The 64,067-nt window shown below is 46.5% G+C and overlaps 2 protein-coding genes and 1 pseudogene across 2 annotated transcripts in view; 1 reads left to right on the top strand and 2 right to left on the bottom strand.

Annotated features, from left to right (window-relative positions):
• Positions 1 to 4,113: 4,113 nt before the first annotated feature.
• LOC116971613 lies at positions 4,114 to 59,974 on the top strand. Its single transcript, XM_033018849.1, has 14 exons — positions 4,114 to 4,321; positions 10,733 to 11,625; positions 14,339 to 14,478; positions 23,717 to 23,845; positions 25,684 to 26,015; positions 28,273 to 28,406; positions 29,485 to 29,613; positions 30,524 to 30,771; positions 33,347 to 33,515; positions 49,090 to 49,291; positions 52,574 to 52,704; positions 54,908 to 55,080; positions 56,028 to 56,182; positions 59,615 to 59,974. The coding sequence occupies exons 1-14, from the start codon at positions 4,289 to 4,291 to the stop codon at positions 59,972 to 59,974; spliced, it is 3,228 nt and encodes a 1,075-aa protein (XP_032874740.1). The 5' UTR covers positions 4,114 to 4,288.
• LOC116971656 lies at positions 42,477 to 42,640 on the bottom strand (annotated as a pseudogene).
• A 3,320-nt stretch (positions 59,975 to 63,294) lies between the features above and the next one.
• The window catches only part of wwc2 (WW and C2 domain containing 2), a 116,691-nt gene continuing 115,918 nt past the window's right edge, over positions 63,295 to 64,067 (bottom strand). Inside the window, exon 20 of the mRNA XM_033018850.1 lies at positions 63,295 to 63,385. Coding sequence (XP_032874741.1) covers positions 63,295 to 63,385 — 91 coding nt within the window. The remainder of the gene's footprint in view (positions 63,386 to 64,067) is intronic.

The following is a 64,067-nucleotide window of genomic DNA, read 5'->3' on the forward strand; positions in this document are numbered from 1 at the left end:
GGCCCACGAGCCCCCACATAAATCTCTCCCCGCTCACTTTAAGCCGAATCCTGAGTTTTAGAATCTACGATGTTTCTTTAAAAACTAAAAAAAGATCAGATAACACCATATATATATACAAGGGCAGCACGGTGGTGTAGTGGTAACGTTACTACCTCACAGCGCCAGAGACCCGGGTTCGATCCTGACTAAGGGTGCTGTCTGTACGGAGTTTGCACGTTCTCCCCGTGACCTGCGTGGGTTTTCTCCCAGATCTTCGGTTTCCTTCCACACTCCAAAGACTTGTAGGTAATTGGCTTGGTATAAATGTACAAACGTAAAATTGTCCCTAGTGGGCGTAGGATGGTGTTAGTGTGCGGGGATCGCTGGTCGGCGCGGACCCGGTGTGTCCGCACTGTATCTCTAAACTAAACTAAACCAAGTCAAACCAAACTCAAGTATGTTTGCATTTCAATTTCAGGGAGCTGCATCGAGTTGTTCGCTTTGTCGGTGTGACCGGGGAGAGCAGAAGTCTTCGGCTGCTTCTGCACGGCTTGTGCATCCAACTTGCTGAAATATATCATAAGTCTATCTGTTTCTCAGAGGTATTATGATTAAAATGATGCCTGTCTGTGGCGACAGAAAGTAATTAAACAAAATAGTTCTGAGCTTACCTGAATATGTGTACGTGTGTGTGTGTGTATACATATCAGTCTGAAGAAGGGTCTCTCCCCGAAACGTCACCTATTCCTTCGCTCCACAGATGCTGCCTCACCCGCTGAGTTTCTCCAGCATTTTTGTCTACCTTCGTGTATATATATATATATATATATATATACACACACACACACACACACACACACACACACACACACACACACACACACACTGACACACACACACACACACTGACACATACACACACATATACATATCTATGTATATGTATATATATATATGTGTGAATATATATATCTATATTACTAAATCTCTGATCTTGACCGCTTTTGGCCCACTGTGCTGCCATTTCCGACAGAACGCCGCCACCTACGGCCGTCATTTTTGACCACCTCGTTCAGAGCCCCCCTCCGTCTTACGGGTGCAGAGGATTTTTCCCATCAATGAAAAATCAGAGAGATATTAATGTTTTTTAAAAATTCACCATTCTCTCTGCTGCCCCTGCTGGAGGGAGGGGGAGGGACTATAAAACCAGGAAGTGGTGTGCCTCACTCAGTCTCTGCAAGATGGATGAAGCCAAGGGTCAAGTCTCTCTGAGCTCTGAATAACACTGAACAAATGTCTACACAACTGTGAGTACCCTTAATGTGGTTTGAAAATGAAAATATGGTTTGTTTGAAGTAAAAAGGCACTGCCTGCACATGGTGGTTTGGGTGATTTGACTTGAAGTTGAAAGGCACTACTTACTGCAAATGGTGGCTTGGGAGCTTTGGCGTGAAGTTGAAAGGCACTACTTACTGCAAATGGTGGCTTGGGTGTTTTGGCTTGAAGTTGAAAGGCACTGCAAACGGTGGCTTGGGAGCTTTGGCTTGATGTTCAAAGGCACTACTTACTGCAAATGGTGGCTTGGGTGTTATGCTTGAAGTTGAAAGGCACTACTTACTGCACATGGTGGCTTGGGTGCTTTGGATGAAGTTGAAGCACTACTTACTACAAATGGTGGGCTGGGGTGCTTTGGATTGAAGTTGAAAGGCACTACTTACTACAAATGGTGGTTTGGGTGCTTTGCTTGAAGTTGAAAGGCACTACTTACTGCAAATGGCTTGGGAGCTTTGGCTTGAAGTTTAAAAAATTCACCATTCTCTCTGCTGCCCCTGCTGGAGGGAGGGGGAGAGACTATAAAACCAGGAAGTGGTGTGCCTCAAGTCTCTGCAAGATGGATGAAGCCAAGGGTTAAGTCTCTCTGAGCTCTGAATAACACTGAACAAATGTCTACACAACTGTGAGTACCCTTAATGTGGTTTGAAAATGAAAATATGTTTTTTTTGAAGTAAATAAGCACTGCCTGCAAATGGTTGTTTGGATGCTTTGGCTTGAAGTTGAACGGCACTACTTACTGCAAATGGTGGCTTGGGTGCTTTGGCTTGAAGTTGAAAGGCACTACTTACTGCAAATGGCGGCTTGGGTGCTTTGGCTTGAAGTTAAAAGGCACTACTGCAAATGCACTTACTTCCTGCACTCTATATTGATTTTAGATAAAACGCTACCACTTACGGCTGTGATTTTTGGCCATCTTACTCAGTCCCCCCTCCACTGAGCAGGTGCAGAGAATTCTTCCCATCAATGAAAAATAAGTGTTATTAGTGCTTAAAAAATGTTGAGAATCTCTCTCCTGTCAATCACGCCCTGATGGCCACACCTTTTCCGGTGGGAGGGGGAGGGGTTATAAAACCCAGGAAGTGTGGGTGTGGCTCAGTCTCTGCATGATGGGGGAGGGAGAGGGCATGACTGTCTGAGCTGTGAATCAACTGAACACACTGAATGTCTACTGAACTGTGAGTTTGGTGTTTTGTGTGGTTTTATGGTGGTTTCACCCTGCATGAAATGGTATGAAACTGCACTTGAATTTGGTCGCCTTGCACCATGCTGAAAGTGGTATGAAACTGCACTTGAATTTGGTCGCCTTGAATCCAGCTTGAAGTGGTATGAAACTGCACGAATTCGGTGGCCTTGCACCCTGCTCATAGTGGTAAGAATCTGCACTTGAATTTGGTGGCCTTGCACCCTGCTTTAAATGGTAGGAACATGGATTTGAATTTGGTGGCCTTGCACCCTGCTTGAAATGGAATTTCAAGGAATAGTCATGAGTCAACTGCCAGCCCACCAGCCGTGAGTGAGCTGCCAGCAGATCAGGCTTGAGGGACTGAGCTGCCATACCAGCACTCCAGAAAGCCCCCCCACTGGCCACTAATATTGGAATTGGTGGAGAGGTGGAAGATTGCGTCGGGGGACTAGCCCAACGAGTCCCACTTAGTTTAGTGTGTGTGTGTGTGTGTGTGTGTGTGTGTGCGTGTGTGCGTGTGTTAACGCACACCTCCAGATTCAAAGACAGTTTCTTCCCAGCTGTTATCAGGCAACTGAACCATCCTACCACAACCAGAGAGCAGCGCTGAACTACTATCTACCTCCTTGGTGACCCTCGGACTATCCTTGATCGGACTTTGCTGTCTTTACCTTGCACTAAACGTTATTCCCTTATCATGTATCTGTACACTGTGATTGTAATCATGTACAGTCTTTCTGCCATGCACAGTGAACAGATACAGGACTAAGGGAATCATTTAGTGCAAGATAAAATCCATTTATAGCTAGTCCGAGGGTCTCCAATGAGGTAGATGGGTGTTCAGGACTGCTCACTAGTTGGTGATAGGATGGTTCAGTTGCCTGTTAACAGCTGTGAGGAAACTGTCCCTGAATCTGGAGGTGACCTCGGATTTTTAAAACTTAAAAGACTAATCTCCTTGTAAATGTTGATAGTCCAACGCCTCTACTTCCTTAGAAAGCTCAGGAAGTTCTGCATGTCCCCAACAACTCTCACCAACTTCTACAGATGCGCCATAGAAAGCATTTTATCGGGATGCATCACAGCTTGGTTTGGGAACAGCTCCATCCAAGACCGCAAGAGATTGCAGCGAATTGTGGACGCAGCCCAGACCGTCACACAAACCAACCTCCCTTCCATTGACTCCATCTACACCTCACGCTGCCTCGGTAAGGCCAGCAGCATCATCAAGGACCAGTCACACCCTGGCCACTCCCTCTTCTCCCTTCTCCCATCGGGCAAGAGGTACAGAAGTGTGAAAACAAACGCACACCTCCAGATTCAGGGACTGTTTCATCCCAGCTGTTATCAGGCAACTGAACCATCCTACCACAACCAGAGAGCGGTCCTGAACTACTATCTACCTCATTGGTGACCCTCGGACTATCCTTGATCGGACTTTGCTGGCTTTACCTTGCACTAAACGTTATTCCCTTATCATGTATCTGTGCACAGTAAACGGCTCGATTGTAAGGTATTGACTTTCCGCTGACTGGTTAGCACGCAACAAAAGCTTTTCACTGTACCTCGGTACACGTGACAATAAACTAAACTAAAACTGTAACTGCTCTCATCTAGGAATTCCCGGGGCTGTTAAATGAGTTCACTTCCCTGCTGGAGCTCGCCACTGAAGACCATCCTCTGTTGATCGGTTTGGATGGTTTGGACGAATTGTCCGATGACTACAACGCACGAAGCCTTTTCTGGTTTCCGAGCGAGCTGCCGAAGAACGTCTATATCATTGCATCCATGACCGTTGAGGAGAAGGAGGCTGCACCAAAGGTAACAATGTCTACGCAGTAACGACACTTTATTACGTCAGGGGCTACGGGGAGAAGGCAGGAGAATGGGGTTAGCAGGGAGAGATAGATCAGCCACGATTGACTGCGCGGAGTAGACTCGATGGGCCGAATGGCTTAATTCAGCTCCTACCACCTTTCAACAGTGGAAATAAGTTGCTGGCTGTGATGGATGTGGAGAAGATTCATGATGATGTTGCCAGGACTCCAGGGTGTGTGCTATAGGGAGAGGTTGAGCAGGCTAGGACTCTATTCCTTGGAGTGCAGAATGGAGTATTGTGTGCAGTTTTGGTCTCCAAACTTGAGGAAGGACATTCTTGCTATTGAGGGAGTGCAGCGTAGGTTCACAAGGTTAATTCCTGGGATGGCGGGACTGTCATATGTTGATAGATTAGAGTGACTGGGCTTGTACACTCTGGAATTTAGAAGGATGAGAGGGGATCTTATTGAAACATAAGATTATTAAGGGTTTGGACATGCTAGAGGCAGGAAACATGTTCCCGATGTTGAGGGAGACCAGAACCAGGGCCGCAGTTTAAGAATAAGGGGTAAGCCATTTAGAACGGAGATGAGGAAATACTTTTTCACACAGAGAGTTGTGAGTGTGGAATTCTCTGCCTCAGACGGCGGTGGAGGCATGTTCTCTGGATACTTTCAAGAGAGAGTTAGATAGGGCTCTTAAAGATAGCGGAGTCAGGGGATATGGGGAGAAGGCAGGAACGGGGTACTGATTGGGGATGATCAGCCATGATCACATTGAATGGCGGTGCTGGCTCGAAGGGCCGAATGGCCTACTCCTGCACCTATTGTCTTTTGTCTATTGATTAGGGGTGATCTTATAGAGGTATGCAAAATCACGAGAGGAATAGATTGAGTAGACACACAGAGTCTTTTGCCCAGAGTAAGGGAATCGAGAAACAGAGAATGTAGGTTAAAGGTGACGGGGGTAAGATTTAGACTTCAGAGATACAGAAACAGACCCTTTAGCCCATCGAGTCCGTGCCGACTTATGACACATTGACTGATTGATTTACTGTACAATTTACACAAAGCAACAGGGGGGAGTTCATAAGCATATTGCTTTGCCGAGAACAATGATACTGTTTGCTAGTAGCTGCTCAATAAAAGCAAGTGACGTGTTGTACTCAGGCATTAATTGTACAAAATGTCATGATAGCACAATAAATCTACTGAGATAGGGCGTCACGGCGGAGCAGCGGTAGAGTTGCTCCCTCACAGCGCTAGAGACCTGGGTTCCGTCCTGACTACGGGTGCTGTCTGTACGTTCTCCCTGTGACCTGCGTGGGTTTTCTCCGGGTGCTCCGGTTTCCTCCCACACTCCAAAGACGTGCAGGTTTGTAGGTCAATTGGTTGTAAGGTTGTAAAAAATTGTCCCTGGTGTTTAGGATTGTCCCTTGTGTACGGGGATCGCTGGTCGGTTCAGACTAGGTGGGACGAAGGGCCTGTTTCAGTGCTGTATCTCTAAACTAAACTAAAGTTGAACCACAACGACCACGAGGAGTTTTTTTTTACAATCTTGTTACAAAATGGTACTTATCAGACAATGCGATAATAGGCAATAGGTGCATGAGTAGGCCATTCGGCCCTTCAAGCCAGCACCGCCATTCAATGTGATCATGGCTGATCATCCCCAATCAGTACCCCGTTCCTGCCTTCTCCCCATATCCCCTGACTCCGCTATTTTTAAGAGGCCTATCTAGCTCTCTCTTGAAAGCAACATAGAAACATAGACAATAGGTGCAGGAGTAGGCCATTTGGCCCTTCGAACCTGCACCGCCATTCAATATGATCATGGCTGATCATCCAACTCAGTATCCCGTACCTGCCTTCTCTCCATACCCCCTGATCCCTTTAGCCACAAGGGCCACATCTAACTCCCTCTTAAATATAGCCAATGAACTGGCCTCAACTACATTCTGAGGCAGAGAATTCCACAGATTCACCACTCTGTGTGAAAAATGTTTTTCTCATCTCGGTCCTGGCTTCTCTCCATATCCCTTAACTCCGCTATCTCTAAGAGCCATATCTAACTCTCTCTTGAAAGTATCCAGTGAACCGGCCTCCACCGCTCTCTGGGGCAGAGAATTCCACAGACTCACAACCCTCTGTGTGAAAAAATGATTCCTCATCTCTGTTCTAAATGGCTTACTCCTTATTCTTAAACTGTGGCCTCTGGTTCTGGACTTTGGGAACATGCCCCTAGTGTGTCCAAACCCTTAATAATCTTATATGTTTCAATAATTCTTCTAAATTCCAGAGTATACAAGCCCAGTCGCTCCAATCTATCAACATATGACAATCCCGCCATTCCGGTAATTAACCTTGTGAACTTACGCTGTACTCTCTCAATAGCATGAATGTCCTTCCTCAAATTAGGGGACAAAAACTGCACACAATACTCCAGGTGTGGTCTCACCAGGCCCCTGATGTCCATACTTTGGAAAACAAAGTGATGGAATAACTCAGTGGATCAGGCAGCATCTGTGAAGTTTAGTTTGGTTTATTGTCACATGCACTGAGGTACAGTGAAAAGCTTTTTGCTACATGTTATCCAGTCAGCAAAAAGACAATACATGATTACAATCATCGTTCACAGTGTACAGATACAGAATAAAGGGAATAACGTTTAGTGCAGTAAAGTCCAATTAAAGATAATGGATAGGCAACGCTTCAGGTCAGGATCCTTCTTGAGGTCTCGACCCAAAATATCACCTATCCATGTTCTCCAGAGATGCTGCCTGACCCGCTGAGTTAATCCAGCACTTCGTGTCCTTGGTTGTAAACCATCAAACACAATTTCTTGTATCTAGAAAATGGATCAGCCTCTCCTTGAGATAAACTTGAACCTATGTTGATTATGCCATCACTTTTTTCCGTTTTGTTTAGTGATACAGCAAGGACACAGACCCTTTGACCACTGAGTCCACGCTGTCAAGCAATCACCCGTTCACACTAGTTCTATGCTATTCCATGCTCTCATCCACTCCCTACACACAAGGGGCAATCTAGCATTAACCTACAAAAACCCCACACGTCTTTGCCTTAACCTGAAGATTTCATGTGCATTCCACATTCTATCCCTTCACATTGCAAGCCAGTGCAACGAGATTTAGTATGCAGCTCCAACCGATGAAAAAGAAAAGTAAAATAAATAAATAAGCTGTGTGTCGTGACCATCCGAGGGAGACAGTCCAGGGGGGGGGGGGGGGGGGGCACAAAGCAGGGCCGGTTCAGAGCCGCTATAGCTCTTGGAATAAAGCTGTTTCTGAGTCTGGAGGTACGGGCGTAGAAGGCCTTGTAACGTCTGCCGGAGGGAAGTAGTTCGAACAGTCCGTTACAGGGGTGTGAGGAGTCTTTATAGATGCTGACGGCCTTCCTGAGGCACCGTGTGTGGTAGATGCCCTCCAAGGCTGGTAACTCTGTCCCAATGATCCTCTGCGCTCGTGGACGACCTGCTGAAGAGCTCTCCTCTCCGCCTCTGTGCAGCTGAGATACCACACAGAGATGCCATACGTTAATATGCTCTCTGTGGTGCAGCGGTAGAACGTTGTCAGCAGCTGTTGGGGCAGACCAGTCTTTTTTAATGTCCTCAGGAAGAACAGTCGTTGCTGTGCCTTCTTGACCAGCGCAGCGGTGTTGGTGGACCGTGTGAGGTCTTCTGAAATGTGAGTGCCCAGAAACCTAAAGCTGGACACTCTCTCCACACTTTCCCCATAAATGGAGATTGGGGCGTATTCTCCATTATGGGACCTCCTGAAGTCAATAATCAGCTCCTTGGTCTTGGAGGTGTTTAGTGACAAGTTGTTACGTGTGCACCAGTCCGCCAGGTTCTGCACCTCCGCCCTGTATTTTGTTTCATCACCGTTGGTGATCAGCCCAACCACTGTTGTGTCGTCTGCAAACTTCACGATGGTGTTGGTGTTGAATGCAGGAACACAGTCGTGAGTGAAGAGGGAGTAGAGCATGGGGCTTAGTACACAGCCCTGTGGTGTGTCGGTGCTCAGGGTGATAGTGGAGGACAGGTGCGGGCCCAGTCTCACTGCCTGCGGTCGCTCCGTCAGAAAGTTCAGGATCCAATCGCATATCGGCGAGCTGAGGCCTAGCTGGTGGAGTTTGGTGGTGAGCTTGGTGGGGATGGCCGTATTGAATGCAGAGCTATAGTCAACGAAGAGCATCCTTACGTACGTGCCCTGTCTGTCCAGGTGAGTCAGGACAGTGTGAAGAGCCAGAGAGATGGCATCCTCTGTTGATCTATTTGCTCTGTATGCAAATTGATGAGAGTCCAGTGAGGCAGGGATGCTGCATTTGATGTGGGAGAGGACCAGCCTTTCGAAGCACTTCATTGGGATTGGAGTTAGAGCAACCGGGCGGTAGTCGTTCAGGTTGGTGACTTTGGACTTTTTCGGCACCGGCACTATGGTGGCTGTTTTCAGGCACTTGGGGACCGTTGCCAGAGATAGAGATAGATTGAAGATTCTCGTGAATATCTCCACCAGCTGTACAGCACAGTCCTTTGGTACCCTTCCCTGTACTCCATCCGGGCCTGCAGCTTGCGTGGATTGATCCTACGCAGAGCGCACTGTACCTCCTGAGTGCTCAGTGTTAAGGCCTGTCCCTCCGCCATGGCCGGGGTTATTCCACTCCTGGTGGTGTTGCCAGTTTCGAACCGGGCAAAGAAGGTGTTCAGTTCGTTGGCCAGTGTGATATCACCGTGGGGGCAGGAGGGGCTGCTCTTGTAGTCAGTGATGTTCCTGACACCCTGCCACATGCTTCTGGTGTCCGCGGCATTGAAGGAATTTGCCTTGGTGCTCCACCCGCAAGTGACAACCTGACATACAGGGACAGTTAGGAATGATAGATGGTGAAAGCATAGATGGTGTCTGTACGGAGTTTGTACGTTCTACTCCTTAACCTGCATGGGTTTTTTCCAGGTGCTCCGGTTTCTTCCCACACTCCAAAGACGTACAGGTTTGTAGGTTAATTGGCTTGGTATAAATGTAAATTGTTCCTGGTGTGTGTAGGATAGTGTTAGTGTGCGGGGATCGCTGGTTGGTGCAGACTCGGTGAGCTGAAGGGCCTGTTTCCGCGCTGTATCTGTAAATTAAAGCTAAACAGTACAACACAGGGACAGGCCCCTCAGCCCTCAATGTCTGTGCCGGACATGATGCCAAGATATCCTAATCACCTCTGCCTGCATGTGATCCATATCCCGGTATTCCCTGTACATCCATCAAAAAGCCTGATTAACACAGCTATCGTATCTGCCTCCACCACCACCCCTGCAGCATGTTCAGGAACCCCCACGCACTGTAAAAAAAATTGCCCCGCACATCCCCTTTAAACTTTGCCCCTCTCATCAAAAAGCTATGCTCTCTAATCCTTGACAAATATACCCTGCAAAAAAGGTTCTGTGCTGACTGAGTATTGTGTGCAGTTTTGGTCCCCTAATTTGAGGAAGGACATTCATGCTATTGAGGGAGTGCAGCGTAGGTTTACAAGGTTAATTCCCAAAGATGTTGGGACTATCATATGCTGAGAGAATGGGTCGACTGGGCTTTTATTCGCTAGAATGTAGATGGATGTGAGGAGATCTGACAGAAACATATAAAATTCTTAAAGGATTGGACAGGCTAGACGCCGGAAACATGTTCCCGATGTTGGGGGAGTCCAGAATCGGGGGTCACAGTTTAAGAATAATGTGTAGGCCATTTAGAACGGAGATGAGGAAAAACCTTTTCACCCAGAGAGTTGTTAATCTGTGGAATTCTCTGCCACAGAAGGCAGTGGAGGCCAATTCACTGGATGTTTTCAAGAGAGATTTATCTCTTAGGGCTAGCGGAATCAAGGGAGAAAGCAGCAACGGAGTACTGATTTTGGATGATCAGCCATGATCATATTGAATGGCAGACGGTGCTGGCTCGAAGGGCCGAATGGCCTACTCCTGCACCTATTTTCTATGTTTCTACCCTATGTTTGTAACGACAGAGGAGATTAGTTTATCTTGGCACCATGTTCAGTACAGACATAGTGGGCCGAATGGCCTGTTTGTGTGTTGTACTATTTTACATGTGGCAACAAAGAACTGAAGATAGGCACAAAATGCTGGAGTAACTCAGCGGGTCAGGCAGCATCTGTGGAGAACGTGGATAGGTGACGTTTCACAGAGTGCTGGAGTAACTCAGCGGGTCAGGCAGCATCTGTGGAGAACGTGGATAGGTGACGTTTCACAGAATGCTGGAGTAACTCAGCGGGTCAGGCAGCATCTCTGGAGAGAAAAATAGGTGATGTTTCGGGTCAGGACCATTCTTCAGACCATTCTATGTTCAAAGGCAGTCGGGCAAGTTTTGTGCTGAAGTCTCTATTATTTCAACAGATTTTCAAGGACGTTGGGAAAGTTCTTCATATCCCGCCCCTCGCGTCTGTGGAGACGGAACAGATACTGGGCTCTTGGTTGGAACGGGACGGTCGAACGCTGGCAGCCGACCAGTGGGCTTTACTAGTGGGAGCGTGCACAGCCTGCCCGAGCCCTCTCTATCTCCAGTGTGCCTACAGGGAGTCGCTGGGCTGGCTCTCCTCCACCCGAGCGGCGGACATTTACCTCCCGCCCGGCCTCCAGCCGCTGTACGCGGCCGTCCTCAGCCGGCTGGAGAAGGTGCACGGCGAGGCGCTGGTGAGGAGGGCGGCCGGGATACTCGCCTTGTCCAGGAACGGCGCCACCTTTGCCGAGGTGAGCGATCTCCTCAGCCTGGACCCGGCCATCAGGCGGGAGCTCGGGCACGTCCAGGACGCCTCCGTCCCCAAGGTGCCCGTGCTCACCTGGATGAAGCTGCGCGGGGACCTGAAGCTCCACCTGGTGGAGCGGAGGAGCGACGACACCCGTACCTTCGCCTGGGCCCACTCGGCGCTGAGGCGCGCCTGCCTGAACAGGTACCTGGCGTCAAACGACGACCGGTCTGCTCTGCACCTGACCCTGGCCAACTATTTCTCGGGGAAACCATCGGGCCTGTCGGGAAGGCCGGGCACCTGCGAGCCGGAGGACCTCCATGCCCAGCCACTGGCCTGGGTCAGAGGAGAGGGTCCTGGCGCCAAACACACATTCAACCTCCGGAGACTCAACGGGGTTCCTCACCACCTGCTCAAGGCCGGCCAGGTGCCCGCCTTGATCACCGAGTGCCTCTTCAACTTTCAGTTTCTGCTCCACAAGGTGTGGGCTTTGTCTGTGGTCAGTGTGGAAGAGGACCTGAAAGCAGCATTGACACTGGAGAGGTGGGCTGATGAACTACTTACTGTCTGTCATCTTGTTGAGTCTCATTGTCTGCAACTTGTTTTTCACCTAGCTCACAGCCAACAATGGCCTAGTTCCCTTTATCATCATTACTTTTGTGCATCTTTCATTCATTTGTTCTATATCACCATCTATATGTCTCCCCTGACTCTCAGTCTGAAGAAGGGTCTTGACCCAAAACGCCAACCCCCCCCTCCCTCCCTCTTCCCCCCCCCCCTCCCTCCCTCCCTCTCTCTCTATCCCCCTGCCTCCCTCTCTTCCCCCCCCTCCCTCCCTCCCTCCTCCCTCCCTCCCTCTCTCTCCCCCCCTGCCTCCCTCTCTTCCCCCCTCCATCTCTGCCCCCCCTCCCTCTCTGCCCTCCTCCCCTCCCTCTCTGCACCCCTTCCCTCTCTGCCCCCTTCCCTCTCTGCCCCCTTCCCTCTCTGCCCCCCTTCCCTCTCTGCCCCCTTCCCTCTCTGCCCCCCTTCCCTCTCTTCCCCCTTCCCTCTCTTCCCCCTTCCCTCTCTTCCCCCTTCCCTCTCTTCCCCCTTCCCTCTCTGCCCCCCTTCCCTCTCTGCCCCCCTCCCTCTCTGCCCCCCTTCCCTCTCTGCCCCCTTCCCTCTCTGCCCCCCTTCCCTCTCTGCCCCCTTCCCTCTCTGCCCCCCTTCCCTCTCTGCCCCCTTCCCTCTCTGCCCCCTTCCCTCTCTGCCCCCTTCCCTCTCTGCCCCCCTCCCCTCTGTACTCCCCCCTCCCTCTCTGCCCTCCTCCCCTCCCTCTCCACCCCCCTCCCTCTCTAGGGATTGAAGAAGGAGGGTGAAGAGGAGGTGGGAGTACTGGTGGACGAGGTGAAATGAGCCGTGCCTGTGCAGTTGGGGGCTATGCGTGAGTGGTGGAATCTTGCGTTGGGGGAGCGCTTGGACTAGTATGACAATAAAACACTCGTGACTCTTAACGTTGAATCAGGTTCTTGCAGATAGCAGTGGTGTTGCTGCCTCACAGCACCAAAGACCCAGGTTCCATCCTGACCTCGGATGCTGTCTGTGTGTGGAGTTTGCATGTTCTCCCTGTGACCCTGTGGGTTTTCTCCGGGTGCTCCGGTTTCCTCCCACACCCCAAAAACGTGCGGGTTTGTAGGTCAATTGGCCCTCTGTAAATTGTGCCCTAGTGTCTAGGGAGCGGATGCGAAAGTGAGATAATGCAGAACGAGTGTGAACAGGTGATCGATGGTCAGCGTGGACTCGGTGGGCCAAAGGGTAGGTTTCCATGCTGTATCAAAGTCAAAGTCAATTCTATTCATCACATGCACCCAAAGGTGCAGTGAAATGAATTTGCCAGCAGCGATACACTTAACAAGAACACACAATACACAATAGAATTTAACACAAACATCCACCACAGCATTCTTCACTTTGGTGGAAGGCAACAAAGTTCAGCCAGTCCTCCTCCTTTGTTCACCCGTGGTCGGGGCCATGAACCCTCTGTAGTCGCTGCTACAGACGGCCCTCTCGTCGGGATGATCCAAACTCCGCCGTCGGGACGGTCAAACACACCGCGGCTTGGTGCGCCCGACTCGGCACTTTCCTACCAGAGACTGCGAGTCCAGAATGTTATTCCCGATGTTGGGGAAGTCCAGAACAAGGGGTCACAGTTTAAGGATAAGGGGGAAATCTTTTAGGACCGAGATGAGAAAAACATTTTTCACACAGAGAGTGGTGAATCTGTGGAACTCTCTGCCACAGAATGTAGTTGAGGCCAGCTCATTGGCTATATTTAAGAGGGAGTTAGATGTGGTCCTTGACGCTAAAGGGATCAGGGGGTATGGAGAGAAGGCAGGTACGGGATACTGAGTTGGATGATCAGCCATGATCATATTGAATGGCGGTGCAGGCTCGAAGGGCCGAATGGCCTACTCCTGCACCTATTGTCTATGTTTCTATGTGAGCAAGGGGGGAGGGAGGGGAGTTTTAGTAGAAGTTACAAAATTATAGAAGTCAATGTTTATATGACTTTAGACTTAAGGGAAACAGGCCATTCGGCCCACCGAGTCTGCGCTCGCCAACACTATCGCTAATAGTGATAGCATAGTCTTGTGGACAATGACAGTTATAGATAGAGTTAAAGAAAGAACTGCAGATGTTGTAAAAAGGGTTTGAAGAAGGGACTCGACCCGAAACGTCACCTATTTCCTTCGCTCCATAGTTGCTGCCTCAGCCGCTGAGTTTCTCCAGCATTTTTGTCTACCTATAGATAGTGTTAGCACACACTAGCACTATCCTACACAAACTTCCCCAACATCGGGAACAATCTTCCTGCATCTAGCCTGTCCACCCCCTTAAGAATTTTGTTAGTTTCGATAAGATCCCCCCTCAATCTTCTAAATTCTAGCGAGTACAAGCCGAGTCTATCCAGTCTTTCTTCATATGAAAGTCCTGCCATCCCAGGAATCAGTCTGGTGAACCTTCTCTGTACTCCCTCTATGGCAAGAATGTCTTTCCTCAGATTAGGAGACCAAAACTGTACGCAATACTCCAGGTATGGTCTCTGAAGATCTCTGAGAAAACCCACGCAGGTCACGGGGAGAACGTACAAACTCCATACAGACAGCACCTGTAGTAGGGATGGAACCAGGGTCTCCGGGGCTGGTCAGGCAGCAACTCTACCGCTGCGCCACCGCGCCGCCCCTGGTTTAAACATCATTTTGTGCTTTCTGAGCAGGAAGGTGGGTGACTTAAACCTACTGCACGAAGCCATCCAGTTGTCCAAGAAGGTCTTGCTTCAGGATCCGTGTCAGCTGGCTTCACAGCTCGTCGGACGCCTACAACAGATCGTTACGGAAGATACACCGGTGGCGCCAGGTAAAGTGACAGGGGAGCTGATCATACAATCCAGGGCAATCGTCATATCAGTGAAGAAGGGTCTCGACCCAAAACGTCACCCATTCCTTCTCTCCGGAGATGCTGCCTGACCTGCTCGCTGAGTTACTCCAGCTTTTCGTGCCTACCTTCCCCTTATCAGCGATCGTTCGTGATGTGTGGAGAGGATGTTTCCACTGGTGGGAGCATCTAGGACCGGACGCTACAGCCTCAGAATAAACAGATGTACTGTACCTTTAGAAAAGAGATGAGGAGGAATTTCTTTAGTCGGAGGGTGGTGAATCTGTGGAATTCTTTGCCACAGACGGCTGTGGAGGCCAAGTCAATAAATATTTTTAAGGCAGATTGATAGATTCTTGATTAGAATGGGTGTCAGGGGTTATGGGGAGAAGGCAGGAGAATGGGGTTGAGAGGGAAAAGATAGATCAGCCATGTTTGAATGGCAGAGTAGACTTAATGGGCTGAATGGCGTAATTGCCACAGACGGCTGTGGAGTACAAGTGAGTGGGTAACAGAGAAACATACAAGGTACTGGAGGACTGCAGAGTAGCTAGTTTAGTTTAGATTTAATTCAGTTCAGTTTATTGTCACGTGTACCAAGGTAGACAATAGACAATAGGTGCAGGAGTAGGCCATTCGGCCCTCGAGCAAGCACCGCCATTCAATGTGATCATAGAAACATAGAAACATAGAAAATAGGTGCAGGAGTAGGCCATTCGGCCCTTCGAGCCTGCACCGCCATTCAATCTGATCATGGCTGATCATCCAACTCAATATCCTGTACCTGCCTTCCCTCCATACCCCCTGATCCCTTTAGCCACAAGGGCCACATCTAACTCCCTCTTAAATATAGCCAATGAACTGGCCTCAGCTACCTTCTGTGGTAGAGAATTCCAGAGATTCACCACTCTGTGTGAAAAATGTTTTTCTCATCTCGGTCCTAAAAGATTTTCCCCCTTATCCTTAAACTGTGACCCCTTGTTCTGGACTTCCCCAACATCGGGAACCATCTTCCTGCATCTAGCCTGTCCAACACCTTAAGAATTTTGTACGTTTCTATAAGATCCCCCCTCAATCTTCTAAATTCTAGCGAGTACAAGCCGAGTCTATCCAGTCTTTCTTCATATGAAAGTCCTGACATCCCAGGAATCAGTCTGGTGAACCTTCTCTGTACTCCCTCTATGGCAAGAATGTCTTTCCTCAGATTAGGAGACCAAAACTGTACGCAATACTCCAGGTGTGGTCTCACCAAGACCTTGTACAACTGCAGTAGAACCTCCCTGCTCCTATACTCAAATCCTTTTACTATGAATGCTAACATACCATTCGCTTTCTTCACTGTCTGCTGCACCTGCACCTGCACTACTTTCAATGACTGGTGTACCATGACACCCAGGTCTCGTTGCATCTCCCCTTTTCCTAATCGGCCACCATTCAGATAATAGTCTACTTTCCTGTTTTTGCCGCCAAAGTGGATAATCACACATTTATCCACATTATACTGCATCTGCCATGCATTTGCCCACTCACCCAGCCTATCCAAGTCACCTTGCAGCCTCCTAGCATCCTCCTCACAGCTAACACTGCCCCCCAGCTTCGTGTCATCCGCAAACTTGGAGATGTTGCATTCAATTCCCTCGTCCAAATCATTAATATACATTGTAAATAGCTGGGATCCCAGCACTGAGCCTTGCGGTACCCCACTAGTCACTGCCTGCCATTGTGAAAAGGACCCGTTTACTCCTACTCTTTGCTTCCTGTCTGCCAGCCAGTTCTCTATCCACATCAATACTGAACCCCCAATACCGTGTGCTGATCGTCCCCAATCAGTACCCCGTTCCTGCCTTCTTCCCATATCCCCTGACTCCGCAATCTTTAAGAGCACCGATCTAGCTGTCTCTTGAAAATATCCAGAGAACCGGCCTCCGCCGCCCTCTGAGGCAGAGAATTCCACAGACTCACAACTCTGTGTGAAAAAATATTTCCTCATCCCCTTTCTAATTGGCTTACCCCTTATTCTTAAACTGTGACCCCTGGTTCAGGGCTCCCCCAACATCGGGAACATGTTTCCTGCCTCTAGTGTGTCCAAACCTTTTATAATCTTATATGTTTCAATAAGATACCCTCTCATCCTTCTAAACTCCAGAGTATACAATTCCAGCTGCTCCATTCTCTCAGTATATGACAGTCCCGCCATCCCGGGAATAAACTTGTGAACCTACACATGAATGCCCTTCCTCAAATTAGGGGACCAGAACTGCACACAATACTCCAGTTTTGGTCTCACTAAGGCCATGTACAACTGCAGAAGGACCTCTTTGCTCCTGTACTCAACTCTTCTTGTTATGAAGGCCAACAGCACCTCATATTCCGTCTGGGGTCCTTGCGCCCTTATGGCATCAACATTGAATTCCCCCAATTTGGCTAGCCTGTGCTGTCCCCTCCCCTTCCTTCACCCTCTAGCTGTCTCCTCCCACCCTCCCATCCGCCCGCCCTCGGGCTCCTCCTCCTCCCTTTTTCCTTCTTTCTTTCCCCACCCCCCATCAGTCTGAAGAAGGGTTTCGGCCCGAAACGTCGCCTATTTCCTTCGCTCCATAGATGCTGCTGCACCCGCTGAGTTCCTCCAGCAATTTTGTGTACCTTTCTTCACTACCTGCTGTACCTGCATAATTACTTTTATTGTTCCATACAGTGAAAAGCTTTTTTGTTGTGTGTTATCCAGTGGAAACACAATGCAGCTGCTCCTTGACCTACAATGGACAATAGGCGCTATTTTTATGAGCCCTATCTAGCTCTCTCTTGAAAGCATCCAGAGACCCAGCCTGCACCGCCCTCTGAGGCAGAGAATTCCACAGACTCACCACTCGCTGTGAGAAAGCGGCTAGGTACCGATAAACCCATCGAAAATATCGTAAGCCGAAAATGCATTTAATACAATGTGATCACGTTAAAGATAGCGGAGTCAGGGGATATGGGGAGAAGGCAGGAACGGGGTACTGATTGTGGATGATCAGCCATGATCACATTGAATGGCGGTGCTGGCTCAAAGGGCCGAATGGCCTACTCCTGCACCTATTGTCTATTGTCTATTGTGACCGGAAGTGACGTGCGGCTCGCTGCAGTTGCCCAACGTTTCCACCATCGTAAAGTCGAGATATTGTAAGTCGAAGCATCGTAAATCGGGGAGCATCTGTACTTGATTACATTCGAGTCATCCACAGTGTACAGATACATATTGAATCGGCCCATCAAGTCCACTCATGGCTGATCTATCTTTCCCTCTCAACCCCATTCTCCTGCTTTCTCCCCATAACCCCTGACACCCGTACTAATCAAGAATCTCTCGATCTCTTCTGAAAAATATCCGCTGATTTTGTCTCCACAGCCATGATAATGAATTCCACAAATTCACCACCCTCTGACTAAAGAAATTCCTCCACATCTCCATAGTTGAATAAAGGGGACTATGAAGGCATGAGAGAAGAGCTGGCCAAGGTAGACTGGAAAGGGATCCTAGCAGGAATGACGGTGGAACAGCAAAGGCAGGTATTTCTGGGCATAATCCGGAAGACGCAGGATCATTTCATTCCAAAAAGGAAGAAAGATTCTAAGGGGAGTAGGAGGCAACCGTGGCTGACAAGAGAAGTTAGGGATAGAATAAAACTTAAAGAAAAGATGTATAACACAGCAAAGAGTAGCCGGAAGCCAGAGGATTGGGAAACTTTCATAGGACAACAGAAGGAAACTAAACGGGCAATACGGGCTGAAAAGATGAAGTACGAAGGGAAGCTGGCCAGGAATATAAAGAAGGACAGTAAAAGCTTCTTTAGATATGTTAAGGGAAAAAGAGTAGGAATATCAAATGTGGGTCCCTTGAAGGCAGACACGGGTGAAATTATTATGGGCAACAAAGAAATGGCAGAAGAGTTGAATAGGTACTTCGGATCTGTCTTCACTAAGGAAGACACAAACAATCTCCCAGTTGTACTGGAGGACAGAGGATCTAAGGGGGTAGAGGAATTGAAAGAAATTTTCATTAGGCGAGAAATAGTATTGGGTAGGCTAATGGGACTGAAGGATGATAAATCACCTGGACCTGATGGTCTGCATCCCAGGGTCCTCAGGGAGGTGGCTCTAGAAATAGTGGACGCATTGGTGATCATTTTCCAATGTTCAATAGATTCAGGATCAGTTCCTGTGGATTGGAGGATAGCTAATGTTATCCCACTTTTCAAGAAAGGAGCGAGAGAGAAAACGGGGAATTACAGACCAGTTAGCCTGACGACAGTGGTGGGAAAGATGCTGGAGTCAATTATTAAAGAGGTAATAATGGGGCATTTGGATAGCAGTAAAAGGATTAGTCCAAGTCAACATGGATTTATGAAAGGGAAATCATACTTGACTACTCTTCTGGAATTTTTTGAGGATGTGACAAGTAAAATGGATGAAGGGGAGCCAGTGGACATAGTGTATCTAGACTTTCAGAAAGCCTTTGATAAGGTCCCACACGGGAGACTGGTGACAAAAATTAGAGCACATGGTATTGGGGGTAGGGTGTTGACATGGATAGAAAATTGGTTGGCATGCCGGAAGCAAAGAGTAGTAGTGAACGGGCCCTTTTCAGAATGGCAGGCAGTGGCGAGTGGAGTGCCGCAAGGCTCGGTGTTGCAAGGCCACAACTGTTTACCATGTATATTAATGATTTGGAAGAGGGAATTAGGAGCAACACAAGCAAGTTTGTGGATGACACAAAGCTGGGTGGCAGTGTGAACAGTGAAAAGGATGTCAGGTGGTTGCAGGGTGACCTGGACAGGTTGAGTGAGTGGGCAGATGCGTGGCAGATGCAATATAATATAGATAAATGTGAGGTTATCCACTTTGGCGGCAAAAACAAGGGGGCAGATTATTATCTCAATGGGGTTAGGTTAGGTAAGGGGGAGGTGCAGCGAGACCTGGGTGTCCTTGTACACTGGTCACTGAAAGTTGAAGAAAGCTAATGGAATGTTGGCCTTCATAACACGAGGATTTCAGTATAGGAGTAAAGAGGTTCTTCTGCAGTTGTATAGGGCTCTGGTGAGACCACATCTGGAGTATTGTGTAGTTTTGGTCTCCTAATTTGAGGACGGACATCCTTGTGATTGAGGCAGTGCAGCGTAGATCCACGAGATTGATCCCTAGGATAGCGGGACTGTCTTATGAGGATAGATTGAAAAGACTAGGCTTGTATTCACTGGAGTTTAGAAGGATGAGGGAGGATAGAAACATAGAAACATAGAAAATAGGTGCAGGAGTAGGCCATTCGGCCCTTCGAGCCTGCACCGCCATTCAATATGATCATGGCTGATCATCCAACTCAGTATCCTGTGTACCTGCCTTCTCTCCATACCCCCTGATCCCTTTAGCCACAAGGGCCACATCTAACTCACTCTTAAATATAGCCAATGAACTGGCCTCAACTACCTTCTGTGGCAGAGAGTTCCGGAGATTCACCACTCTCTGCGTAAAAAATGTTCTTCTCATCTCGGTTCTAAAGGATTTACCCTCTGTCCTTAAGCTGTGTCCCCTTGTCCTGGACTTCCCCAACATCGGGAACAATCTTCCTGCATCTAGCCTGTCCAATCTCTTATAGAAACATATAAAATTATAAAAGGACTGGACAAGCTAGATGCAGGAAAAATGTTCCCAATGTTGGGCAAGTCCAGAACCAGGGGCCACAGTCTTAGAATAAAGGGGAGGTCATTTAAGACTGAGGTGAGAAAAAACTTTTTCACCCAGAGAACTGTGATTTATGGAATTCCCTGCCACAGAGGGCAGTGGAGGCCAAGTCACTGGATGGATTTAAAGAGTTAGATGGAGCTCTAGGGGCTAGTGGAGTCAAGGGATCTGGGGAGAAGTCAGGCACGGGTTATTGATAGGGGACGATCAGCCATGATCACAATGAATGGCGGTGCTGGCTCGAATGGCCTCCTCCTGCACCTATTTTCTATGTTTCTATGTTTCTATCTTCCTAAAGGAATGTCCTTTAATTCTATGACCTCTGGTCCTAGACTCTCCCACTAGTGGAAACATCCTCTCCACATCCACTCTAACCAGGCCTTTCATTATTCTGTACGTTTCAATAAGGTCCCCTTCTAAACTCCAGCGAGTACAGGCCCAGTGCCGTCAAATGCTCATCATCTGTTAACCCTCTCATTCCTGGGATCATTCTTGAAAACCTCCTCTGGACCCTCTCCAGAGCCAGCACATCCTTCCTCAGATATGGGGCCCAAAATTGCTCACAATATTCCAAATGCAGCCTGACCAGCGCCTTATAGAGCCTCAGCATTACATCCCTGTTTTTGTATGCAAGCCGTCTTGAAATAAATGCTAGCATTGAGTTTGCCTTCCTTACTACTGATTCGACTTGCAGATTAACTTTTTGGAAATCCTGCACCAGCACTCCCATGTCCCTTTGCACCTCTGATTTCTGGATTCTCTCCCAATTTTTAAATAGTCTACTTTTATTCCTACTACCAAAATGCATGACTCCACGTAGGCTCATTGGGCTGTCCTGTACATTCTGTACTAACTGGGGCAATTGTGTTTGTGTGTGTGTGTAAGGATAGTCTTGCGGAGCAGTGTGTAAAATATGTATTTCACTGTACCTTGTACACGTGACAATATATTGAACCATTGATCCATTAAAGCTGGGTGGCAGTGTGAACTGTGAGGAGGATGCTATGAGAATGCAGGATGAATTGGACAAGTTGGGCGAGTGGGCAGATGCATGGTAGATTAATGTGGATAAATGTGAGGTTATCCACTTTGGTGGCAAAAAACAGGAAGGTAGATTATTATCTAAATGGCGTCAAGTTGGTTATAAGAGAGTACATCGTGATCTGTACATCGAGTACATTGTAGAACTAGGTGAACATAAATCAACTTACATGAGCATAACTTGTGGAGTACCTCAAGGGTCTGTGTTAGGTCCAAAGCTTTTCATAATATACATTAACGACATATGCAAAGTATCAAATATACTGAAATTGATTATATTTGCCGATGATACGAATATTATTTGTTCCGGTGACAATTTGAAGCAGCTTTTGGAGGTCATCACATCAGAAATGAATAAATTAAAACAGTGGTTTGATGTCAACAAATTGTCTCTAAATTTAAGCAAAACAAAGATTATGCTATTTGGAAAACATAAAACAAACCCTCAAGTACAATTGAAAATTGATAACATAAGTATAGAAAGAGTATATGAAAAAACATTTCTTGGTGTGATCTTAGACCACGAAATCTGCTGGAAACCACATATAAACCACGTCAAAGCAAAACTGGCAATATTGAGAAAATCGACACAATCTGGACCACAAATCATTATATACTCTACAATACACTCATATTGCCATATCTGAGTTACTGTGTGGAGATAAGGGGTAACACCTACAAAACCAACCTACAGCCGTTATGCACATTACAAAAAAGAGCAATAAGAATTATCAATAACGTTAGATATCCTGAACATACCAATTTATTATTCTTAAAGTCACATACACTGAATTTATGAATGCGCAAATCATGTACAAAGCAAGAAATAATTTACTTCCAGGAAATATACAAAAAACTGTTCATGGAAAGACAGGGTGGGTGTAATTTGAGAGGGGAACATAATTTAAAAAAACTCAATGTCAGAACAACTCTTAAAAGTATGTTCATAGCAATCTGTGGGGTGAATTTGTGGAATGGTCTGGAACGGGAGATAAAACATAACACAAACATAATTCAGTTTATAAAGATGTACAAAAACACTTTTTTAAAAGGATACTGGGATGAGGATAGGGGATTGTGAGTGGAATATTTGTTATACTGATTGTATTGGGAAGGGTGATTATAGGGTGATGGGTTGTATATATGACTAAGATACTGCATAGTATATGAGGGGTTTTTCTTTTCTTTTTTCTATTTTTCTCTCTTTTTGTATGGCTTTGTAAATATTTGATTAGTGTATAAATGTAAATAATTTGGTGTACATAAAGCTGCTGGTGTACATATGGTGTACATATAGCTGCTGGTGTACATATGGTGTACATATAGCTGCTAAATTTGTATAAGATAATTACAAGCAGTTGAATAAGGGGTGGGAATTAATAAGCTTTGGCTTCTTCCTGCTCCTTTTCGGACACATACGATTTCATTTATTTACAGATATTGTTTATGACACTTTATAAATATTCTTGTTTTGTTTTTTGTATGCTGTTTCACACTTACTTTTTATTCTTTTATTCTGTTCGAAATAAAGAATTAAATAACTAAATCAATAAATCTGGGAGTCCTTGTTCATCAGTCAATCAGTAAGCATGCAGGTTCTGCAGGCAGTGAAGAAAGCGAATGGCATGTTGGTCTTTATAACAAGAGGAGTTGAGTATAGGAGCAAAGAGGTCCTTCTGCAGTTGTACAGAGCCCTAGTGAGACCACACCTGGAGTATTGTGTGCAGTTTTGGTCCCCTAATTTGAGGAAGGACATTCTTGCTATTGAGGGAGTGCAGCGTAGGTTTACAAGGTTAATTCCCGGGATGACGGGACTGTCATATGCTGAGAGAATGGAGCGGCTGGGCTTGTACACTCTGGAGTTTAGAAGGATGTGAGGGAATCTTATTGAAACATATAAGATTATTAAGGGTTTGGACACGCTAGAGGCAAGAAACATGTTCCTGATGTTGGGGGAGTCCAGAACCAGGGGCCACATTTTAAGAATAAGGGGTAAGCCATTTAGAACAGAGACGAGGAAGTCTGTGAGTCTGTGGAATTCTCTGCCTCAGGCCGGTTTTCTGGATGCTTTCAAGCGAGAGCTAGATAGGGCTCTTAAAAATAGCAGAGGCAGGGGATATGGGGAGAAGGCAGGAACGGGGTACTGATTGTGGATGATCAGCCATGATCACATTGAATGGCGGTGCTGGCTCGAAGGGCAGAATGGCCTCTACTCCTGCACCTATTGTCTATTGTCTATTTATAAAATAGTCTACTCTTTTATTCCTACTACCAAAATGCATGGCTCCACATGGATCCAATGGGCTGTACATTCTGTACTAACTGGGCCAATTGTGTTTGTGTGTAAGGATAGACTCATGGAGCTGTGTGTAAAATATGTATTTCACTGTACCTTGTACATGTGACAATAGAGAAACCATTGAACCATTTCATCCATTAAATGCGTGTGGCATTATTTCTTCAGATGACCCAAGGAAATACCCCCATCTCCTGCGCTTGCTGAGTGAGTGTCAAAGATCTTCGATGCCGTTCCTCGTGCCTTCATTTACCTGCCTCTTGCCCCCGGGTGGGTTGATGTACAGTACACTGTCAGGTAAGAAACGCTGTCCTAAACCTCTCCCATCCATGCACCCGCCCAAATTTTATTGTAAGTGTAGAAGCTGGTTTATGAAGGAAAGCCTCAAACTGCTGGAGTAACTCACCGGGTTAGAGAGCATCTCTGGAGGACATGGATAGGTGACGTTTTGGGTTGGGACCCTTCTTCAGATTGATGACAGGGGTAAGTGGGAGGGGGAGGGAGACTTCACATGGACTCACGGTGGCGCAGCGGTAGAGTTGCGGCCTTACAGCGAATGCAGCACCGGAGACCCGGGTTCGATCCCGACTGCAGGTGCTGTCTATACGGAGTTTGTACATTCTCCCCGTGACCTGCGTGTGGTTTTCTCCGAGATCTTCGGTTTCGTCCCACATTCCAAAGACGTACAGGTTTGTAGGTTAATTTGCTTGGTATAAAATGTAAAAATAGTCCCTAGTGGGTGTAGGATAGTGTTAATGTGCGGGGATCGCTGGTCAGCGAGGACCCGGTGGGCTGAAGTGCCAGTTTGCGTGCTGTATCTCTAAACTAGAAGAGTATGGGGCAGGACTGCAGAGATGCTGCCTGACTTACTAGGATACTCCAGCATTTTGTGTCCAAATTTATTATGAATATGAGTGGAGTTTAGTTTATTGTCACGTGTACCGAGGTACAGTGAAAAGCTTTTGTTGCGTGCTAACCAGTCAGCGGAAAGACAATACATGATTACAATCGAGCCGTCCACAGTGTATAGATACATGATTAGGAATTAATGTTTAGTGCAAGGTAAAGCCAGTAAAGTCCGATCAAGGATGAAAGAACTGCAGATGCTGGAAAAATCGAAGGTCGACAAAAATGCTGGAGAATCTCAGGCAGCATCTATGGAGCGAAGGAATAGGCGACGTTTCGGGTCGAGACCCTTCTTCAGACTGAAAAAGAGGGGAAAAGAGGAAGAGGCAGAGTCAGTGGGCTGTGGGAGAGCTGGGAAGGGGAGGGGAAGGAGGGAAAAAGCAATGACTACCTGAAATTGGAGGTCAATGTTCATACCGCTGAGGTGTAAACTACCCAAGCGAAATATGAGGTGCTGCTCCTCCAGTTTGCACTGAGCCTCACTCTGGCCATGGAGGAGGCCCAGGACAGAAAGGTCAGATTCGGAATGGGAGGGGGAGTTGAAGTGCTGAGCCACCGGGAGATCAGGTTGGTTATTGCGAACTGAAGAATTGACCAGGGAGTTACGGAGGGAGCGGTCTCTGCAGAAAGCCGAAAGGGGAGGAGATGGGAAGATGTGGCCAGTGTTGGAGCTGGCGAATATGTCGGAGGATTATCGGTTGTATGTGACGGCTGGTGGGGTGGAAGGTGAGGACAAGGAGGACTCTGCCCTTGTTACGAGTGGGGGGATGGGGAGTGAGAGCAGAGCTACGGGATATAGTGGAGACCCTGGTGAGAGCCTCGTCTATGGTAGAAGAGGGGAACCCCTGTTCCCTAAAGAATGAGGACATCTCCAATGCCCTGGTGTGGAACACCTCATCATGGGAGCAGTTGTGGCGTAGACGGAGGAATTGGGAGTAGGCGATGGAGTCCTTACAGGAAGCAGGGTGGGAAGAAGTGTAGTCCTGTTAGCCATGGGAGTCAGTGGGTTTATAGTTGATGATAGTCCAAGGGTCACCAATGAGGTAGATAGTAGTTCAGCACTGCTCTCTGGTTGTGGTAGGATGGTTCAGTTGCCTGATGACAGAGACCCGGGATCGAACCTGTCTATGTGGGTGCTGTCTGTGTGGAGTTTGCATGTTTCCTCTGTGACCCACCGTGGGTTTTGTTTAAATGTGGTGACTTAATAGCTGCCCATTGCGATCTTACAGGTCACACTGACCGGATTACGGCGGTAACATGTTTCCAGAAAGGTCTTCAAGCAATCACTGCATCGAGGGACGGAACTTTAAAAATCTGGGACCTCATCAGTGGCAAAGCATTGCATACAGTGCACGGAGTTGGCAAGGACATAGACTCCATAACACTGTGCCTGCAGAATACACTGGCGGCTGTAACTGAGGACAACGCTCTCCAGGTGTGGGATATCCACACTGGAAAGCAGATCTTCACAGTCACTGGCTCCCTGGACCACCCCATAGTTCGGTCAGCTCTCGACGGACAACACCTGTTGGCCTTTTACGACGGAAGCCATTTTGTTAAGGTAAGAATATTGTGGCCATTTTGTTAAGGTAAGAATACGAGGCACCTCAAGAATACTCCCACAGCAAGGCGTGTTCCAACGCAAGGCACCTCGTACAGTTAACCGCGGTTGTGAAGGTTTCTCGGTGGCACAGCGGTAGAGTCAATAGACAATAGGGGCAGGAGGAGGCCATTCGGCCCTTCGAGCCAGCACTGCCACTCAATGTGATCATGGCTGATCATCCCCATTCAGTACCCCGTTCCTGCCTTCTCCCCATATCCCCTGACTCCGCTATTTTTAAGAGCCCTATCTAGCTCTATCCTGAAAGCATCCAGAGAACCGGCTTCCACTGCCCTCTGAGGCAGAGAATTCCACAGACTCACCACTCTCTGTGAGAAAAAGTGTTTCCTCGTCTCCGTTCTAAATGGCTTACTCCGTATTCTTAAACTGTGGTTCTGGTCTCCCCCAACACCGGGAACATGTTTCCTGCCTCCAGCGTGTCCAAACCCTTAACAATCTTATATTTTTCAATGAGATACCCTCTCATCCTTTTAAACTTCAGCGTGTACAAGCCCGGCTGCTCCATTCTCTCAGCATATGACAGTCCCGCCATCCCGGGAATTAACCTTGTAAACTTACGCTGCACTCCCTCAATAGCAAAGAGTGTAGAGTAAGTAGTCGCTGCCTCACAGTGCCGGCTGTCTATACGTGGTTTGCACGTTCTCCCGGTTGGGTTTTCCTCAGGTTCTCCGGTTTCCTCGCTGACATTGAGAGGCCAGGTTGTTGTGCTGGCACCATTTGGTCAGTCGGTCGATCTCACTTTCTATACTCTGACTCATCACCATTTGTAATTCATCTCACTTTTTTTTTTTCTTTCTTTTTTTTACACCCCGTTACCAGATCCTGGTACCTTTTATTTATTTATTTATTTATTCCTTTATTTTTAATTACTATTGCGCCTTATGCTTATAATAGTTCCAAAAACAGACTTGGTTGGTAGTCCCCTTTCTGCGGAGTTTAATGTTATAATGTTATAATAGAGCGATTGTTTCTCCTTTCTTTTTCCTTCTTTTCTAGGGTCTTCTTTCTTTCTTTACTTCCTTCTCTAACTTCTTTTCTAAGGGGCTTTCTTTTCTCAACACTCTCTTGCACCTTCACGACTCTTGCGCACTTTCTTTACTTTCTTTACTTCTATCTTTTTCTTAAAGCTCAAAAAATGAAGCGGTACAAAAAATGTATTAAGACATATGTGTTGTGTAGTATTGTAATTTACCGTACTTCTAATAAAAAAATAAAAAAATAAAATAAAAAATAAAAAATAAAAAGTAATTCATCCCACAACGGTGGTGTCGACGGCGAACTTGACGATGTAGTTCGCAATGTATCCGGCTACACAGTCGTGAGTATAGAGTTAGTACAGCAGGGGGCTGTACTGATGGTTATTGAGAATGAAGTGTTTCCGCCAATGTGGTCTGTGGATGAGTAAGTCGAGGATCCAGTTGGAGTATTGTGAGCAGTTTTGGTCCCTTAATTTGAGGAAGGACATTCTTGCTATTGAGATAGTGCAGCGTATGTTTACAGGGTTAATTCCCGGGATGACGGGACTGTCATATGCTGAGAGAATGGAGCGGCTGGGCTTGTACACTCTGGAGTTTAGAAGGATGAGAGGGTTTCTTATTGAAACATATAAGATTATTAAAGGTTTGGATACACTAGAGGCAGGAAACATGTTCCCGATGTTGTGGGAGTCCAGAACCAAGGGCCACAGTTTAAGAATAATGAGTAAGCCATTTAGAACGGAGACGAGGAAACACTTTTTCTCACAGAATGGTGAGTCTGTGGAATTCTTTGCCTCAGAGGGAGGTGGAGGCCGGTTGTCTGGATACTTTCAAGAGAGAGCTAGATAGGGCTCTTAAAGATAGCAGAGTCAGGGGATATGGGGAGAAGGCAGGAACGGGGTACTGATTGGGGATGATCAGCCATGATCACATTGAATGGCGGTGCTGGCACCTATTGTCTGTTGTCTATTGTCTATTGTCTATTGTCTAATGTCTATTGTCAGTTGCAGAGGGATGCGCAGAGACCCAGTTCCGTGAGCTTGGTAACCAGCTTGTGCAGACTGGCGGGTTAATTGGCTTCTGTAAAGTGTGTAGGAAGCCGATGAGAAAGTGGGAACCAATGTACTGCTCACCGCTGGTCGGCATAGGCTCGATGGGCTGAAGGGCCTGTTTCCACCCTGTATCTCTAAACTAAACCAATGAAATGTTCGTGCTTTCAGATTTTTGATGTGTCAAACTGCTGCAGATTGTTACACCAAGTGGATATCACTCCAGAAATCGATCCCATTCACAAGGATCACACTATATTAGTGTCGGAATATTCATTGAGAGATCAAGTTCTTTTTGCCTATCGGTAAGTGTTCAACCAACGCTTCCACCCATGTGGATTACAAGCACCTTGTATGTTTCTTTGTTTAAAAAGACACGGAGTTGTGGAGTAACTCAGCAGGTCAGGCAGCATCTGTGGAGAACATGGATAGGTGACGTTTCACAGAGTGCTGGAGTAACTCAGCAGGTCAGGCAGCATCTCTGGAGAACATGGATAGGTGACGTTTCACAGAGTGCTGGAGTAACTCAGCGGGTCAGGCAGCATCTGTGGAGAACATGGATAGGTGACGTTTCACAGAGTGCTGGAGTAACTCAGCGGGTCAGGCAGCATCTGTGGAGAACATGGATAGGTGACGTTTCACAGAGTGCTGGAGTAACTCAGCGGGTCAGGCAGCATCTGTGGAGAACATGGATAGGTGACGTTTCACAGAGTGCTGGAGTAACTCAGCGGGTCAGGCAGCATCTGTGGAGAACATGGATAGGTGACGTTTCACAGAGTGCTGGAGTAACTCAGCGGGTCAGGCAGCATCTGTGGAGAACATGGATAGGTGACGTTTCACAGAATGCTGGAGTAACTCAGTGGGTCAGGCAGCATCAGAGGAGTACCTCTTGCCTGATGGGAGAAGAGGGAGTGGCCAGGGTGCGACTGGTCCTTGATGATGCTGCTGGCCTTGCCGAGGCAGCGTGAGGTGTAGATGGAGTCAATGGAAGGGAGGTTGGTTTGTGTGATGGTCTGGGCTGCGTCCACAATTCGCTGCAATTTCTTGCAGCCTTCTCCATCTTCCTTTGTCTTATTTCTTTTCTTTCCTCTTGCACTTCTTTGGTAGTTTAGGGGTCTTTTCTTTCCTTTCTTTTATTTTACTTCTTTTTCTTCAATCTCTCCTTTTTTCTCTTTTTTTTTGGATTCAGGTTTCGATGTTAAAAATGAAGCTGTACAAAAATTGTATGACTGTCATGTTGATTGCCTTATTCTTGTACAATTGCTGTTCCCAAACCGAGCTGTGGGCCGTTGGTGACAGTGCAAGCTCGGTACTGGGCAGTCATTTTACTTTGAACTTTCAGATCCTCTATTGGATCTAATTGTTTATTTGTGGCTTTGTCAGGAGTGGGAAGGAAGGCATGGTGCTGAGTTCTAAACAAGGGAAGGTAGTGACCAAGCTGCCTGCCCGCGATGCTGCAGCTTCCGTCCAAGGAGTGGCCGTCACCAAGGACTACTTCCTTCTGGTCTGCAGGTGCGTACTGGGTCGCACCAAGCACTCGTTCAGTGGTCGACACGGTGGCACAGCGGTAGAGTTGCTGCCTCACAGCGCCGAGACCCGGGTTCGACCCTGACTACGGGTGCTGTCTGTACGGAGTTTGCACGTTCTCCCTGCGTGGGTTTTCTCCGGGTGCTCCGGTTTCCTCCCACACTACAAAAGAAGTACAGGTTTGTAGGTCAATTGGCTTCGGTAAATTGTCTCCAGTGTGCAGTGTAGAATTAGTGTGATCACTGGTCTGCGTGGACTCGGTGGGCTAAAGGACCTGCTCCTGCACTGTATCTCTAAACAAAACTAAACGGAACAATACAGTTATAGTCCTACAGCACGGAAACAGGACAATCGGCCTAACTCCTCCATGCCCGCCGAGATGCCCCATCTAAGTAAGCTCGTCCCATTTGGCCCACATCCCGCTAAAACCTTCCTCTGGGCGGCAAGGCGTGGCGGTAGAGTAGCTGCCTTATAGCTCCAGAGACTGGGCCAGGGACTATTGCAACAGTGGGACTAGTGTAGATGGGGTATGTACAGTAGGTCGGTGTGGGAAAGTTGGGCCGAAGGGTCTGTTTCCACTCTGTATCACTCTGGGACTCTGAATAAATGAATAAGACTTTATTGCCACATGTAACAAGTCACGGTGATATTCTTCGATTTGGAATGTATGCAAAGAGTCTCCACCTAAAGGGCAATGACAAAGTTACAAAGAATTCAATTTTAATGCAAATCATTTTATAAAAACGATTCCATTTGTGGTCCCCGTTAGTTCTCGGCAGTCCCCCCTTGACTCTGTGTCTCTATGATAGAGTTTGAATGAGAGCGCTGTGTATATTTGTGACTGCTCTGCTCACCCATCGGTAACGCCCTTCCCCGTGGTGTGTCGTTGCTCCAGGTATCCGTGCTCAAGGCTGCGCCAAGTCCTCCACATCGAGCTCTTTGGGGTGAAGAGCCGCGCCTACGTGCGCACGGTGAGCAGCTGCTGCGACCATCGCCTGTCCTTCCTGTCCGTCAACCACTCGGGTTCCCACCTCCTGGCGCTCAGCTCCTCGCGCCAAACAAACATCTCCACCATCCTCTCCTGGAACCTGGAGACAGAAGACCACAAGCACCTGGCGGAGTTCTCGTCTGCGGCCATCGGAGGCAAGTGGGCTCCCTCCAACACTTACGGTGGCGCAGCGGTAGAGTTGCTGTCCTGCGGCGAATGCAGCGCCGGAGACCCGGGTTCGATCCCGACTATGGGTGCTGTCTGTACGGAGTTTGTACGTTCTCCACATGATCTCCGAGATCTTTGGTTTCCTCCCACATTCCAAAGACGTGCAGGTTCGTAGGTTAATTGGCTTGGTGAATGTAAAAATTGTCCTCAGTAGGTGTTAATGTGCGGGGATCGCTGGTCGGCGCGGACCCAGTAGGCCGAAAGGGCCTGTTTCCTTGCTGTATCTCTAAACATAACTAAACTAAACTTTTTTCCTCCCATTCCGAATCTGACCTTTCTGTCCTGGGCCTCGTCCATGGCCAGAGTGAGTCCCACCACAAATTGGAGGAGCAGCACCTCATATTTTGTTTGGGCAGTTTACACCCCAGCAATATGAACATTGACTTCTCCAATTTCAGGTAGTCCTTGCCCTCCTTCCCCTCCCCTTCCCAGCTCTCCCACAGCCAGGCAGGGAAATCGCTATCAAAACATGTGGGGGGGACACAATTTCTTGGCGGCCGCATGCAAGCGCGTGCTTGCGCACACACACAAGGCTTCGGCCGTGGGCCCTGTGGTCGGTAACATCGGGAGCTGACCTGATTGGTGACCGACTCCGAACTCCAGCAACAGCAGCTTCGTCCGCCCCGAATCATGGGGCTTGAATCGGCCCGTTGGCGGGGGCTTTCATCGGCCGGCGGAGGCTTCAACATCGAGAGCCTCGATCGCCTCGATGCGGCAGTTGGATGTTAAGCCGCGCCCGGCACTGAAAGGCCCCGCGAACGGGCCAATTCAGCCCTTAGAAAGCGTCTGATAAAGTACGGATTACAAAACATGGGGGGGGGGGGATTGTCCCCCACCTCTCAAAGCAGGAAGGGGTGCGTGTCCCCCCACCCCCCCCCCAGGATTTCCGCCCATGTCCACAGCCTACTGTCTCCGCCTCTTCCTTTCTTCCAACCGCCCCCGCCCCCCTCCCACATCAGTCTGAAGAAGGGTCTCAACCCGAAACGTAGCTCCATAGATGCTGCCTCACCCGCTGAGTTTCTCCAGCATTTTTGTCCGCCTAAAATTACTGCGTGCCTTCTTCACAAATCACTGCTTGGATAGATAAGCGGGGACCTCATTGAAACTTACCAAATGGTGAAAGTCCTGGATAGAGTGGATGTGGAGAAGATGTTTCCACAGGTGGTAGAGTCTAGGACCAGAGGCCACAGCCTCAGAATAAAAGGACGTACCGTTAGAAAAGAGATTAGTTTAGTTTAGTTTAGGTTTAGAGATACAGCGCGGAAACTGACTCTTCGCCCCACCCAGTCCACACCGACCAGCAATCCACACACATTAACAGTATCCTACGCACACTAGGGACAATTTGCACTTATACCAAGCCGATTAGCCAACAAACCCTTACGTCTTTGGAGTGTGAGAGTAAATCGAAGATCTCGGAGAAAACCCACGCGGTCACGGGAGAACTTGCAAACTCCGTACAGACAGCATTTTTTTTTTCCGTCGCTTCATAGATGCTGCCGCCCCCGCTGAGTTTCTCCAGCACTTTTGTCTACCTGTAGTCAGGATGGAACCCAAGTCTTTGGCGCTGTGAGGCAGCAACTCTACCGCTGCGCAACCGTGGCTCCCTTGCAAGTGGACTCCCACAAAACATTACTGGATGCCTTCTTCAAAAATCATTGAGGTGTTTAGGGTTGTCAACTTTCTCACTCCCAAATAAGGGAGAAAACGTCAAAATACAGGACAAATTCCCAACGGCAACTCGTTGACAGACTCGGCCGTTGCTGGGTGAATGATGAGTTGGACCAGGTGCTGGACTGCACACAAAGCCCAGCCGGCGGGCCAGCTGAGGAGTTTTGGCCTGGGCACCCCATCCAGCTCATGAACCGATGATCGGCCACGAGAAGGAGTCAGTGGTGTCGGCGGTAAGCGAAGGTTCGAAGGTCGGACAGCCGGCTGGGCTGCCGACCGACGGGGCTACGGGCGAGGCGCTGCTGCTGCTGCACTCCATGGGCTGCACTACGTCGGGATGGGTGAGGTGGGGCCAGACGCGACGCTCCGACCCAACAATCCCCTCGACCCGAGTGGTAGCAGTCAAATACGGGACAAGGGCGGTCCCGTATGGTCAAACCAATTTAACCAATATACGGGATGTTGCATCTAATACGAGACAGTTGACAATCCTACTGGCTAGACAAAATGTGCTGTAGAGACTCAGCGGGTGCAGCAGCATCTATGGAGCGAAGGAAATAGGCAACGTTTCGGGCCGAAACCCTTCTTCAGACTGATGTAGGGTGGGGAGAAGAAAGGAAAAAGCTGTCTACCTTCGATTTTCCAGCATCTGCAGTTCCTTCTTAGACAATCCTACTGATCCTAGACTCTCCCACTAGTGGAAACATCCTCTCCACACCCACTCTATCCAGGCTTTTCACTATTCGGTAAGTTTCAATGAGGTGCCCCCTCATCCTTCTAAACTCCAGCGAGTACAGGCCCAGAGCCGACCATATTCTCTCAATATTGCAGGGACCTGCCTTGACCTGCGTTTCTGCCTGGCCGTCTGCAAAGGGGAGAACTTCCTGAGGGTGTGGAACATCGCCTCCAGGATAAATGACCAGTCCCTGGCCATCAGTACCAGTAACATGAAGAGTGCTGACGGGATCGTGGACATCAACCCCATGAAGAACAACTCCAGGTGAGGAATCAATCATAGTGTCATAGTCATAGAGTGATACAGCACGGAAATAGTCTCCTCAGCCCAACTTGCCAACAACATGCCCCATCTACACTAGTCCCACCTGCCAGCATTTGTCCCATATTCCTCCAAACCTGTCCTATCCATGTACCTGTCTAACTGTTTCTTAAACGTTGCAATAGTCCCAGCCTCAACTACCTCCTAAGTTCATAAGAGATAGGAGCCGAATTATCAGCCCATCAAGTCTACTCCGCCATTCAATCATGGCTGATCTATCTCTCCCTCCCAACCCCATTCTCCTGCCTTCTCCACATAACCCCTGACACCCATACTCAAGAATCCCTCTCTCCCCCTCCCTCTCCCTCTCCCTCTCCCCCTCCCCCTCCCCCTCCCCCTCCCCCTCCCCCTGCCCCTGCCCCTGCCCCTCCCCCTCCCCCTCCCCCTCCCCCTCCCCCTCCCCCCCCCCCATCCATCCATCCATCTTGGTGTAATCAGAATTTTAGGCCGATGCCAGCAAGCATGTCTGGACAATCATCTTCTCACCGTCCCGTCCCTCACCAACAGGAGCAGCAACACGACGCCTCTCAAACCCACCACAGCTGACAGTAATCGGAGCATTTCCGGGATGGTGGGACTGTCATATGCTGAGAGAATGGAGCGGCTGGGCTTGTACACTCTGGAATTTAGAAGGATGACGGGGAATCTTATTGAAACATATAAGATTATTAAGGGTTTGGACACACTGAGGCAGGAAACATGTTCCCGATGTTGGGGGAGTCCAGAACCAGGGGCCACAGTTTAAGAATAAGGAGTAAGCCATTTAGAACGGAGACGAGAAAACACTGCCTCAGATGGCGGTGGAGGCCGGTTCTCTGGATACTTTCAAGAGAGAGCTAGATAGGACTCTTAAAGATAGCGGAGTCAGGGGATATGGGGAGAAGGCAGGAACGGGGTACCGATTGGGGATGATCAGCCATGATCACATTGAATGGCGGTGCTGGCTCGAAGGGCCGAATGGCCTACTCCTGCACCTATTGTCTATTGATCCTGACTATGGTGTACGGAGTTTGTACGTTCTCCCTGTGACCACGTGGGTTTTCTCCAGGCGCTCCGGTTTATTCCAATAGACAATAGACAGTAGGTGCAGGAGTAGGCCATTCAACTCCCCCTCCCATTCCGAATCCGACCTTTCTGTCCTGGGCCTCCTCCATGGCCAGAGCAAATTGGAGGAGCAGCGCCTCATATTTCGCTTGGGTAGTTTACACCCCAGCAGTATAAACATTGACTTCTCCAATATCATGTAGTCCTTGCTTTCTCCCTCCTTCCCCTCCCCTTCCCAGCTCTCCCACAGCCCACTGTCCCTGCCTCTTCCTTTCTTCTTGCCGCCCCCCCCCCCCACAACAGTCTGAAGAAGGGTCTCGACCCGAAACATCAACTATTCCTTCGCTCCATAGATGCTGCCTCACACGCTGAGGTTCTCCACCATTTTTGTCTACAATGTGATCATTCAAAACAGAACAAAGACGTACAAGTTTGTAGGTTAATTGTTCCTGTAAATTGTCCCGAGTGTGTAGGATAGAAGTAGGGTATGGGTGATCACTGGTCGGTGTGGACTCAGTGGGCCGAAGGGCCAGTTTCCACGCTGCACCACTATAAACTTCAATTATTTTTTTAAAAGGAAGTAAAACGGGTTCTGAATCCAAAATTGTTCTTTCATTTGCGTAGAAAGGAACTGCACATGCTGGCTTATACTGAGGTAAGTACAAACAGAGTGCTGGAGTAACTCAGCGGGTCAGGCAGCATCTCTGGAGAACATGGATAGGTGACGTTTCACAGAGTGCTGGAGTAACTCAGCGGGTCAGGCAGCATCTCTGGAGAACATGGATAGGTGACGTTTCACAGAGTGCTGGAGTAACTCAGCGGGTCAGGCAGCATCTCTGGAGAACATGGATGGGTGATGTTTTGGGTCAAGACCCTTCTTCAGACTGAAAGGAGAGGGGGGTAGCTGGAGGTAGGAAAAGGCCAGAACAAATCAGGGCTGGCCACAGATGGCCATGGATGGGTGGAGCCCACAATGGTCCATTGTTTGCTGGGGAAGAGGTGATAACTAAGGGGTATAGGGATACGAACAATGGAACTAATAAATACAGAAACATAGAAAATAGGTGCAGGAGAAGGCCATTCGGCCCTTCGAGCCAGCACCGCCATTCAATGTGATCATGGCTGATCATCCCCAATCAGTACCCCGTTCCTGCCTTCTCCCCATATCCCCGCTATTTTATTTTTTATTTTTTTTAAAAATAATTTTATTTATTAGAAGTAGTGTACATTACAATAATATAAGCCAAAAATAACATAATACATTTCCTGTACCACTTCATATTTTAAACTTTAAAAAGCAGAAAAGTAAAGAGTGAAATAGAATAGGAAGTGTGTGATCAAAAGAGACCCTTAAACATGAAAAATTCGATAAAGAATTAAGAAGTAAGCCATAGAAAAAGAAAAAGAGAAAAAGAAAACAGATGATATATTAAAATTTTTAAAAAAGAGATAAAAATGATATACCAACTTCGTATTTTTCCTCACCCCTCACCAGGTCCTGAAACCATTTATTTTCAGAATTCTGTTGCACCTTATACTTGTAGTAAGTCGATAAATGAAGACCAAATCTTTTGGAAATGGTCTGGTTTGCCTGCGAGAAGGAATCTCATATCTTCCAGGTGTAGCATTTCGAACATATTTGAAATCCACATATTTATTGTTGGTGTTGGGGCGTTTTTCCAGAATTCCAGAAGTTTTTTTTCCATTATTAAACCGTAATTAAGTAGGGGGGTGGAGTGGGAGGGGGGGAGCAGATAGCTCAGGGCTGCCTTCCATTTGGAAAAGGTTTACTTATTTTAGTTTTTGAGTAATATAGTCTATGGAAGGCTATTTATTTATTTATTTTTTGTTTATTTTATTAGAAGTTAATACAGTACAAAGCAATACAGTGGTACCTAATTTTAGGTGCCAACTATGTCATAACGTAATACATTCTATGTACAACCTCTAGTTTTATGTTTTTGAAAAGGAAGTTAAAAAAAAACTAAAAAAATAGAGAGAAGAAAAAGAGGAAAAATAGATAGTAGAAAATAGAAAAAGGTGAAGTGTGTGTATAAGAAAAGAAAAAATAGAAAGTAGAAATAGGAGAAAAGGACCCTTAAAAAAGAAATTTTCAAATCTTTGTTCGGAGATGTAAATCGATCCACGACCTGACCTGAAATCAGCAATCTTTACGGTACCTTTTTTATTTCAAAATATACTTTATTCAATTGGAAAATATATACAATTTCTGAACCATTCAAACAAAATTCATCCCACATTTTCGAAGACTATACAAATTTTTTCCAGTACAATTTTTTTCTATTTGTCAAATTTCACCAAACAGTCCCCCACCAGTGCCACTCTGTGGCCCCTGTCCAAGTAATAAATATATACAATGTGTACACAGTGCGAAAATTTCCATCTGACATTTCAAGTTCTACAAAAAATGTCCCCCGCCCGTGCCACTCATGTGGCCCCCTGGCGTGCGATACCTTCCCTTAATTTAATTTGAGGGGCGTCTCCACCATACTGTGCCCCCCATGTCCAGCAGCGGAAGGACCCTAGACTGTGGCCCTCCCCCACCGAGCCTTGGCGTTGGCTGCACCAAGCTTCAGCGAGTCCCTTAGCACGTACTCCTGCAGTCTGCAGTGGGCCAGTCGGCAACATTCCCTGACGGACATCTCGCTCTGCTGGGTGGTGAGCAACGCTCGAGCAGACCAAAGAGCGTCTTTCACCGAGTTGATGACCCTCCAGGAGCACTCGATGTCAGTCTCTGAATGTGTCCCTGGGAACAGTCCGTAAATCACAGAGTCCTCTGTGACGGAGCTGTTCGGGATAAATCGTTCCAGGGACCCTTTCACACCTCTCCAGACTCGTTTTGCAAACCCACACTCTGCAAAGAGGTGGGCAACCGTCTCCTCTCCATAGCAACCGTCCCGGGGGCAACGTGCGCTGGTAGTGAGGTTCCGACGGTGCAGGAAGGATCTAACTGAGAGGGCTCCCCTCACCGCCAGCCAAGCCAGGTCTTGGTGCTTGTTGGTCAGTTCTGGCGATGAGGCATTTTGCCAGACAAGCTGGGCAGTCTGCTCTGGGAACCACGCCACCGGATCCATCGAGTCCTTTCCCTGCAGTGCCTGCAGGACATTCCGTGCTGACCACTGCCCGATGGACTTGTGGTCAAAGGTGTTGGTCCGGAAGATCCTTTCAACAGACGACAGATGGGGCGGCAATGTCCAGCTGACTGGTACATTGCGTGGCATCTGCGCCAGGCCCTTCCTTCGCAACACCGGGGACAGGTAGAACCTCAGCAGGTAGTGACACTTAGTACCCACGTGCCTTGGCTCTACACTCCGCCTGATGCAGCCACACACAAAGGTGGCCATCAGGATGAGGGCGACGTTGGGCACACTTTTACCCCCGTTGTCTGCCGACTTGTACATTGTGACCCGTCGCACCCGGTCCATCCTCGACCCCCAGATGAACTGGAAGACGGCCCGGGTGATCCCCGTGGCGTAGGAGGGAGGGACAGGCCACACTTGTGCCAAGTACAGCAGACCCGAGAGCACCTCACACCTGATGACCACATTTTTCCCGGTTATGGAGAGGGAGCGTTGCCTCCACAGCTCCAGCTTCCTCCCCACCTTGGCTATCCGCTCCAGCCAATTCTTGTTACTCTCCTCAGCCCCCCCGAACCAGATCCCCAACACCTTCAAGAAGTCAGGTTTGATGGTGAAGGGGATGGAAGATCGGTCGGGCCAGTTGCCAAAGAGCATGGCCTCGCTCTTCCTGCGGTTCACCCTGGCTCCCGTGGCCGACTCAAACTGGTCACATATGCTGATCAATCTGCGGACCGACCTTGGATCCGAGCAGAAGACGGCGACATCGTCCATGTACAGGGAGGTCTTGACCTGAATGCCCCCACTGCCTGGCAATGTCACTCCTCTTATGCTCGCATCCTTCCTGATGGACTCGGCAAAAGGTTCAATACAGCAGACAAACAAGACAGGGGAGAGAGGGCAACCCTGCCTGACTCCAGACCTTACAGGGAAACTGTCTGATTCCCACCCATTGATTTGGACAGCACTACGGATGTTGGTGTAGAGCAGTTTGATCCAATTTCGGATTCCCTCCCCAAAACCCATTTTGGAGAGCACGTCTCTCATGTACGTGTGCGATATCCTGTCGAAGGCCTTCTCCTGGTCCAAGCTGACTAGGCAGGCATCCACCCGTCTGTCCTGCACGTAGGCGATGGTATCTCTCAGCAGCGCTAGGCTGTCTGAGATTTTCCTGCCAGGTACAGCACAGGTTTGGTCCGGGTGGATCACCCGTCCCAGAGCAGACTTGACCCGGTTGGCGATGGCCTTAGACAGGATCTTGTAATCTACATTCAACAATGTTATGGGTCTCCAATTCTTTATATCCTTCCTCTCCCCCTTCTGCTTGTAGATTAGGGTGATGCTGCCCTTCCTCATGGAGTCTGACATGCTGCCGGCTAGAAGCATGTCGTTGTACACTTCCAGCAGGTCCGGGCCCACCCAGTCCCACAGAGCCGAATACAACTCGGCCAGTAAGCCATCGCTTCCGGGAGTTTTACTCGAGTCAAAGGAGCAGATGGAGCCAGTCAGCTCCTCTAGGGTCAGTGGTTGGTCCAGACTCTCCTGCTTGCTGTCCTCCAAGACCTCCGTGATAGAGGACAGGAAGTTCTGGGAGGCGGTGCTGTCTGTGGCCTTTTGGTCATACAATTCCGAGTAAAAGGATTTGCAGACCCTCATCATGTCTGTCTGCGAGGATGCTACCGAGCCGTCCTCCTCCCTAAGGCTGTTGATCACAGAGCTCCCCCTGTGAACCTTATGGAAGAAGAAACGTGAGCACGTCTCATCCTGCTCCACATGGCGGACCCTGGATCGGAAGATGATCTTGGAGGATTCAGAGGTAAAGAGCCGGGCTTGTCGGTCCTTCACCTCTCTTAAGTTCCTCCCTCACATCCACCCCCCTCGACTGCAGAAGGAGCAGTTGTGGCAATTCTGTCTGGAGTTGGCACATTTCCCTCTGACTCTGTCTTGCTCTCTGAACCCCTTTGGCTATGAAGAACCTCTTAATGTTCTCCTTGGTTGCTTCCCACCAGAGTGTCGGGGAGTCAAAGAGGGGCCTCACCGTTCTCCAACGTGCGTAGTTCCTCTTTAGCTCCTCAACGTTCTCTGGGGTCAACAGCTTCACATTTAACTTCCACGTCCCTCTGCCTGCCTTCCGGTCCTCCTGTAGGTGACAGGAAGCCTGAAGGAGGCAGTGGTCAGAGAAGAACACCGGCGTGAGGTCGGTGTGTCTCACCGTGATGGCCTTCGTGGTGAAGACGAAGTCTATCCGGGATCGGGCCAAACCGTCCGATCTCGACCAGGCGAACCGCGGCTGGGACCCGCCTGCAGGGTCGCTGAAGGCGTCGTGCAGCTTTGCGTCTTTTACCGTTTCCATCAGGAACTTGGACGTGCTGTCCAGTCTGTTGTCGGCAATGCCGGTTCGTCCAGCCGCATCAATGATGCAGTTGAAGTCACCGGCCAGAACGAGCTGCCGGGACGTGGCCAGTAGCACTGGGAGCTGCTGGAGAACGGCCTGCCGCTCGCTCCGCACGAGTGGGGCATACACATTAATCAGCCGGAGCGGAGAACCACGGTACATTACATCCACCACGAGGAGACGCCCCGCAACCACCTCCCTGACCTCAGTGATGGCGAAGTTCCCTCCCCGCAGCAAGATCCCCAGGCCGGAAGCACGACAATCATTGCCCCCCGACCACACCGACAGTCCGTGAGGCCACCGTCGCGACCACCTCCGATAGGAGCAGAGGTGTGGCAACCCGCACTCCTGTAGAAAAGTCACATCTGCCTTGACCTTGGCCAGGTACTGTAAGGCATTAACACATCGCGCAGTGCTCTTCACACTGCGCACGTTTAAAGATGCCAGTTTGAGCTCCATTGTCCTTTAGAGTCACTGGCCATTTTCCTGTTCCCTCATGCCCACCGCTTCGGTGAATTGCCTCACCTTTCCTGGGCTCAGATACCCGGCCTCCTCAACGGGTTGGGTTTCCCGTGTCGTAACCCGAGGTGTCGTTGGGGGGGGGGGGCTGCTCGTTTTACCCCCTTCTGGGTGCGCCGCTTCCCCGTCTCTCGTGGCTGGGGCACGGTGACAGACTTACTGCTCCCGGAAACTCGGAGCTGAGGCCCATTGGCCGCTGCACTGCTCCCGGTTGCCCGGAGCTGGGGCCCATCGGCCGCTGCACTGCTCCCGGTTGCCCGGAGCTGGGGCCCATCGGCCACTATGATGCTCCCGGTTGCCCGGAGCTGGGGCCCATCGGCCGCTGCACTGCTCCCGGTTGCCCGGAGCTGGGGCCCAACTGCCACTGCACTGCTGTCGATGCCCTGGGGCCCAACGACCGCTGCACTGCTACCGATGCCCTGGGGCTGGAGCCCCTCGACCGCTGCACTGCTACCGATGCTCTGGGGCTGGAGCCCCTCGACCACTGCTCTGCTCCCGATGTCCTGGGGCTGGAGCCCCTCGACCGCTGCACTGCTCCCGATGTCCTGGGGCTGGAGCCCCTCGACCGCTGCTCTGCTCCCGATGTCCTGGGGCCGGAGCCCCTCGATCGCTGCTCTGCTCCCGATGTCCTGGGGCTGGAGCCCCTCGACCGCTGCACTGCTCTCGGTCTCCTGGTGCAGGTGTACAATCGGCCTGGACCTTCTCCTTTCCTCCCCGGTTTTCTTCTTGTGGGGTTTCCCGTTCGCCTCATCCTCCGACGACGAGGAAAGGTTGCTGCCTTCTGTCAGGGAGAGAGACCGTTTTTTTGGGGGGGTTTTTGGGTTTGCCATCCCCTTCTGGCCTCTGCTCCGTGTGCTGACCCTTCTGGTGTTTTTTATACTTCACCGTCGTCCAAATCTGCTCTCCCCCCTCCTCCATCGACTCTCCCTCCTGGGCTTGGTGCTGGAGTTCTCCTGGCACTTGGGGGCTCGAGGTGGTTGAGGTGGTTGGGCTGTCCTCATCCCTGTTTCCCCTTTCTGCTGGGGACTTGGCAGTGGTAGTGGGTGTCTCACCTACCCTGGGGGTGCTGGAAGCCGCCCCTCTTGTTGCCTGTGCGTATGTACAGGCTCTTTTTGGGCTGGCCCTGTAAAGATGGCCTCCCTCCCCACACAGTTTGCAGTTCTTGCTGGCCTGACAGTCTTTTGTCTCGTGGCCCTCCGTTTTGCAGTTTTTGCAGACCACTGCATTGCATTGGGCCACCACATGCCCAGGCTTGTTACATCTTCTGCATACTCTGGGCTGCCCCACGTAATTTAAATAGCCTCGGTTTCCTCCAATTGCGAACACCGATGGAGGGTGGAGGAGAGCTCCTTCCTTGTCCACCCTCAGCTTTACCTTGACCTGCCGCTTGCTCGTCCAAATCCCATGCAGATCCTTCACGTCCACGCTGTTTCCTGCTCCGTCGACGTAGCGAGCAAGGAAGGTGAGGACATCCACTACGGGCACATGTGGGTTGAACATATGCACCGTGATCGTCCTTTCTTTTTGGTTTGGGAGGGTGAAGAGTGGCTGCACCTTCAGCAACGACAGCGGAGCTTCATTCCCCTTCTACTGGAAATCCTTTATCAGCTTTTGCCATCCTGTCGGAAGCACAAATGTAACGTCGAAGTATCCGTTACCCGGGAAGTCCTGGAGGAAGTAGATAACCCTGGGCTCGAACTTGCAGGTCTCCAGCAAGACCTTCTTTACAAAGGTATCTCGACTGAAGGGCATCCCCTCACTGAGATCCTTGACACTAATCCTGAGGGTATTGCGGATACCCTGTCCTCTAGCTCCCATTGCAGCTGCCATTGCTACGATTTTTTTAAATCGCAATATGCAGCTCTTGTCCTTAATGGACCGCCAGGACTGTTCTAACAAGAACAGATCCCTTTCCCTGTTCTAACAAGAACAGACGCTCTCTTTTAGCACTCTTTTACCACTGATAAGAACAGATACTACACTTGATCTTAGCCAAAAGGCCGAGAAGCGATTAGGAGAATAAGTAGAAATAGGAGAAAAAGACCCTTAAAAGAGAAATTTTCAAATCTTTATTCGGAGATGTAGATCTATCCGCGGCATGAACTGAAATCAGCAATCTTTACGGTACTGCTGCATCACATGATTCCAAAAAGTCGATGAAAGGGGACCAACTCCTTAAGAATTGGTCATATTTATCTATTAGGCGGAGTCTCATTTCTTCAAGGTGTGCTATGTCCATCATATTCCTAATCCACATTTTAACAGTTGGTATAGCTGTATTTTTCCAAAATTTAAGTATCAATTTCTTTCCAATTATTAACCCATAATTAAAGAATACTTTTTGGTCTTTATTTAAATTAATATATTCTCCTATTATTCCAAATATAATCCATTCCGTATTAGGTTCTATTCTTGACTTGAAGAGCTTTGTAAATATATCAAATATATCGCTCCAAAATTTATTCAACTTTGTACATCCTACAAATGAATGTGTTATATTGGCGTTTTGAAACAAACATTTATCGCATCTGGGAGAGACGTTTGGGTAGAATTTATTCAACCTCGTTTTTGAATAATATAGTCTATGTAATAATTTAAATTGAATTAAATTATGTCTTGCATTAATGGAGCAATTATGTGTGTTCATCAGATACTTTTCCCATCTATCTTTCGGGATCTTTATCATTAGTTCATGTTCCCAATCTTCTCTTAGTGCCTCTGTTGAGGGTAATTCTCTATTTAATATGCTATTATAAAAATATGATATTAGTTTTTGTGAATCAGCCTTAATATTCATTGCTTCTTCTAAAGGGTCTAAAAATATAGTTTGAAATCTATGTATATATTTCTTCATAAAGTCATATATCTGTATATATTTAAAATATTGATTATCATTCAGTTTAAATTTTGATTTTAATTGTTGAAATGATAACAATTTGCCCAATTCATACATATCTCCTACTTTCCTAATCCCCAGTCTATCCCATTGTTTGTATTTGTCGATAAGAGATGGTTTGAATGCAGGATTGTTCAATATTGGGGTTAGTACTGATAGATTATTTAATTTCAAGGATAATTTTATTTGTTTCCAAATTCTTATTGTATTGTGAATAATTGGGTTCTTCTTATATATTATACTATTCAATTTTATCTGTGAGAACAAGATCGTTCCTATATCGTACGGGAAACACTCCTCTTTCTCCATTCTTATCCACTCCGACTGGTGAGTGGAACTATCCAACCAGTACATTATGTTCTTAATATGCACTGCCCAGTAGTAATACGTAAAGTTAGGTAATGATAAACCCCCAACTTCTTTAGGTTTACACAAATGCTTTCCTTGAATTCTGTGTGCTCTATAATCCCATATAAAATTAGTGATAGTAGAATCTAGTTTTTTGAAAAAATATTTTGGAATATATATTGGGATCGCTTGAAACAAATATATTAATTGTGGTAAGAAAGTCATTTTTATAGCGTTAATTCTACCTATCAATGAGAGCGGGAGCGTTTTCCAAAATGTAATCATAACATTCAGTTTATTTAATAGTGGCATAAAATTGGCGCTAAATAATGATTTGTGTCTTCTCGTAATTTGAAAACCCAAATACTTAAATTTTTCTGTTGCAATTTTGAAAGGGAATTTTAACAAGTGTCTCTCATCCTGTGGTTTTAAAGACATAATTTTGCTTTTATTCCAATTTATTTTATATCCTGAAAAAGAACCAAATTCCTCAATTAGTGTTAATAAGGTGGGTATACTCGTTTGTGTATTAGTAATATATAAAAGAATATCATCAGCATATAATGAAATTTTATTCTTTGAGTCCTTAGTATTATATCCGTGAATATTCGGATGATTTCTAATTCTTTCAGCCAGCGGTTCTATCATAAGGGTAAATAACAATGCTGATAAGGCACAACCCTGCCTATTACCCCTTGATAATTAAAATTTTGGAGATAACATATTATTAGTTAATATTCTTGCCGTAGGTTTATCATAAAGTAGTTTAACCCATGTAATAAAATTCTCTCCCATATTAAATTTTTGGAGTACCTTATATAAATACTGCCATTCTACCTGGTCAAATGCCTTCTCTGCATCCAGCGTAATGACTGAAATATCTTCAATGTCCTCTTTGTGAGAGTACATTATATTGAAAAGCCTTCTCAAATTATTAAATGATTGTCTTTTGGGTATAAATCCCGTTTGATCCGGGTTTACGAATTTGTTAATATAATTATTCAGTCTTCTAGCTAGAATCTTTGCTAAGATTTTCTGATCCGTATTTAGAAGTGATATAGCTCTGTAAGAACCCGGTTCATCTAAATCTTTATCTTTTTTTGGTATAAGGGTTATTGTTGATTCTGCTAAAGTTTCTGGTAGTTTATTTTCGGTATAAGCCTGCGTGTATAAGTTGAGTAATCTTGGTACAATTGACTCCTGAAATCGTTTATAAAATTCGTTACTAAAACCATCTGGACCTGGGGTCTTCCCATTTTTCAATGAGTTTATTATTTGTTTTATTTCTTCACTAGTAATCCGTGCTCCTAATTCCTCTTGTTCTAAACTATCCAATTTAGGAAAGTTGCAATTATCTAAAAAATTTGTAATTTTACTATCATCTGTATTTATTTTAGTTGTGTATAAATTATGATAAAATTGGGCAAATCTTTTATTAATATCCTTTGGTAATGTTAGAAGATTTATCAGATTTAACTTTAGTGATAGTATTTTCCTTTTCTTGTTGCTTCAGTTGCCTCGTTAGTAATTTATGTGGCTTATCCCCAAATTCGAAGTGTGCCTGTTTTGTAATTTGGAATAGTCTTATTACTCTTGCCGATAATATTCTATTGAGATTATATTTCAATAATGTTATTTTATTATGTTTATCTATGGTTGGGTCAGTTGCATTGTCCAGTTCTAGTGATTTTATTTCCTGTTCTATCCGCTGAAGTTTTCTTTTATTTTCTTTATTTTGAAAACTTTGATAAGAGATTATAGCACCGCGAATGTATGCCTTAAAGGTTTCCCATAATGGCGATACAGAAATACCCGGCGTCTCATTTATCTCGAAAAAAAATTTTGTTTGTTCTTTTATATACTCATAACCCTGCGGGTTATTTAATATTTGTGCGTGAATCTCCAAATAGGTTTTATACCCGGCATTCCCTCGATTTTAAGTATAAAAGCCAGTGGTGAATGATCGGAAATAATACTATTATGGTATGATGGTTTAGTCGTGTACGGGATTAATTTTGTATCCAATAAGAAATAGTGAATAAGTTTTATGAGCCGATGAGTAAAACGAATATTCCCTTCCACTTGGGTTTGCTATTCTCCAAACATCAGTTATGTTATTATTTTTGATATATTTAAAAATTCACAGATCTTAGTTTTAACAAGACACTTCCCTACCTTTATTGATTTATCTAAATATGGGTCTATAACACAATTATAATCTCCCCCCATTATTATATTTTTGATAATTATGCTCTGCAATTATATCTACTATTTTCTTAAAAATTGGGGGTTATCAAAATTAGGCGCATAAATATTTATCATAGTTAATGGTGTATTATAAATTTCTCCCGTGACTATAATGTATCTTCCCTCTTTATCAGATATGGACTTCTTTAATTTAAAAGGTATACCTTCCCGAATTATAATGGCCGTGCCTCTTGCTTTAGAAGTAAATGCTGAGTAGTAGGTTTGACCTATCCAGTTTGCCCTTAATCTGATCTGAGTTTGTTGTTTCAAATGCGTTTCTTGTAGGAAAGCAATATCCGTGTTTAAAGATTTTAATTGTGCCAGAATTTTACCCCTCTTAATTGGCTCATTCGCACCTCTAATGTTCCAACTACAGAAAGTGAGACCTCCGGTGTTTATTCGACTATTATCTTGCATTGGCTATTATTACCAGAATGTATGATTCATGTGATGCAGCCAAGTACCTCGAAATCCCGAGTCCAGGGTTGTCCTTCATAATTTCTGCACTAGTTTTACATCTCCTGGCAGTAGTAAACATAATTAAGGGAAAGAGAAAAACATAAAATGAAGTGTTCACAAAGATTGTTAAATCATATAACTCATAATAGTAGCAATGTTGCAAAATTTTGAGATTTTAAAATTCAAGTCTGCAATTTATCCCATCAGATAAAGCATAAAAATAAGTTTAATTTGACACCTAATTCACTTTCATATCTCAAGTATTTAAAAAGTTATGGCCATTTTCATACTGGGAAATGAGCATCTTGTTCCCAATTGATTTTCTATGGACATAACAAAAAAGCTGTGATCGTGAACAGTCAAAAGCCCATAACTTTCTTAAAAATTAAGAGAACTGAATGAAATTTTCAGTTATCATAGATTGAAGCATTCTGAAACAAATATAAAATAATCTTACTTGGATGACCTGAAATTAAAGCATATAATTAGTTAGTTACCTAATTGTAGCTAATTTCAGACTTCAATTACTAGATCTAAACATCTATCCATTTCTTAATAAATAATTAACATTTTTAAATAGCCTAAATGTCCAAATAATATTCACAAATAATTCACAATAAAACATGATTTTAAAATCTCATTTACATTAATTTATAGACCAAATGGAAGGAATTTAGTGTTCAATTGCTGTAAATAAATGCCCATTTAAATCAGCTTTCCAGTGGGTCCCTGTGGAACGCGCTGGTTTAGAACGTTCACATTGCGGTAGATTTGTGCCCTCAAATGCCCAGAAAAATACTGCGGGATATAATGGGCCCAAAATGAGCTACTCGCAATATTAAACTTTGTATAAAGGGATCTTTAGAAGCCCTTTTTAATGTAAAAATATGCAACCTACCTTCAGTTATTTGCTTTATGAGACCCTGCGGTTTCTGGTGGTCGCGGGTTTAGAGATTGATTTTTAAACTACTATAACTATTATACGAGGCCTTTAAAACTAATAATAGCTTTTGCGACGGGGTCTTCCAGCGATTTTTCGTTAATAATTAACTAGGCTGAACATCTTCGATTTGAACAGCCTAGAGAAAATCGCGTTTTAAACCCGCCCCCTCTAAACGGCGCCAAAATCGCGCACACCCGCAGCGGCAGATTTTCAGCGACGCTTCAGGTAGGCTTTGCAACATACCTAATAATAGTGAATAAACAAAGAAAGTGAGTGTAAGTTATCAAAAAAGCGATATCTTACAAAAAAGCCACCTATGGTGGCTAAGATTAATTGTAAATTGACCTCCGTCGATGAAATTATGCACTGGGCTTTGTCCCCCTAGTAAAGTATCATCGAACGTTAGTCGGTTTCCTCCAGTTATAACCAAAATTATCATGTCAGGTCGATTAATAGCTAAAAAATTTAAAATAAAATAGAAGAAAACCTCAAAGATTTAAAATAAAATAAGTTATTATGGGTTCATGTGATGCAGTCATTAATCACACTTTTCATTAGCCTGTATGTTAGTTAATTCATAATGTATTTAGAGTATCTGTCTAACCTCCCCCATCCTTCCTACTATATAGTTAGTCATGTTAGTATAATACATTAAACCTTTAACGTTATTTAAGTTTATTGCGTATATATAGTTAATTAGTTAGTTAGTTATATGCTGTATATGTAAATAATAGATCATATAGTACTGAGACAAAGGGAGACCATCACGACAGTCTAATAATTATCAGGGCTGAAAAACTTGGCTCCGAGCCTGCGACCTTGAACATTCCATCTGTTGAGCTTCAGTTTTTCAGTTCAAGATGAAGTTAGAACTCTGTTATTGAAAAACACATTCTTGCCAGATAAGTCTGTCTGAGAACTGTCTGAACAATTCTACTGTCTTGTTTGAAACAGAAAAACAAGTTCAGCAGGCGTAATATCTTATTCCGTTTTTCCTTGAATTTTATTTAAAATCTCCTGGGAATATTTGCAAGCGTAAGGTTTTAAATTGAATTATAATATGTCTTACATTAATCGAGCATTTGTGCACATATAGCAAATGTTTATCCCACCTCTCTTTCAAAATTTTTATAGCTAGTTCTTGTTCCCAGTCTCTTCTAATTCTATCGGATGGTGGTATTTCTATATTTAAGATGATGTTATACTAGTATGATATTAAATTAGCTGATTCGGCCTTTGTATTCATTGCTTCGTCCAATAAATCTGGAGACAAGTTATGATATCCCCGCTATTTTTAAGAGCCCTACCCAGAGAATCTGCCTCCACCGCCCTCTGAGGCAGAGAATTCCACACTCACCACTCTCTGTGAGAAAAAAGTGTTTCCACATTTCCATTCTAAATGGCTTACTCCTTATTCTTAAACTGTAGCCCCTGGATCTGGACTCCCCCAACATCGGGAACATGTTTCTGGCCTCTAGCGTGTCCAAACCCTTAACAATCTGCAAAGGTTTACTTGAAATTTGTGTCATTTGACTTTCATATTTCAAGATCTTTCTTTTATTTTTCAGCTATGTTGTGTGTAGGAGCTTAAACTCGGAAGTGATATCCATCTGGAACGTAAGAAAAACCAAGTACAAGGGGCAGGCAGTCCAGCTGGAGAGAGGTCTTGTCGACGGCACTAACATTGCACTGGTGAGAGACACCAAGCTCTACATCCTGTCTGACAAGGGCATGGCCATTCACTCTGAAACTCCCAGACCCATCTTCCAGGTAAGAACGAAGACGAGGAAACACTTTTTCACACAGAGTTACTCCAGCACTTTGAATCTATCTTCGGTATAAGCCAGCATCTACAGTTCTTTTCTACATACTCTATCCTATCCTCGATGGACCAAAGGGCCTGTCTTCGTGCTCTTTCTCTGAACCAAACTAACCTACATTTAGCGAGAAGATTAGATTCAAAATGCTGAGAGAATGGAGCAGCTGGGCTTGTACACTCTGGAGTTTAGAAGGATGAGAGGGTATGTCATTGAAACATATAAGATTATTAAGGGTTTGGACACGCTGGAGGCAGGAAACATGCTCCTGATGTTGGGGGAGTCCAGAACCAGGGGCCACAGTTTAAGAATAAGGAGTAAGCCATTTAGAACAGAGACGAGGAAACACTTTTTCTCACAGTGGTTCTCTGGATACTTTCAAGAGAGAGCTAGATAGGGCTCTTAAAGATAGCGGAGTCAGGGGATATGGGGAGAAGGCAGGAACGGGACTGATTGGGGATGATCAGCCATGATCACATTGAAGGGCCGAATGGCTTACTCCTGCACCTATTGTCTGTTGACATTGACTTCTCTAACTTCAACATCATGCTTTCCCTCTCTCTCTCTCTCTCTCTCTCTCTCCATCCCCTCCATTCCCAGTTCTCCGCCCAGTCTGACTGTCTCCGACTATATTTTAACTCTGTTTGCTTTGTTCTCCCAACTAACAATGATCTACTCTACATTTTCCTTGATCTCTTTTCCCTTTTTCCTGTTTTCACACCTCACACTTCCTTATCTACACACTCCCTTATCTCTGTACCGCCCACTCCCCTGACATCAGTTTGAAGAAGTGTCTCGACCAGAAACGCCACCCATTCCTTCTCTCCAGAGATGCTGCCTGTCCCGCGTAGTTACTCCAGCATTTTGTGTCTATCTTCGAACTAATCATTTAACCTGGTTAAGAGCGAAGTGAAGCATTTTGTAATGTTTAAACCAATGTCGGGCCCTGGGGAAAGTTGCCGAACAGAGAGATCCAGGGATCCAAGTACATAGTTCCTTGAAGGTCACAGTTATGAAGTGTTGTGAAGGGGGCGTGTGGCATGTTTGTCTTCATCAGATGGGCGATAAAATACAAGATATGGGATGGCATGGTGGTGCAGCGGTAGAGTTGCTGCCTTGCAGCGCCAGAGATCCGGGTTCCATCCCTTCTGCAGTTGTACAGAGCCCCAGTGAGACCACACCTGTATTGTGTGCACTTTTGGTCTCCTAATTTGAGGAAGGACATTCTTGCAATTGAGGGAGTGCAGCGTAGGTTTACTAAGGTTAATTCCTGGGATGTCGGGACTGTCATATGCTGAGAGAATGGAGCAGCTGGGCTTGTACACTCAGGAGTTTAGAAGGATGAGAGGTGATCTCATTGAAACATATAAGATTATTAAGGGTTTGGACACGCTAGAGGCAGGAAACATGTCCCCGATGTTGGGGGAGTCCAGAACCAGGGGCCACAGTTTAAGAATAAGGAATAAGCCATTTAGAACAGAGACGAGGAAACACTTTTTCGCACAGAGAGGGGTGAGTCTGTGGAATTCTCTGCCTCAGAGGGTGGTGGAGGCTGGTTTTCTGGATGCTTTCAAGAGAGAGCTAGATAGGGTTCTTAAAGATTGTGGAATCAGGGGATATGGGGAGAATGCAGGAACGGGGTACTGATTGGGGATGATCAGCCATGATCACATTGAATGGCGGTACTGGCTCGAGGGGCTGAATGGCCTACTCCTGCACCCATTGTAATCAAGAGTCTAGAGTGTTTTATTGTCATGTGTCCCAGATGGAATAATGGAATTCTTACTTGCTGCAGCACAACAGAATATAGAAACATAATACACTGTAAACAATATGCTAAACAAGATATTTATTGTGTGTGTGTATGTATGTATCATAGACCACACAATGCTATAGTAACTCAACGGGACAGGCAGCATCTCTGCAGAGAAGGAATTGGTTACATTTCGGGTTGAGACCCTTCTTCTGACATGTATGTATGTATGTGTGTATATATGCACACACATATGTATATATGTATTTATGTATATGATATTATATATATATATATATATATATATATATATAGTATATATATATAATATATATATATATATATATATATACTGTGTATATATATATACTGTATATATACTGTATATATATATATACTGTTATATATATACTGTATATTATATACTGTATATAATATATATATATATATATTATATATATATATATATACTGTGTGTGTATATATACTGTATATATATATATAGTGCAGAAAGATAAAACCAATGTCCCCAAGTCAATGTAGATCTTCTTCTTCGAGTCCGATGCAATCTCAGATGTCGTTCTGCCAGTATCTGTCGCAGGTCACAGCTGGTCGGGTCGGTTCAGCCAGGTCCTGGGGGCTGCACTGGGGGGCATCGTCACACTCCAGTAGGTGGGACATTGTCTGTACTGCTCCACAGCTGCATGTGTCTTCTGCCTGGTAGTTCCATGCTTTCATACGTGCTTTGCACCTCCCCTGCTCCACTCGTAGATCAGAGCTTATTTGGAGGTTGTCGTGTTTAATAGCCTGATGACTGTGGGGAAGTAGCTGTTCCTGAACCTGGATGTTACAGTTTTCAGGCTCCTGTACCTTCTTCTCGATGGCAGGGGTGAGATGAGAGCGTGGCCAGGATGGTGTGGGTCTCTGATGATGATGATGCTGGCTGCCTTTTTGAGGCAGCGACTCCTGTAGGTCCCTTTGATGGTGGGGAGGTCAGTACCCGTGATGGACTGAGCAGCCGCCACCCTCTGTAATCTTCGATCCTGGGCGTTTGAGTAGCTGAACCAGGCTGTGATGCAGCCAGTCAATAGGCTTTCTACTCTACACCTGTAGAAGTTGAAGAGAATCCTCTCTGACACGCTCAAACTCATGACATGCTTTAATTACATGTTTAAGAAAGAACTGCAGATGCTGGAAAAATCGAAGGTAGACAAAAATGCTGGAGAAACTCTGCGGGTGAGGCAGCATCTATGGAGCGAAGGAATAGGTGACGTTTCTGGGTCTTGACAGTTAATCGGCCCCTGGTGTGGAGGGAGTGGATGAAAAAGTGGAATCGCGTAGAACTCGTGTGAACGGTGTGATCGATGGTCGGCACGGACTCGGCGGGCCGAAGGGCCTGATTCCATTTTAAATGTATATTTGTGTATTTAAAAAAAACTAATGAAACCCATTTTATCACCAATTACTTTGTGTTTACTGTAGACTCTCTTGATCTACGATCTAGTGAAGAAAAAATACACAACAAAGTTGACTGGCCTTCATATTATCCCTTGCCTTAAACACGAATACAGAATCCTGGCATCACAACAGCTCTTGGGATTATCTGAATACAGGTGAGACGACACTGACACGCACTAATATTTTGGAATGCAATGGAATGCATAGGTGCAGGAGTAGGCCATTCGGCCCTTCGAGCCAGCACCGCCATTCAATGTGATCATGGCTGATCATCCCCAATCAGTACCCCATTCCTGCCTTCTCCCCATATTCACTGACCCCACTATCTTTCAGAGCCCTATCTAGCTCTCTCTTGAAAGTATCCAGAGAACCGGCCTCCACCGCCCTCTGAGGCAGAGAATTCAACAGAATCACAACTCTCTTTGTGATAAGGTGTTTCCTCGTCTCCGTTCTAAATGGCTTACCCCTTATTCTTAAACTGTGGCCCCTGGTTCTGGACTCCCCCAACATCGGGAACATGTTTCCTGCCTGTAGTGTGTCCAAACCCTTAATAATCTTATAATGGAAGGCTGTCTTACAATGTATTCGGCCCAACTTGCCCACACCGACCAACATGTCATTGTCCTATCAGCGACACATGACAATAAACTGTCTTGATCTTGATGTCCCACTTGCCTGCGTTTGGCCCATATATACACCTCTAAATGCTGTCCTGTCTAATTGTTTCTTAAATGGCAGCATAGCCCCAGCCTCAACTACCTCCTCTGGCAGCTTGTTCCATGCACCCACCACCCTTTGTATGAAATAGTTAGCACTCAGATTCATTGGACAATAGGTGCATGAGTAGGCCATTCGGCCCTTTGAGCCAGCACCGCCATGCAATGTCATCATGGCTGATCATCCACATTCCTTTTAAATCTTTTCCCCTTCACATATGTCCTCTGGTCCTCGATTCACCTTCTCTGGGCAAGAGACTGTGCATCTACCCTAACTATTCAACTCAGAATAAAAATAAGACAAAATAAATCATAGGTGCTTCTCCACATTGACTGGGTGCTGCTTTAAAACTTGTAAACTAGTCGACACAGTGGCTCAGCTGGTAGAGTAGCTGCCTCACAGCACCAGAGACCTTGGGTGCTGTCTGCTCGGAGTTTGTAGCTCTCCCTGTGACCATGTGGGTGCACCAGTTTCCTCCCACACGTTAAGATGTGCGGGTTTGTAGGTTAAATGACCCCTTGTAAATTGCCCCTAGTTTAGAGATACAGCGCGGAAACAGGCCATTCGGCCCACCGGGTCCGAGCTGACCAGTGATCCCCGCACATTACATACACTAGTGTGTCCTACACACACTAGTGTGTCCTACACACACTAGGGACAATTTACATTTATACCAAGCCAATTAACCTAAAAAAATCAGCATATCTTTGGAGTGTGGGAGGAAACCGAAGACCTCAGAGAAAACCCACACAGGTCACGGGGAGAATGTACAGACAGCACCCGTAGTCGGGATTGAACCCAGGTCTCTGGTGCTGCAAGGCAGCAACTCTACCGCTGCGCCACTGTGCCGACCATAGTGTGTAGAGCAGGGGTGGGCAACCTTGTTCTGCATAGGGGCCGGAACGCATGTCTGTGAACGGATGGCAGGCCACATCTATCACGTGTACGCATGGATCCCGCCCCCCCCATCCCGCCCCCATTCCGCCCTGGATGGCTGGCATCAAATCACGTGTTCGCAGAAGGTAGACAAAAATGCTGGAGAAACTCAGTGGGTGAGGCAGCCTCATGCAATCCTCTCACCTGCTGAGATTCTCCAGCATTTATTCTACCTTTGATTTTTCCAGCATCTGCAGTTCTTTCTTAAAACGTGTTCACATAAGGTGCGCGGGCGTGCCGGCGGCTTTGCGCAGTATGCGGTACAGCCAGAGCTCGGCGCCTGGCGCTCGGCCACGCTCGGCAGGCCTGAAGATTACGGGGGAAAAATCCGCCTGCGGGCCGGATGATTTTGGGTTACTGGGCCACATTCGGCCCAGGGGCCATAGGTTGCCGACCCCTGGCCTAGAGAGTGCATGAGCCTGGCGCGCTTTGGCTGCCGCTGCTCTCTCTCCACACTGTGTTTTTGATTTTCTGTTTTTGGATTGAATTCTGTTTTTAATTTGTGTCACTGTGATGTCTTTAATTACTTGTTTTATTCCGATTACTATGTAAGGTGTCCTTGAGATGTATGAAAGGCGCCCATTAAATAAAATTTATTATTATTATTATTATGAAAAGTGGGATAACCTAGAGCTGGTGTGAGTGGGTGGTTTGAATATAATGGGAGAATAATGGTGGATTTTTCTTTTATATGTCCCTGGAAAGAGATCACCTTGTTCTCTGGAACCTGAAGACTGGATTTATACAGGAACGGGTCCGGCCCAACTACAAAGACCAGTTTTGCCCGTTAAATGGCCTTCCTTCCCACTCAAACTATCACTTCTACAATAAGCATCTGACCATGAGAAAGAGAGGAGGGGACTCGGTTGGTTTGTCAGGTAAACATCTTCAGCACCGCACTGTGGAAAGTTTAGTTTAGTTCATTAGAACTCTTAAAGCTAGATAGGGCTCTTAAAGATAGAGGAGTCAGGGGATCTGGGGAGAAACATAGAAACATTATTCACTTCATTACATATCTGTACACTGGATGGATCGATTGTAATCATGTATTGTCTTTCTGCTGACTGGTTAGCACACAACAGAAAAAGCTTTTCACTGTACCTTGGTACACATGACAATAGAGAGTAGATGCTGGAGTAGGCCATTTGGGCCTTCAAGCCAGCAGCGCCATTCAATGTGATCACGGCTGATCATCCCCAATCAGTACCCCGTTCCTGCCTGCGTACAGTTTTGGTCTCCTAATTTGAGGAAGGACATCCTTGTGATTGAGACAGTGCAGCGTAGGTTCACGAGATTGATCCCTGGGCTGGCGGGACTGTCATATGAGGAAAGATTGAAAAGACTAGGCTTATATTCACTGGAGTTTAGAAGGATGAGGGGGTATCTTATAGAAACATATAAAATTATAAAATGACTGGACAGGCTAGATGCAGGAAAAATGTTCCCAATGTTGGGCGAGCCCAGAACCAGGGGCCACAGTATTAGAATAAAGGGGAGGCCATTGAAGACTGAGGTGAGAAAAAACGTTTTCACCCAGAGAGTTGTGAATTTGTGGAATTCCCTGCCACAGAGGGCAGTGGAGGCCAAATCACTGGATGGATTTAAGAGAGAGTTAGATAGAGCTCTAGGGGCTAGTGGAATCAAGTGATATGGGGAGAAGGCAGGCACGGGTAATTGATTGGGGACGATCAGCCATGATCACAATGAATGGCGGTGCTGGCTCGAAGGGCCGAGTGGCCTCCTCCTGCACCTGTTTTCTATGTTTTCTCTCTCTTTGTTTTCCTAGTCGTGTATTAATGGTGCAATGAACCTGTTTAATTTTCAGAGTTCATGACTCCGTGGGAGAAACGCACAGAGACCAAGACTGCGCAGAGGAGAAGGCTGGATAAGGAGGTGGAACGGGAAATCACTACCCTAAAGCAGTTCTGTAAAGAGAAATCCAACCCCATCGATCAGTACCTGCTCAGCGGGAATGACAAGGTGAGAGCCTGCCTGGTGGGCCATAATGCTTCGGCCTTGTTTATTGTCACGTGTACCATGGTACAGTGAAAAGCTTTTGTGCTGCCTGCTGCTAACCAGTCAGCGGAAAGACTGTACATGACTGGACGTGTTTCCACCAGTGGGAGAGTCTAGGACCAGAGGGCACAGCCTCAGAATTAAAGGACGTTCCTTTAGGAAACAGACAAGGAGGAATATCTTTAGTCAGAGGGTGATGTATCTGTAGAACTCTTTGCCACAGACGGCTGTGGAGGCCAAGTCAGTGGATATTTTTAAAGTGGAGATAGATCGATTTTTGATTAGTACGGGCGTCAAGAGTTATGGGAGCAGGCAGGAGAATGGGGTTGAGAGGGAGAGATAGATCAGCCACAATTGAATGGCGGAATGGACTTGATGGGCCGAATGGCCAAATTCTGCTCCTATTACTTATGACCTTATGATTACAATCGAGCCATGCACAGTGTAGGGAATATCGATTATTGTAACATGAAGTCTAGTAAAGTCCGATTACAGATAGTCCGAGGGTCTCCATTGAGGGAGATGGTAGCTGCTCATACAGTAACTATATTCTGCACTCTGCTATTTTTCACATCGCTATACCTGTTGTACTTGTGTATTCAAATTTAGTTTTAGTTTAGCTTAGTTTATTGTCACGTGTGTTGAGGTACAGTGAAAAGCTTTTGTTGCGTGCTAACCAGTCAGCGGAAAGACAATACATGATTACAATCGAGCCGTTCACAGTGTACAGATACACTATAATGGGAATAATGTGAATAATGTTTAATGCAAGGTATAGTCCGATTGAAGTTAGTCCGAGGGTCTCCAATTAGTTAAATGAGAGGTCAGGACCACTCTCTGGTTGTGGTAGAATGGTTCAGTTGCCTGATGACAGCTGGGAAGAAACTATCCCTGAATCTGGAGGTGTGTGTTTTCACACTTGCCTCTTGCCTGAGGGAGAGGGGAGAAGAGGGAGTGGCCGGGGTGCGACTGGTCCTTGATTTTATTGACGGTGCCATCCTGTCTCACATTACACTACAATTGTTGCACTTTTGATACGTGCTTATCTACAGTATGATTTTACAGTATAATTTTAGCACACCAACGCCTCTACTTCCTTAGAAGGCTCAGGAAGTTCGACATGTCCCCGACAACTCTCACTAACTTCTACAGATGACCATAGAAAGCATTTTATCGGGATGCATCACAGCTCGGTTTGGGAACAGCTCCATCCAAGACCGCAAGAGATTGCAGCAAATTGTGGACGCAGCCCAGACCATCACACAAACCAACCTCCCTTCCATTGATTCCATCTACTCCTCACGCTGCCTCGGCAAGGCCAGCAGCATCATCAAGGACCAGTCCCACCCTGGCCACTCCCTCTTCTCCCCTCTCCCATCAGGCAAGAGGTACAGAAGTGTGAAAACAAACGCACACCTCCAGATTCAGGGACAGTTTCTTCTCAGCTGTTATCAGGCAACTGAACCATCCTGCCACAACCAGAGAGCAGTGCTGAACTACTATCTACCTCATTGGTGACCCTCGGACTATCCTTGATCAGACTTTGCTGGCTTTACCTTGCACTAAACGTTATTCCCTTATCATGTATCTGTACACTGTGGACGGCTCGAATGTAATCATGTCTTTCCGCTGACTGGTTAGTGTAGATCAAACAGTGTTGCTGTTTTGATCCGTCTGGTTTTGCTGCTGATTGCAGGTTTTCATACACCACCACCACACCTCGTGCACGCGGGCAGCCATGTTTTAGTTTTAACTTACGATTCGGAGCCTACAGTACTCATCTCGTACTTTCTGACTCTTTGGAAAACTGAAGAAACGCTTGCTATACTCTTTTACATTAGACAATAGGTGCAGGAGTAGGCCATTCGGCCCTTCGAGCCAGCACCGCCATTCAATGTGATCATGGCTGATCATCCACAATCAGTACCCGTTCAGGTTCAAGTGGCGGCGCGACTAACGTTGCAGCGGCCCCTACATCCCGTCTGTCTCTTTTTTTTTTTTTTTCTCTAGTTAAATGTAGTTGTTGGTGTTTTTTTAAAAATACTATTTTTAACTGTGTATATGTGGGGGGCAGGGGGGGGGGAGGGGGGAACTTTAAAATTCTCTTCCCTGCACGGGATACCCGACCTTTTCCCTGTCGGGTCTCCGTTATCGTTGGGGCCTAGTACCTTGGAGTGGCCTCCAACCGGAACGACCCGGGGGCTCCAGTCGCGGATCCTGCGGAGCTGCGGACTACTCGCCATCGGCCAGCCTCGGAGCGTGGGGAGCGGTGGTGGCTCGCTGCTGTGGCCCGACCACGTAGCTCGGAGGCTCCAGCTGCAGACCTGTGGACTGGAATATCGGGAGCTCGCGGGTCCTTGTAGGAGACCGCTTTTCGGAGCTCCCGCAACGCAAGTTCTCCAGCACGTGTCGCGGGGTTGGAATGACCCGAAGCGGGGCTGTACATCGCCCGAAGCAGCTTTAATGGCCACGGGACATTCCAAGCCCGCCAGGGGTTCCAACTTTGTGACTTTTGGGCCTGGAGCGGGGCCGTACATCGCCCAGCGCGGCCTTAATTGGCCGTGGGACTTACCATCGCCCGCCTGGGGCTTCAACATCAGGAGAGAAATGGTGCAGGGGAGAGAAAAGACTTTGCCTTCCATCACAGTGAGGAGGAGATTCACTGTGATGGATGTTTGTGTAAATTGAATTGTTTGTATGTTTTGTAGGAATTGTCTTTGTTTGTATGGCTGTGGAAACAGAGTTTCGTTTGAGCCTCACTGAGGTTCAAATGACATGGAATAAATATTGTATTGTATTGTATTGTATTGTTCCTGTCTTCTCCCCACATCCTCTGACTGCTATTTTTAAGAGCCCTATCTAGCTCAGTTTTGAAAGCAACCAGAGAACCCGCCTTCACTGCCCTCTGAGGCAGAGAATTCCACAGACTCACAACTCTCTGTGAGAAAAAATGTTTCCTCGTCTCCGTTCTAAATGGCTTACCCCTTATTCTTAAACTGTGGCCCCTGGTTCTGGACTCCCCCAACATCGGAAATTGTTTCCTGCCTCTAGCGTGTCCAAGCCCTTAACAATCATACGTTTCAATGAGAACTCCTCTCATCCTTCTAAACTCCAGAGTGTACAAGCCCAGCTGCTCCATTCTCCCAGCATATGACAGTCCCGCCATCCCGGGAATTAACCTTGTCTGGTCTGGTCTGGATTGTATGTACAGAATTAAAGTACAGTACTTGTTATGATATATAATGACTCTGTATCAAAAGTACTCTGCACAGTTAGTACGCAACAAAAGCTTTTCACTGTACCTCGGTACACGTGACAATACACTAAACGGAACTGAAGCGAACTGACGCTGTTCGTCAGATTGCGAAAATACATTAACTGCGGTCTTTGTTTCAGGTGGTCGTCTGCTCTTACTTTGCACATCATCTGGCTGTCTTTAACTTGGAGACGGAGACCCACACACACACCCTGGAGGACAGGGCCTCCATGTTGTTCTTGCACTGTGCAGCTCTGACTGACGGTGGTGGCCATCTTGTGCTGCCAAACTATAATGACGAGGACAAGGTCAGCTACGTCACCCTGTGGGATCTGTGCACTGGCAAGGTAAATCAAAACACTTTACTGTGGATCAGAAATACAACGCAAGAGATTGCAGAGAGCTGTGCACGCAGCCCTGCAGACCATCACACAAACCAACATCCTTTCCATCGACTCCCCATGCTGCTGTGTTATTTACACTGCAGTTCAAATTGTTAAACAATTTAATTTTGTTAAGTGGAAAATTATCTTTGGATTATTGAAAATTAAATGGGATTATTTCTAGGACCAGAGAATAGGATAAACAAATTCATCGATTGTGGGGTGCCACAGGGATCTGTGTTGGGTCCACTGTTGTTTGTCATGTACATCAATGATCTGGATGATGGTGTGGTAAATTGGATTAGTAAGTATGCAGATGATACTAAGATAGGTGGAGTTGTGGATAATGAAGTAGATTTTCAAAGTCTACAGAGAGATTTATGCCAGTTGGAAGAGTGGGCTGAAAGATGGCGGATGGAGTTTAATGCTGATAAGTGTGAGGTGCTACATCTTGGCAGGACAAATCAAAATAGGACGTACATGGTAAATGGTAGGGAATTGAAGAATGCAGGTGAACAGAGGGATCTGGGAATAACTGTGCACAGTTCCTGAAAGTGGAATCTCATGTAGATAGGGTGGTAAAGAAAGCTTTTGGTGTGCTGGCCTTTATAAATCAGAGCATTGAGTATAGAAGTTGGGATGTAATGTTAAATTTGTACAAGGCATTGGTGAGGCCAATTCTGGAGTATGGGGTACAATTTTGGTCGCCTAATTATTGGAAGGATGTCAACAAAATAGAGAGAGTACAGAGGAGATTTACTAGAATGCTGCCTGGGTTTCAGCAACTAAGTTACAGAGAAAGGTTGAACAAGTTAGGGCTTTATTCTTTGGAGCACAGAAGGTTAAGGAGGGACTTGATAGAGGTCTTTAAAATGATGAGAGGGATAGACAGAGTTGACGTGGATAAGCTTTTCCCACTGAGAGTAGGGAAGATTCAAACAAGGGGACATGACTTGAGAATTAAGGGACAGAAGTTTAGGAGTAACATGAGGGGGAACTTCTTTACTCAGAGAGTGGTGGCTGTGTGGAATGAGCTTCCAGTGAAGGTGGTGGAGGCAGGTTCGTTTTTATCATTTAAAAATAAATTGGATAGTTATATGGACGGGAAAGGAATGGAGGGTTATGGTCTGAGCGCAGGTATATGGGACTAGGGGAGAATACGTGTTCGGCACGGACTAGAAGGGTCGAGATGGCCTGTTTCCGTGCTGTAATTGTTATATGGTTATATGATTCAGAGAAACTCATTTTATGGAGCACAAAATCAGACCTTCAGCCCTCTCTCCCATTAACTCCATCTACACCTCACGCTGCCTCGGCAAGGCCAGCATCATAATCAAGGACCAGTCGCACCCTGGCCACTCCCTCTTCTCCCCTCACCCATCGGGCAAGAGGTACAGAAGTGTGAAAACGCATACCTCCAGATTCAGGGACAGTTTCTTCCCACTGTTATCATGTAAAGGTTCACTTAAAAAGATAGACAATGTACAAATTCTTAAGACCATACCAAGCTTTAATTTAATGCCTGACGGGTGTGGACCTAGAGACCCAGAGGCAACAGTTTTACGTCTGAATACTCCAGCAGCACACACAAAGAAATACCAGAAAACCAGGGTTAATATACCTTCAGACATAATACCAATTGCATGAGGTAATGTACCAGAAACCATCATCCACCTCCAAATATGGAGTTGTTTTTCACTCTTTGCCAAAAGTCAGTCATCCCAATGGCATCCTCAAGCCCCTTCTTATCTGATTAACCTCTTCAACTTACATTAAAAAACTTGTAAGAGAGCTGTGAACTATTCAGCTTACGTAAAAAAAACCTTGTCATGATGATTTTGGCCAAATCCCATCATGCAATACAATTGGCTTTTTACAACAGGAAAGCTTAAATATGACAACAATCGATTAATAACTAACTTTCATTCCTTCCTTTTTATCAGAATCTGATAACAATTATAGTCCTTGGTTAGTACATAGTAGAGGCTTCAGACATTTCAGTACATAGATTAATATGATGATCAGCAGTACAATAGATCCATAATGTATTATCATTCCCCATATTCCTCCAAACATGCTAAATGGCCACCATTCTACACCTTTATCAATGCATTTCCCTCCCCTACCTCTGTTAACTTCTTTATTTCTGCCGTAATATGTGCTGCTAAATCTGTAATGTTAGAAGATCATCAGGGATGTAAGTGCAGCATTTGTGCCCTATAATAGCACAAGTACCCCCTTTCTCTGCCAGAACAAAATCTAATGCCATTTGGTTCTGGAGGATTACTACTCTTCATTGCCACGGTGATGACCTGAATGGATTGCCGTACATCCATAAAAGCCTGTGCAGTGGAATTAGCTAAAGTTTCCATAGCCGATGCCACATTTTAAAAATCCTTAGCTGCTCTAGCGACATCGTATGGAGGACAAAACGATCATCCAATACCTTTCAGTTACTGAGATACCCCTCTTGACTCTCGGGGTTCCAGCTACCTCTGTAAGATCGTGGTCCACCCTCATATAGGGAACTACATAGGCTATATAGCAGCACCCGTTCCAGTGGTCATTCTTTCTCCATTTCCTGTCCCCAAGAGCTGTCGTCTCCCAATGGAACCCCTGGCAGCCACGGATACGCCCATAACCCCACACAAAATATGTTCCATTTACTGATCGTGGTGTAGTGCCCTGATGGAGATGGATGTAAGTGCAGCATTCCGTGCCCGATAATAGCACAAGTACCCCTTTCTCTGGGTAGTTACAATACCATGAGGTATTTAATGGTATACGAGGATCGCTTATTATTCTCAACCGTGGTATTTTCCCAGCCTTAATTTCATTCACCTCCCACCCTGGTTTACACGGGGGTGTGTACCATCCTTTAAAATTATCATACACAAGTCCCCCATACCTACGGGTCCCATTTAACGCGGCTTGATCACTCGGCAACTACTAGATGCTGTCGTATTGCGAAAACAAAGTAGGGCCAACCCCAGAATAAAAGTAGGGTCAATAGCCCCATTGTCCTTTCTTGCTTCTCCGAACCATTAAGTCACTCAGATTAATCCAACGCGGTGATCTTCAATCTTCTCGGCAGTTGATGTTGTTGGTATTACTTGGTACAGTTCCTTTCAACAGTCTCAATTTCTTCAGTCCCAATACCTTATCAGTATGTAATGTGACAGTATGAACTCGTCCCTATGTTCAACTGGTAGTGGCTTCTGCGCTTTAATACCTTAGAATGCCGACCTGGCGTGGGTTAATTGCCGTGTATACATAATTAATTAATCACTGAGGGCGTGTAGGTGAAACGTCCACACTCTAGCCGCACGTAGCCTGTGATCACCCTCAGTTCATAGCATCCTTCCCACAGCTCGCTCCGTCACTCAGCCCTGTGTCACCTGCAAATCTGACAATGCTACCATCGCCATCACATTGCATTACATCGGCATACTCTGTTTCTCGCAGATCTGATGGCTATCAATGTCCCAAAATAGGCGAACAACAGCGACATGTCCATCGTAATCTATCCTAGAAAGGGATTTCTTAAAAGAAAGAAGTTAACGTTTTATCTTTTAGGCACTATACTGACAATCTTACAGTGGTGAAAGTGAACCCACGCATGTCTCCCCTCCACCTTCTCTGCGGTAGGGGTTGTTCGAAGGACCTGGTAATGTCTTTCCCACCGAATGTCCTGTCCTCTTCCTCATCCAATTCCTGATTATTACACAAGTACCAGGTTCAATTTTAGAGATAGTGGTTCTATTGTACATCCTTCAATGCCCTGGTTAACGATAAAATATAATTAGTCATTTCCATTGTCATGTGATGAAAGTGAACAGCCTTCGGAGTATTCTGGTTCCATGTCGCCCCCCAGTGGATGGTCATATAAAATCTCTGCTGAATTCCTTTTATTGTCATTCAAACAAACAAAAGTTTGAACAATTTTTCGTTCCCTGCAGTCATAACAGCAAAAACAAAACACACAGTTCCACACAACATCCAGCACAGTGAATCTCCAGGCACCTCCTTACTGTGATGGAAGGCACAAGTCCTATCTCTCTCTCTCTCCCTTATTTGTTCCACTGGAGAAAGCCTGTCTGAGAGAAATACAAACCACATGATCTTGTGAAGTATCTCAGCAAGCAATGTAATAGCAATTAGTTCTTTCATGCAGGAGAGCTTAAATATGACAACAATCAATAATTAACAC

The sequence above is a fragment of the Amblyraja radiata genome, chromosome 3 (assembly GCF_010909765.2).
Source record: "Amblyraja radiata isolate CabotCenter1 chromosome 3, sAmbRad1.1.pri, whole genome shotgun sequence".
Classification (NCBI taxonomy): domain Eukaryota; kingdom Metazoa; phylum Chordata; class Chondrichthyes; order Rajiformes; family Rajidae; genus Amblyraja; species Amblyraja radiata.

Bases quoted from the DNA above. Each gene is read 5' to 3' on its own strand.
- LOC116971613 (XM_033018849.1), top strand. From the start codon at position 4,289: ATGACCGTTGAGGAGAAGGAGGCTGCACCAAAG. The intron at 26,016-28,272 runs GTAAGAATATTG...TCGTGCTTTCAG, and splicing joins ACGGAAGCCATTTTGTTAAG to ATTTTTGATGTGTCAAACTG. The intron at 28,407-29,484 runs GTAAGTGTTCAA...TGGCTTTGTCAG, and splicing joins CAAGTTCTTTTTGCCTATCG to GAGTGGGAAGGAAGGCATGG.